Below are 72,089 nucleotides of genomic sequence, written 5' to 3'. Positions count from 1 at the left end.
ACATGCAAATAGATATTCTATATTATTATAGATTTTTTTTCAGTTACAAATTTTGATTACTTTATTACAACATATGAGATCACAGATCTAGGAATAATAAGCATTTGAGAGTGAAGAGTACAAAAATAATTAATAGTGAAACATCCTATTCATGACAGCTAATGTTCAACAAAACAAAAAAAACACAATCATGTCATGGCTTGAATGTAAATTCTGTCTAGAAACAGTGGATACAGCATCAACCCCTCAGAAAATGGCTTTTTGGCTAATCTAAACTTCAAAAGTATTACCAAAAAGATAACATAAAAACACATTAAAAAAATAAATTCATGTTCTTCAGTGCTAATGAAACCTATAGCTACTTTATCAAATGCTAAATTCTAAGTTAAATCTAACTAAATCCAGAACAGCAAACCAATTTGGTTTCACGAAAAGATGGTTTCTAAATGAGTCTAATAGTAATACATTGTGAAAAACAAACGCAACAACTTATCATTAGAATTTCAGAGATGTAATATTAAGGCCAAATCACTAGATAGAAAAAAAGAAAACAGCAAGATCCATGGAGTAGAATGAAGGAACATACCCACTTGAAGGAAAAACACATGTAGTTGTTGAAGCTGTAGATCAGAGAGAAATGAACAAAATTAGTATATAAAAAAGTGATTTTGAAGGATGGTAGAAAATAGAGGATACTTACTAGTAGGTGGAGTTGGACTGGTAACAGCAGAACCAGAAAAATCACAGCTACCTTGAGTTTGACCCTTTTTCTGGAAATAGCTATTAACAGCATAATTGCAGTGATCTTTCACAGTATTGGGTTGAAAACATGATCCAGATTGTAGAATAGGTGAACAATCAGCTCCAGCACCACAAGCATAATCTATTGCCCTTTGAAGATTTTGATCTCCAACACCATCTCTACACACACAATAAAGAGCACCACCTAATAAACAAAAAATATATTAAAAAACAGAAACAAAATTAGTGATTAAACAATATAAAAATCCTATCTTTTCTCCCAAAGAATAAAAGGGGTTAAATGAAATAGACACAAAAATTAACTAAAATCATTAGAAAAGGGGAAAAAAGGGAACTTTTTGAAGAAAAATGGATTTTGCTATATAAAGAGATGTATGACATAATCAAAAGAAAAGCAAGAAATGAAAAAAGTGATGAGATGGATTGGCATAGTTAAAAAGTTTGTTTAACTACTTGAATGAAATAAGCAGAACCAAAATTTAGTAGCTTACTTGAATATCCAGTTAGAGAAAGGAAAAGCACAAAATAAGGCAGAAGAACCATGATTAAGGAAGGTTATGATGTTGTTAGAGAAATCTATTTGATGGAGAAATTGGATCAAGTTCAGAAGGATACTCCAATATGTGGCAGAGAGAGAGAAAGAGAGAGAGAAGAATGAAATTTCTGGACAAGAGATATGTGTGTTGTACAGTTTTCTAGGACTGTTATGTTTGTAATAACGTTATTGTTTGTACTATGTATGTGTATATTTTAATTAATAAAATACATAAAGAGTAACTTGATGTGTGCATAACAGGGAAGAGTGTTATTGGGAATTGTATTAAAGTTGAAGCTTATGTAATACTATACTATATAATATTGTATACGTATGTGACTAGTTTGTCTATATTATATCAAACGGTTCTAAACTCATGTTGGTAACTCAAGTTAGTTTAAAATGGTTTTTGTGTGAAAAGGAAATGGACCACTGCCTCATGGGTCTTGTTGCATTGTATATGGTTGTTTTTGTTGATCTTTTCTTCTAGAGGAGTGAGTTGGCTTAAGAAATGTCTAATACCTAATAGTCTCACTAGTGATCCTAACCATGTATTATGTAACACACAAAACAGACATTAATAGTTCCTATAGTGATTCTACTAACCATGTATTATGTGACACACCAAATAGACATTAATATGTGTTATTTTTGGATCTTGTATACAATCACTAGAAATCATCATGTTTGTGTTTATTGAATCGAAATATAATTTTAATTTCAAAATTTATATTATACAAAAAAAAATTAATTGTTTTAAAACGTGAACCCTTTAAATCGTAGAGTTTTGAGAGGTTGACTTCATGCAATAGCAACTATGATTGATACAAATTCATTTTTGATATCTTGTTTATATGATTGATACAAATTATAATGCAAAAATATTAGTAGTTGAAGGAAACCGATTTAGTAGAATGAAGGTTATTTATCCGAATTTTGTGTTCCAAATAATCAAGTAAGTTCATTTTCTTTTGAAAATAAGAGTTTTCTTAGTACCGATTGAAAATTTTGGATGGTTTTGCGTGAGAAGGAAAATGATGTGGGTGCAAATATGTCGATATTTGATAAGAGTGTTGAATTAAATTTTAAACAAATTAAGAAGGTGTCGTAAAAGAGATTGTAATGTAATGTGTTATATTATTCATATAATAACGAATATATATATATATATATATATATATATATATATATATATATATATATATATATATATATATATATATATATATATATATATATATATATATAAGTTAAACTTATGAATAATGACAAACATAAATAAAAACAATTACAAATATAATTATGTCTAATGACAAAAATATTTTATTCTATCACACCTTAACCATCGGAGAAGGAGATTCACTAACGCTTATACTAATCCAAGAATCACCAAATAGAACTCGAGGTAGGCCTTTGGTGAAAATCATCAAATAGAATACACTATATGTAATGCATTTTATGGAACATAAAAATTTGTCTCACTAAGGAACATCTTCTTCCCGGTCAATCCAAAACCATGGACTATTGACACGGGTGACGGTATCGAATTCAATAATTTGTATATCTCGATCACTAGTTTATATAAGACTTGAATTCAGCATAAGCACGAATGGGGTTTACTCTCGAACACATGATTATTCTCATCAATTTTCATGTGACCGTATCACAATCACAATATGTTCTCATACAAGCTTATTTTATCGCAACTATGACATTGTTCTCCATCCATGCATTTGGCATTCTCGTATATGGGACGAATCATCTCACATGACTACTCGCTCACGGGTACACACCGAGGTACCTCTTACATTCGAGCATCACAACTTAAGTTAATTACCATAACATAAGTTATCTTTACTAATTCCTTTCACCTAGCTATCACTCTAGGTTTATAACTCTCATTCATTATTCATTTAACACATGCACATCATGATATAATACATGAAGCACGCATAAAAATTCATCACCAAATAGGACTTTCGAAACAAAGGTTCCTCACCAAATATCCAACTAATAATTGGAAGATAAGCATGGTTTCTCCCTACCAAAAAAGGTAGACTTCCAATATATCTAACTCACATCTACCGAAGTTACGAATCTCATTTAATGGTGGAAACAGAAAACAACATTTGCATACATGTTAGTTTATAATCACTAACCAATCAATAATCACTACAAGAAAACAACGTTTTAACGCCCTCCAAAACGTTTTAACGCCCGCCAAAAGCCATCGCTAAATGGTAAAAAAAATAGACGTCAATGGCTTAGCGTCGGCTTAGCGTCAATGTCAGGCGGACGCCTCAAGACTGGAAGCTAAGCATAATGAAGAATCGACGATAATCTTGTGTTGGCTTTTGGCAACGCTAGTTGGAAGCTAATGAGCTAGTGAATATGCTAAATAATTAATGTATTATATGTTAGCGACAGGCCTTGGTGACGCAAGTTTGTTATACATGTTTAAACAACACCGATTTTCTACGACGCTAACTTGTTTCATATGTTTATTTAGCATGGGGGTAGGCCGACTCTATGTAAAAAAATTGACCAATTCTTTTAATGTTTCAGAACCCGTTTAAAAACCGCCTTTTTAAGATCTGTTTTCACATATTTATACATAAACAAATATTGTTCTAACATACTAGTATATTTGTTTATGGTTATGTCGCATCCGCGAAAAAACAACCGGCGGGACTCAAATAAAAACACAACACAGAGCCGCCACTGCGCGTTATTTATCCCAAGATAGGGAAAGGAAACGCTCAGAGAAACCTGGAAAGGAAATGGTCTCGCGACCAAAGAGAAAGGGTAAGGGAGTCGGTTACGCAAGGGGAAGGTATTAACACCCCTCACGTCCGTCGTACTCGACGGGATCCACGTTCTAAAATAAAGAATAGGTTGCTAAGACATCACACACACACACAGGGGAACGCAGGTGGGGTTAAGAGAAGGGAGCTCGATAGGACATCGCATCCTATGCCTACATATCTCGTCTGGAACGAGAATCAGAGCCACTGTAGTTCGGCTTACGCACGCCAAACAACACAAAACAACACAAACAAACAAGGGTGGCAAACATGGAGCCCGACAACCACTTGATGGAATTACGTCAGCATCCGAACCAAAACACACTCAAAAGGGCAAACGTGGAGCCCGACAGCCAATCACTGGGCTTACGTCAGCATCCGAACCCAAACATACACAAGAAGATAACAAGCAAACACAAACAAAAAGAAAAAGGTTGCCCGGAGAGGTCTCGCACGACCCCCTGCCTACATACCTCGTCTGGAACGAGGATCAGGGCGATGTAGTTCCCCCTCAAGGGACTGAAAATCTAACCAGAAACCAGGGGAAGACGCACTACCAGGGAGCTGGACTCGAGCCTAGTGTTGTCATGCATCATTACCCTACGTTCAGGTTTCTATCCTACTTGCATAAGCAAACTACTCCTATCCAGGAAAGAAGCAAGCATACAAGCATACAAGCATACATCAAATGAGAACAGGCATCTCAAACAGATATTCACATAGCACCCACTATAACCAAACAAGGGGCTCAATCAATGGGTTTGACTGCCGAAGCGAGTCGTCTGTACAAGCTGTGTTTGCTCTTAACCTTGCCATTACGAGGCTAAGGTGAAGCAGATGAAAAGGTGAAGTGAGGATGAGACCTCACAGCTCTTATCCCTGACCAGGGAGAGCTTCAGACAATGGAGCGTGGGTCCAGAATGGAGGGACCCTTCTACGCTCAAAGACTCTGACTCGATTGTGCAACAGCACAGGATCTTGGGTTTGTGCCCCAATGCATCAACACACAGCAGTGTGAGCAAAGGGACGACACACAGAATAGTGGGGGATAGATTGCATATCCCTAGCTTCCACCAATTGCCTCTTAGAGGACTTCACCTGCTTAGGCACAATATTAAACAATCACAATCATCGCCTCTTAAGGAGGACTTCAGACATTTTGCCCGGCCAAATAACAAACCGGGTCTCCAGACTACATGAAGTCAAGAGGACCTACCTCAAATGGTCTACACAACCAAGCAGCAGCTAGCAAGCAAGTTCTTAAAAGAACTAGAAGCGACTAAATGTACCTGAAAACAATCAAGTATCATCAGTGCTCAGACAGACAACAATAAACAACAAATGTTAATCAGTCAGACTATACAGATAACACACAACAAGGCAAGCTATGAGCTCAAGCTCAAGCTTCACAACCTACAAAACAAATCCCAATTAGTTCTCAACACCAAACACATCCAATTTAATCAACTTGGCTCAATCCCTTTAGGCATTATGCATTTCATCCTGAAAAATCAAGCAAATGTGAGAAACTGGACCTCTAGGCCAAGCCTAGGGTCCAAAAGGGAGAAAAAAGTCTAAACAGCAAAGGATCTCTAACCAAACTCAAATTAATGTCAAACAAAAACAAACACAATTGATCCCATGTTTATATCATTCACCATATCCATTTTATGCACAAAACAATTCAACTTAGGTCAAATGGAACACCAAACATCCAAACAGAACTATTGCATCCAATTCCATATCAAAACAATTCCAAAAATCCTCAAATAATTTACACCTAAACAGGACCTATTCAAGGTATGGCATGTCAAATTTCAGTTCAATTGGGCAAAGAGAACTATGTCAATGAAAATCAACAAAAACAGACACAATTATATGAGCCAAATCACAACATCAACATATGCATTCACTTCAAAAATTCACAAGTCAATGAAAACAGTAAAGAAATGAGTGGGACCAAAAGCATCATGACCTAACATGTGTCTATAACCAGCATACCAAATTTCATATTCATTCAATACCATATGAGCATTTCACACAAGATCTACCAACATATGTCACATAAGCTTGCACATTTGACCAACAGAGATGAAAAATACCAATCAATTTGAAAATGCCACATAAAAATCCAGCAAAATTCACATAGCATCTTAACATGTCAATGAACATCCATGCAAAATTTCACATCATTCTAACAAGTCTAGGTCATGAAAATAAATCCAGCAAGATGACCTAACTAGGTGTGACACAAATTGTCACACCTAGATTCAAAAATTCATAATTCAATCCACAAGTATCCAAAATTCATGAAATTTACATGTAAATAACCATCAACCAGTCTACAACCACCACAAAAATTTTCAAGAATTTCTTTTTGAATATGAGGATTTCACAATGAAAATGGCAAGATGTGTCAAAATTGCATACATGACAAACAACCCTAAGTCAAACTAAAATTTCACCAAGCACAACTTTGAAAAATAAGTCAACAAAATTCTAGAGAGGAAAAGGAAGTCAACAAAAAAATCCACATATTTTTCTGATTATTAAATAATTTTTTTATGAATTTTTTAAGCTTTTTATGATTTTTTAATAATTTTTTAGAATTAAATTAATTAAATGGATTTCATTAATGGCATATCTGTAATTACATGAACAGTACCGCGGGAAACATCCTATTCAAATTTTCAAACAGAATTTCGGATCAAACATGCTATTTATCATCACTTTTGCCCAGCAATACCAAGAACACGCATGAACATGACGAACATCAAAACTTCACAAAAATCCACAATCCACACATGGTTAGAACCGTCTAAGAACAAGGAGTCCAAATATGTCAATGATTTAACCTACAAGTTCCTAAATCCTTTGAATCGATCGAGTTAGGGTTTGGATTCGAAACTTTCAATCAAGATTACATCCTCTACAGTTCATCATTTCCTAAACTAATCACATCACTACGATCTATGTCCTTCACTCTACCAAACACACATAAACATTTGAGAAATCATGACACTCGAAAAAACGATTACCTGGAATGGCAGTGCTAGAATTGATGCTCTTTGCGCGTGTTTTCCATAAACAGTTGAACTAGAAGCTCCAAGCAATTGAATGATGTGATCAGGTTCGAGCGAATCAGCTTCTAATGCCTGAAATCTTGATTCACCATGAATGATGCAAACTTGAACAGTCACGATCTATAGCTCCTTTCCATCCAATTTCCAAAAACAGTGCAAGAAGGTGATGAGAGGAGTATGCAGCAAAAAGAATTTCGAAAATTGAGCAAGAATTGAGGAAGTTTCAAGAGATTGAAGTTCTATGTGTTCTTGAGAGAATGTGATGAATCTTGAGAGTTTTGATCTGATTTTGGGAATGGTGAATTCTGTTAGAGTTAGTTGTGATTAAGAATATATATGCCAGCTTAATCCACACTTTAATTACTCTAATTAATCAAATGGAAAGTGTTTAGCATAATGGTTATTTTCAAGCTAGGGGCAAAAATGTAACTTCACACATAAGCCAATGCCAGCTCATTGACAGCTCACACACTCTCAAAATGACATGTGTGAGCTGTTGCAACTTGTTTCACCTTCATTGGATACATATTTCTCATTTTCCACATGGCATGGCTAATTGTCCAATTTTCAAGTCCATTTTAAAAGTGAGATCTCAAACCATAAGGCTTTGGCATGTTATGAGTATTCCAACCACTTTCAAATACCATTTATGAAGTGTTGCAAAAATCCCCATCCAAAAATTCCAATTATTTCACAAGTTGGACAATTTTGCCCCTGGTTCATTTAACTGTCCAGTTGAAATTTGACTTTTTGCATTGACCATTTTTGAGAAAATCCAATTATGCACCATGAAAGTACATGTCAAATGGAGTTTGTGCATATAAAGAACTTCCAATTTGGACACTCCATGTGGAAGTTATGGCCTCCTGATTATGGGTCATTTCTGAAATTCACTGAGCCATAATTTTCCAACCATACATGGGATTTTCAAGTTCTTGGACATTTTGGAAAGGTGAGAACAAGATCTACAACTTTCATGTTGAACAATTTTTCATTTGAAGCTTCCTTGGACATTTTATTTTGAGGTCAAAAACTTTCCATTTTTGGAAACTTCCATTACAAGTCACTTTCTATTTTTGGCAGTTTTTGTCCTGACTTGATTTTCTCCATTCTTAAGCTTTGAGATGTCAAATAACACTTGTTCCAACATGAATGAAGCGTATCCAACTCATCTCCACCTTCAAATCCATCATATCATGTACAGTTGACCACAGTTGACTTTTTCAACTGATAGATGAATCTGGCAATGCATAGATCAATCTGAGCTCCAATCTCCAACTGAAATGACTCAAGCATGAAACCCTAGCCTCAATTAGCTCAAAATAACCATAGAATGAACCCCATATCCATCATAAACCCCATCTCCTGATCATGCCCTGATTGGCCCAATGCAACTGATTAGGGTTGACTAATGGTCAAAACCCTAATCTCAAGGAATCTGATCCAACACTTGATGAAATCCAACCATGATGATGATGATGTATCATTGCAATCAAGATGAAGACCAACATCCATTGAGAACCATGAAACCCTAATTTGAACTGCCCCATCCTCAGATAATCAATGACCAGTCCAATAAAACCCTAGCTTGCACTTTGACTTCCTCATCTTCTGATCAAGACTTGGGAGTATGGCTTGCACAATGTAACCACATGATATGCAATATGCAACGCCTAATGACCTAAAAATGATATGCCATATGATAATACTAGTCCCAGGAGAGGAGGGCAAATTTTGAGGTGTTACAACTGCCCCTATTCAATCCACTGTGAACCTGTCGATACGAATAGCCTCGGCTTTCGGATGATCAGGATGAAGAGTGATTGAATACCAAGAACAGACGAACAATTTGCACTCTGATGGGAAAATAATTAACAACGCCTGTCAGAATCGGCGAAGAAACCAACTTGAAAAACGTCGACCTGGATACCAAAATAAATGGTAACGCAGGGATAACCATGGCCTGAACACCACACCCACTCGGGATTATTATTCTTTCTTCTTTCTTCTTTTTTTTTCTTGAACCCCGAAAATTTTCTTCTTCTTGGTCTGAAAACCACTTCGGTCTGATTACCGGAACATCGGCCTGATTGCCACTTCGGTCTGAATACCGCCTCGGTCTGAACACCGGAAAATTGGTCTGAACACCACTTCGGTCTGAATACCGCCTCGGTCTGAACACCGGAAAATTGGTCTGAACACCACTTTGGCCTGAACACCGGAAAATTGGTCTGAATACCACAAGTGCTTCGACCTGATCGTCGGAGACTTCTTCGATCTGAGAATCGGAAACTGGCCTGAATGCCATAAGTGCTTCGACCTGATCGTCGGAAACTTCTTCGATCTGAGAATCGGAAACTGGCCTGAATGCCATAAGTGCTTCGACCTGATCGTCGGAAACTTCTTCGATCTGAGAATCGGAAACTGGCCTGAATGCCACATCGGTCTGAATACCGGAAAAATTCTTTGGATTATCGCTCCCATCTTCGCTTGACAGAAACTTTGATGCAACATCACCTCTCAAACGGTAACCATAGCTTGAGACTAGCTTATGCCTGCAATATGATGCATGATTGATTTTTTCTGCGTAATGCTCCATAAACATGGAAATGCTACGCGATTATTTATTTTTCTATGCAATATGCCATGTTATTTTTTCACGATGAATGCATAAAAACACATCCCCCTCAAGGGACTCTTCTGGGGAATACGAGATTCTCTGCTGAGGAACTCGTCACCGCTCGGACTTCCACCATGCTGGGGAATCACTGTTGCTGGGGATAGGGCAACCCTTGCTGGGGAAAACCTCCTTTGCACCCAATCTTCTCGAGGAAATGCTGGGGAATAAGAACCACCAACATTCTGTGGGGATACAACAGTCTTCGACTTGCTGGGGATATACATCCACCTCTGCTTCGGGAACCCTCACAGATACCTGTTGACTTCCCTGGGGAAATGCTCACAGATACTCCGCTGGGGAAACATCAATCTATCACCTGCTGGGGATAACCATCCTGACCCTGCTAGGGAAACGCATACTACCCCGCTGAGGACAACCCATGCAATCCATAGGTAGAATCAGCTCAGCTGGGCATGCAAAAATCCGTCCGCCTGCTACGGAAACTTGTCCAATCCACAGGTAGGATGAACACTGCTGGAGATATATTCCATTGAAACCCGCTCCACTCGGGGAACAGCAACCTTCTGGCTTGGCTGCTGAGGAAACACCGTTGTAAACCGGTCGGGATAACTATCCTGACTCGGCTGGAGAAGTCCACAGACCCTGAATCTACTGGGGAGCTAATCCTACGATTCTGCTCGGGGACTTAGCTGGGAAATGAGAAAAATTGGCACAGAACACCCGTCGACTCATCGAACCACGGTATCCACCTCCAATACTCATATCAACTTCCCACTTTGAGAATTCCCAGACTTGTCTGGACCTTTTCTGCTCCATCATCTTGTATCCCAAATCGCTCCGTGCTCGACGAGAACGTACTCCTGGGATTATACAGAAATTCGATTTTCCGACTTTGAAGAGTCTTCTTGATCAACATCAAGGATCGTCGTACGTCTCAACGCCTTCGTCATTCTTTCATACATCCGTTCCTGAGCGAACTCTCTGGGGATTTGCTTTGTCAATGCTTCCACATCACAACCTGCAAGTGAGTGAAAATATCTAACAGTCCCTGCAAAACAGATCGTCAGATAAAACCGTGCCCCAGGCGTGTCAAGATTTCAACCCTTGGGTCACTCAACCTTCCAAATAAGATTTCAAGCATTCAATCTTATAAACATGCATTGGAAGGAACCTGTATGTCTTAAAATGCAAAGATTCTTTATCAAAATAATCGGATGTTTTTGCAATCAAAGCGGTAATGAAAGACAAAAACAAAATTATTTGACTGAATATGCATTTTATTGATTGGAAAAGTGTGGCTCAAATGAGCAATACAAAAGGAAGCAATTCCTGAAAAGAGGTAATTGCGCTCAAAAGGAAAAATCTATCCTAATGGCAATGTGAAACCCGTGATCTCATTGAGTTCCAACTCGGTTACACCCCATATGTCCTCAGACTCTCCATGCTTTCTGCCTTCTGAACAAGACAATTCTGACTGATCCCTACCGGGTATTATCCATGATGCTTTAACCAAAGCGCAAACGATCATGCTGGACGCAGTTGTTCGTTTCAATCCCTCTTTTGCCTGGACCGCCCTTTCGGGTTTTCAGTCCACCGGGATACCCTTTTTTGCCCAAGTCGCCTTCTCAGGTTTTCGACTTGCCGGGTGTACATTTTTTTATTTTTTATCCCTAATTTTTGCCCGAACCTTTCTTCTGTTTTTGGTTCGCCGGGATGCCCATTTTTGCCTGGACTATTTTGTTCTTTTCGCCCAGCAGGTCTCTTTATACGAAGTATTTTTTAACTGCGTCCGCATTCACAGGGGATGGGAAATCCTCGCCATCCATGGTCGTTAACAACAAGGCTCCACCAGAGAAAACCTTCTTGACCACGAATGGACCTTCATAATTCGGCGTCCATTTGCCCCTTCGATCGTTTTGAGGAGGAAGGATCCTTTTCAGCACCATGTCACCTACGTGATATACCCTAGGTCGCACCTTCTTGTCAAAAGCACGCTTCATCCTTTGCTGGTACAACTGCCCATGACAAATGGCTGCTAGCCTCTTTTCCTCAACCAGGCTCAACTCTTCATACCGGGTCCTTACCCATTCAGCCTCTTGCAACTTCACGTCCATCAGGACTCTCAACGAGGGAATCTGAACCTCAACGGGTAACACAGCCTCCATCCCATATACCAATGAGAAAGGAGTTGCCCCAGTAGACGTGCGTATCGACGTTCGATACCCATGCAATGCAAACGGCAACATCTCATGCCAATCCTTGTAGGTTACCACCATTTTCTGCACAATCTTCTTTATATTCTTGTTGGCTGCCTCAACCGCCCCATTCATCTTCGGACGATAGGGAGAAGAATTGTGATGCTCAATCTTGAATTCCCGGCACAACTCTGCCATCATCTTATTATTCAAATTAGAACCATTATCAGTAATGATCCTCTCGGGAACCCCATATCTGCAAATGATGTCTCTCTTGAGAAATCTGGCTACTACCTGCTTTGTCACGTTCGTATAAGAGGCTGCTTCAACCCACTTGGTGAAGTAATCAATAGCCACTAATATGAATCTGTGCCCATTCGAAGCCGTAGGCTCTATCTTTCCGATCATATCAATGCCCCACATAGCAAACGGCCACGGAGACGACATTAAGCTCAACGGATTTGGAGGCACGTGCACCTTATCAGCATAAATCTGGCATTTATGGCACTTCCGCACGAAATTGAAACATTGGGCCTCCATTGTCATCCAGTAATAACCTGCCCTTAGCAACTTCTTCACCATTGCATTCCCACTGGCATGGGTACCGAACGACCCCTCATGAACCTCTTTCATCAATTGGCTTGCTTCTGCATCATCAACACATCTGAGCAAGACCCAATCAAAATTTCTTTTATATAAAACCCCATCCTTATTCAGGTAGAATACCATGGCTAACCTCCGCAGAGTCTTTCGTTCTTTCTTGGATGCTCCCTCAGGATACTCTTGCGTCTCCAGATAGCGCTTGATATCATAATACCACGGCTTCTCATCATCAGGTGCTGTATCAACAGCAAACACATAAGCCGGTCTATCCAGACGTCCAACTTCCACACTGGGGAATTGATTCCACCTCTGCACCTTAATCAAGGCAGCCAGAGTAGCCAAAGCATCTGCCAAAGGATTCTCCTCTCTGGGCACATGATGCATCTTCACCTTGGTGAAAAACGTCAACAATCTCCTCGTATAATCTCGATACGGAACCAAATGAGATTGATGTGTATACCACTTCCCGTTAACCTGATTTATCACCAGAGCTGAATCTCCATATATGACAAGGTTCTTGATCCTCAAATCAATAGCCTCTTCAATCCCCAATATACAAGCTTCATATTCAGCTACGTTGTTGGTGCACTCAAATGTTAGCCGGGCAGCAAAAGGAATATGGGATCCTTTCGGCGTAACCAAAACAGCACCAACACCGCTTCCATTCACGTTAACGGCCCCATCAAACATCAGAATCCATTCGGATTCAGGGTCAGGCCCCTCCTCCAGGATTGGTTCCTCGCAATCTTTCGATTTGAGAAACATGATGTCCTCATCAGGGAATTCAAACTTCATCGGTTGATAATCATCAATAGGTTGCTGAGCGAGGTAATCAGACAATACACTCCCCTTGATCGCTTTCTGAGAGGTGTACTGTATATCATATTCAGTCAAAATCATTTGCCACCTTGCAACCCGTCCGGTCAATGCTGGCTTCTCGAAAATGTACTTGATTGGATCCATCTTGGAAATCAATAAAGTGGTATGAACCAACATGTATTGCCTTAGTCGGCGAGCAGCCCAGACCAAAGCACAACAAGTTTTCTCGAGCAGTGAATATCTTGTTTCACAGTCGGTAAACTTTTTGCTAAGGTAGTATATGGCATGCTCTTTTCGACCAGACTCGTCATGCTGCCCCAATACACACCCCATAGACCCCTCGAGGACTGTCAGGTACAGAATTAATGGTCTTCCCTCCACAGGAGGCATCAGAATCGGAGGCTCCTACAAATACTCTTTTATTTTTTCAAATGCCGCTTGGCAATCATCATTCCATCTGACCGTTTGATCTTTTCTTAACAACTTGAATATCGGTTCACACGTGGCTGTTAGATGAGATATGAACCGCGAAATATAGTTCAATCTACCTAAGAAACCACGAACCTCCTTCTCTGTTCTCGGTTCAGGCATTTCTTTTATCGCTTTTACTTTTGCAGGATCAACCTCGATTCCTTTCTCACTCACAATGAACCCCAGCAATTTACCGGACCGCACTCCGAATGTGCACTTGTTCGGATTCAACCTCAGTCTGAACTGTCTCAGCCGGTCGAACAACTTGGCCAGATCTACCAAATGCCCCTCTTCTGTTTGGGACTTTGCTATCATGTCATCAACATAGCATTCAATTTCATGATGAATCATATCATGAAACAAAGTCACCATGGCTCTCTGATAAGTAGCACCGGCGTTCTTGAGACCGAATGGCATTACCTTGTAACAGAAAGTACCCCATGGTGTGATGAACGTTGTTTTCTCCATATCATCTGGCGACATTTTGATTTGATTATAGCCAGAAAAGCCATCCATGAAGGAAAACACCGAGAACTGAGCTGTATTATCTACCAACACATCAATGTGAGGTAGTGGAAAATCATCCTTCGGACTAGCTCTATTCAGATCTCGGTAGTCCACACACATTCTCACTTTCCCATCCTTCTTCGGGACTGGCACAATGTTCGCAACCCATGGCGGATAATTAGTGACAGCAAGGAAACCAGCATCCCACTGCTTTTGCACTTCTTCCTTAATCTTCATTGCCATGTCAGGTCGAGTTCTGCGCAACTTCTGCTTCACTGGAGGACAATCTGTTCTCAACGGTAGCTTGTGCACCACAATATCGGTATCCAACCCTGGCATATCTTGATAAGACCAGGCAAAGATGTCGACATACTCTTTCAATAATGCCACCATTCTGCTCTTGACACTTCCCTCCAAAGCAGCCCCAATTTTCACCTCTTTCTTAACCTCGTCGGTACCCAGATTCACGACCTCAATCCGTTCCTCGTGCGGCTGAATCACCTTCTCCTCTCGTTTTAACAACTTGGCTAATTCCCCTGGCAGTTCACAATCTTCTTCGTCTTCTTCTTCAGCAAGATAGATCGGATTGTCGAAGTCATACAAGGGTGTAACAGGATTGTTATCAATGAGATCCGGAGAGGAATCGCATCTGCATGAATGTTGATTCATGCATTGCTTTAGAACCGGTGTGACAAATTGAAAAAGAAAAAATGAAAACATTGCCATTTTATTTGTTTTTATTTTTAAACTGCAAAAATAAATGAAAAACAGGGACACCGCTTTTAACTGAAAAACATCCTTTATTCATGATGCAAAAATCTTGCAAATTTAAACATGAGGTGGCCCTTACAATGGACCATTACGTGTCAGGCAACACGTATGGCTTTCATGCATATAAAAAGGAAAACAAGAAAAATATTACTCTTCAAGGAGAGTGACCCGGATGATTTCTTCGGCCTTCCAGTTCTGGATTTCCATCCCTGGTGTGCACGGCTTTATCCATTGGTCGATGTCGCAGTCACTATCAGCATCTTCACCCAGCATACAAATGTGATCCGGATCCAGCATTCCGGCGCTTGTGAAGGTTACCGACGTACGACGTCCCCTTCCTTGCCCTGAGCCTCGGCCCGGCTGATATCCAACCCCAAATCTATCCTTCTTCTCAGGAATCTCCATCATTCTGCCCCAACCAGGAGCCTCTCCACTCTTGACCACTTCAGCAGCCTGTTTGTAGGAAGCAATGGATGGTTTCTCTTCTTCCTTCGCGAACAGAGCATTCTCCACCTTAACGGTTTCGAAAGCCTGACTCGGCGTCTCCCAGATCTCACCATCCATCTCCACATATTTAAACGAGGACAGGTGGCTGACAAATATGTCCTCCTCTCCACAAACAGTGACGACTTGGCCCTCCCAGATATACTTCAATTTCTGGTGCAAAGTCAAAGTAACTGCTCCCGCAGCATGGATCCATGGGCGACCCAACAAGCAACTGTATGCTGGCTGAATGTCCATGACGTAGAAAGTCGACTTGAACACCTCAGGTCCAATCTTCACTGGCAGCTCCACCTCCCCGAACACGGCCCGCTTTGACCCATCAAATGCCCGCACAATCAAATCAGTCGGGGTCAAAATCAGCCCATCACAGTTAAGCTTTGCCAGGGCTTTCTTTGGCAACACATTTAAGGAGGAGCCGGTATCAACCAGCACATGCGAAAGCACGGCTCCCTTGCATTCCATCGCTATGTGTAGCGCCCGATTATGATTTCTTCCATCCACCGTTAGGTCCATATCCGTAAAGCCCAGCCCATGGCTAGCATGCACATTGGATACGACCGTCTCCAATTGGTTGATAGTGATCTCCTGCGGAACATAAGCCTTCTTCAAAATTTTCAATAAGGCCTCCCTATGCCCCTCTGAGCTCAGCAACAATGAAAGAATTGAGATCTTGGACGGAGTTTGCTGTAAATGATCAACCAGTTTATACTCCGACTTTTTGATGATTCTTAAGAACTCTTCAGCTTCATCATCAAATTTGTTGTCCGACCCCGCAGGCGCCGGTGTCACCACAGGAGTACCTCCATTCTCAACCACAGCCTTTCCCTTTGCCCTGGCTAAAGCCTCGGCCTTTTCTTTTTTATCTTTTTCTTCTTCCCCTCTCCTCAACGCATCAGGAGCAAACAGCCTCCCACTGCGAGTGAAACCGCTGGGACCAGCATTATCCACCTTTAGCACGGTGGTTTCACTTGCAGATTGTTCCTCCAACTTCTCACCGTTGCAATACACTTCCCCACCATAATGCCATGGCACGGCATCATCTTTGTCATAGGGAATCGGCCCAGGTACCGTGATGGTAACTGGAGCCTCCTCGCTAAGGTTTGACAAATCCACCGGATCATAATAAATCGTTATGGTGGAGACCTCCTCTTTTTCTTCTTTGTCAGCCCTCTCAATCATAATAACCCCTTCGTCCATCAGCCCCTGGACATGCTTCCTCAGAAGCCCACAACCATTCACAGAAGTAGTGCACTCAGCACACTCATTACTACAACCCGGGTAAACCCCATTCTTCAACAACAACCTCTTGACCTCAGCCAGAGGCGTCTCCAATCGATCAACATCAGACAGCCCAATTCTATTCTCCTCGGAGATGGCATTTACTCCCCTCTGACCATGCGCGGGCATGGGATTTGCATTGACGTTGGGAGATGGCGCGAAGTTGATTGCCTTTGAATCCACCAAGTCCTGGACTACGTGCTTAAAAGCTTTGCAGTCCTCTACATTATGTCCGGGAGCACCCGAATGGAATTCGCACTTTGCATTTTCATTATAACTGGCTGGCCTCTGATCAGGTCTCAAAGGCGCCAGCGTCCTCAATTGTACCAGCCCAAGGTCCAAAAGTTTCTTCAACAGAAAGGAGTATGTCACGGGAGGCCTATCAAATTGTCGATCATTTGCCCTGCCTCTGACTTGGTATCCAGCCCTCTGTGGCCTCTGTTGGAAAGATTGCCTCTGTTACTGCTGATGCTGTTGCGGTTGTGCTGACTGAGACTCAGCAGGAATTGTTACCGCAACATTGTGCTGGAAGTAACGGTCCCTACTGGGTCCACGTTGAGTATAAACGGCGCTGGTGTCTCCTTCCTTCTTCCTCTGCCCACCATTATTACCGAATGGCTTCTTTGAACCGGAAGAAGACGCAGAAGCAGTACCCTGAATCTTTCCCAGCTTCAACCAACTTTCAATTCTTTCCCCTGCCACCACAATGTCAGAGAAATTGGTGACAGGACAACCCACCATCCTTTCCGCAAACGGCCCCTGCAGGGTCCCCATAAACAAATCAGACATTTCACGATCAACAAGAGGAGGTTGAACTCTCGCAGCCAGTTCTCTCCACCGCTGAGCATACTCCTTGAAACCTTCATTATGCTTTTGAGACATACCCTGCAGCTGGGTACGGCTCGGAGCCATGTCAGCGTTGAACTGGTACTGCTTGAAGAAAGCATCTCCAAGATCCTGCCAACTCTTTATATCAAAAGATTTCAGCTTAGTATACCACTCCAGGGAGCCTCCAGACAGGCTGTCCTGGAAAAAGTACATCCACAACTTCTGATCTGCCGTGTACGCAGAGATCTTGCGGACGAATGCTTGAAGGTGAGTTTCCGGGCAGGAACTCCCATTATATTTGTCAAATGCCGGCGCTTTGAACTTCTGTGGGATCATAATCCCCTCTACCAGCCCCATGTTTGACATATTGACCACCCCGGGCGTGGCATAACTCTCCAACACCTTAATCTTCTCAGCCAGCAGCTGAATCTCCTTATTCTGAGGTGGAGCATTATAAGGCACAAACGGCTCGTTCTGCATCGAGAACTGGTCAGCCTCCCTGCCCTCCTCCTGATCTTCGTCGAACCCATAAAACGGAGGCACAAAATTATCCTTCACATTCTGACCCGGTTGGCCACCAGCACCACCAAGACCACCAGCATTATTCACGAGACCCACAGTCGTCCTCTTTCCACCGTCTCGAGACCCCAGCCCCTGGTTGGAGACTCCATCCAGGTTAACCCCACTGTTTGCTGCAGAAGCCCGCTCGAGCTTCTCGACTTTGTCTGCCAGAGCCTTCTGACCAACTGCAAAGCCTTGCATTATGTTGATCAGCTCGTTCATTTTATCTTTCAGCTCGAGCATATCTGCGCTGGGAAGCTCCATGAGTCTGGGAGTATTGCGCCTGGTGTAGTATCTGTGAGGGCGTGTTGAGTGCAAAGGTACCGTTCTTCGAGCACGAGCAATGATTCCTGAAACAATCAAGCACGTTAGCAACAAATACCTGCAAAATAAAACACAAGTTATTATGATTATGCATGAATGCAGTGTCTATCCATATGAAGGACACTTTGTCTCTCGATCCTGGCATCATCGAGACAAATGATAATCCGGCATCAATATTCTGATATTCAGTGTTTGATTTCATCGTGCAGATCGGAGATATGTGATTCAGCATGATACCCCCAACCATGTGTGTGCTCGTGTGAGTGCATACGGTAAAGCAAATAAAGCTTGAAGATCAATCACTGAATGAAAATATAACCATCACATAACAAAAGTGCACAAACAAGTGCCATAGTCATACGTCAAGTCAAATAAAGTCAAATACAATCCTCCAGAATAGGAAAGAAATACAAACAAGTAGATTCCGTCAACAAGCCTGACGGTAATCCACACAAATGAAAGATCTAATTGGATGAGGGTCCCACAGATGGCCCTATCTCATCTTCCATCCTTGCGAACTCTGCGGCGAACCTGAGCTCGGTGTTCTCCTGCTGTAGTCTCCCCACTTCTTTCTGATGAATCTTCATCTGTCTGAAGTAGTGGTCTCTCTCAGCCATGTAGTGATCCCTCTCAGCGATGATCTTCATACTCTCTGCTTCCTTGCTCTTCAGCTTGGTCTCCCACTCAGCAATAATCCTCAGATTCTCTGACTCCTTAACCCTCAGTTTCGCCTCCCACTCAGCAATGAGGACTCGGACTCGGTTATCCCTCTGATCTTTCACCAAGATTTGCCTTCTCTTCTCATCTTCAATGACCTTCGAAGCTCTAGCCAATCTCTCTTTGGTGATGTCATGCTCCTTTGCTGAAGATGCCAAGGCCTGACTGACCTTCCCATAATAGGCAGTATCCATCTCAAAGCGCTTTGCTTCCAGGGCATGCCGCTTGTCTTGATCTTCCATCTTCACTTTGACCTCCTGGTTAACCCTCTGAACCCGAGCAAAACTCATCTCCAATTTCGTCTTCTCTGCGAGCAACTGATCTCTTTCCCGCTTCATCTCTAAGAACTCGTCCATACTAACAGTAGAAGGAATCTCTTCAATCAACGGATACCAAGGATCAACCATAGGAAACGGTAGACAAGTAAGCTCCACTCTCTTACTGAGCCAGTCATCGAATGGAGGAAAAGATCTGTTATTAGCTCTACCCCAGGAAACCTTGCCTTTCCTTTGAATGCTACGCCATGCCTCAGCTACCTGCTTCACCCTGGCCTGATTGCCCTCAACTGGGAAGTACACAGATTCCTGAACATCACTCTTATATGGTGGAAGCTCCAAAGCAAATCCCATCTGCCTCTTAAGAAGTGTTGGGTTATAATTAATGCAACCCTGAACTCCTATAAGCGGTACATTGGGAAAACCCCTGCAACTGCAAATGAAATCTTGTCCAACCCCACTACCGTGAGTCCAATCTATGTCTTTAGCCCTCAAACCCATCAGTTTGGTCGCCCAATTAACATTCTGGCCCAAAAGAACAAAAGCACCCTTAGACGGCAAATAACCCATAAACCACTTGTATAGTAACTGTGCACAACATCGAATCAATCCCCCACGCCTCTTCTCATTCCGGTTGTGAACCGAATAATAGACATCTCCAATCAAGGTGGGAATAGGATTTCCTCGAACAAACAAGCGAATGGCATTAATATCCACAAAGTTCTTCTGGTTAGGAAATAGAATGATCCCATAAATGCCCGCAGCAATAAAAGCACAGACAGCTTTCCAGTTACCCAAATCAGCATACGCCTTAGCCTTAGCCTCCAGGAAACTGAGATGAAAACCAGGCAACTTCCCCTTCTCTTTCAGATTACCCTTTACCATCTCCGGACTCAAATAAAGAGCACGGGCAATCCCTCCAATGTCGGGTTCCTCCTTGGTAACATAGAAAGGAACCTGATCTCTGATCTGAATACCCAAAATATCGGCATAATCCTCCATCAATGGCCCGAGTAAGTAGTCTGGGAAAACAAAACACCTCAGCTCAGGATCATAAAACTGAAGAAGAGTATGAATGGCACTCCTGTCTCTGTCAGTGAGTCTGAAAACCATCTTCAGAATCCCCCCATACATCTCACGAAACAACCCCACATGGTCGGGAGCAATCAAAGCTATCATATCCTTCAGCACACTGATCTCTGGGTCGAAAAAACTGTAGGCAACATCATCCTTCAAACCGGGTCTTCTCATATCTGGGCAGAAAGTCTCTCAACCAGGATCTCGATCAAAAGGGTCCCTGCATATGGGTAAACATGTGTTAGATGCAATTAATGCAAGATGTAATGATGCTGATGAATGAATGCAATGCGTTGCCATCCTCCAAGCCATCTGATCATCTGCACTGAAACCTGGTCTCTAAACTGATCATAATCATCTGAAGGCGAAAATGTAACCACAAATCCAACTTAAGGGCTCCGAAATAAACGGAAGACCGATACATCATCATCATCATCACCATCATCTCCGAGCAGATACCCAAAACCATCTGAATCGGCCCGGGGAATCCCGAAATAAACGGATCCCCACTGATAAATAACTCGGCCCGGGGAATCCTGAAATAAACGGATCCCCACTGATAAATCCCACGGACAGCGCTCCGGCGTCTCAGAAATAAACGGCCATAAATCCGACTTATAAATATGACTCTGATCCACGGAACAAAAAGTCACCATCTGAGCAATGCATCTGAAATAATCAACCCTCCCCTCACAGGTAAATTCTAAACAGGTCATCCTAAGGCGGATAATAGTCTCGACAATCGGGCAGAGATACTCAATGGGTTTGCCTTTTCGGGTGTGCCATTGTAGCTCTCCTGAGATCGTCTAAACCAAAGATCCGGGAAATGATCGGTCACCAGAGTCAACGGCTCAAAAAAGATAACTCAACCAAAGTGGAAAACCCCACTGGAAGAGCACTTCTCAGATGAACCTCGTCCGGCTTGTGGTATGTCACATCGCAACATCATGCCCAACCGACATGTGAGCGACACGAGACCACGCTAATCCTAGGTGTATACTCGGGCCTGGGTTTTAGCCCCACTCAGAACACCCACCCCAAACAGAGGGAACCACCTGCACAGAGGACGGCAACAACATGATAGTATGATGCATGCAGACATTAATGCAAATATATACACAGTCAGAATAATAAATGCAATAAATCAAACATCACAAGCAACCTAACCCAATCCTAAAACGCTAGGAAGGACTCGCTTAGGGACGATGGACCAGCATAGGTCTACATCCATATTCCCCAGCAGAGTCGCCAGCTGTCGCATCCGCGAAAAAACAACCGGCGGGACTCAAATAAAAACACAACACAGAGCCGCCACTGCGCGTTATTTATCCCAAGATAGGGAAAGGAAACGCTCAGAGAAACCTGGAAAGGAAATGGTCTCGCGACCAAAGAGAAAGGGTAAGGGAGTCGGTTACGCAAGGGGAAGGTATTAGCACCCCTCACGTCCGTCGTACTCGACGGGATCCACGTTCTAAAATAAAGAATAGGTTGCTAAGACATCACACACACACACAGGGGAACGCAGGTGGGGTTAAGAGAAGGGAGCTCGATAGGACATCGCATCCTATGCCTACATATCTCGTCTGGAACGAGAATCAGAGCCACTGTAGTTCGGCTTACGCACGCCAAACAATACAAAACAACACAAACAAACAAGGGTGGCAAACATGGAGCCCGACAACCACTTGATGGAATTACGTCAGCATCCGAACCAAAACACACTCAAAAGGGCAAACGTGGAGCCCGACAGCCAATCACTGGGCTTACGTCAGCATCCGAACCCAAACATACACAAGAAGATAACAAGCAAACACAAACAAAAAGAAAAAGGTTGCCCGGAGAGGTCTCGCACGACCCCCTGCCTACATACCTCGTCTGGAACGAGGATCAGGGCGATGTAGTTCCCCCTCAAGGGACTGAAAATCTAACCAGAAACCAGGGGAAGACGCACTACCAGGGAGCTGGACTCGAGCCTAGTGTTGTCATGCATCATTACCCTACGTTCAGGTTTCTATCCTACTTGCATAAGCAAACTACTCCTATCCAGGAAAGAAGCAAGCATACAAGCATACAAGCATACATCAAATGAGAACAGGCATCTCAAACAGATATTCACATAGCACCCACTATAACCAAACAAGGGGCTCAATCAATGGGTTTGACTGCCGAAGCGAGTCGTCTGTACAAGTTGTGTTTGCTCTTAACCTTGCCATTACGAGGCTAAGGTGAAGCAGATGAAAAGGTGAAGTGAGGATGAGACCTCACATCTCTTATCCCTGACCAGGGAGAGCTTCAGACAATGGAGCATGGGTCCAGAATGGAGGGACCCTTCTACGCTCAAAGACTCTGACTCGATTGTGCAACAGCACAGGATCTTGGGTTTGTGCCCCAATGCATCAACACACAGCAGTGTGAGCAAAGGGACGACACACAGAATAGTGGGGGATAGATTGCATATCCCTAGCTTCCACCAATTGCCTCTTAAAGGACTTCACCTGCTTAGGCACAATATTAAACAATCACAATCATCGCCTCTTAAGGAGGACTTCAGACATTTTGCCCGGCCAAATAACAAACCGGGTCTCCAGACTACATGAAGTCAAGAGGACCTACCTCAAATGGTCTACACAACCAAGCAGCAGCTAGCAAGCAAGTTCTTAAAAGAACTAGAAGCGACTAAATGTACCTGAAAACAATCAACTATCATCAGTGCTCAGACAGACAACAATAAACAACAAACGTTAATCAGTCAGACTATACAGATAACACACAACAAGGCAAGCTATGAGCTCAAGCTCAAGCTTCACAACCTACAAAACAAATCCCAATTAGTTCTCAACACCAAACACATCCAATTTAATCAACTTGGCTCAATCCCTTTAGGCATTATGCATTTCATCCTGAAAAATCAAGCAAATGTGAGAAACTGGACCTCTAGGCCAAGCCTAGGGTCCAAAAGGGAGAAAAAAGTCTAAACAGCAAAGGATCTCTAACCAAACTCAAATTAATGTCAAACAAAAACAAACACAATTGATCCCATGTTTATATCATTCACCATATCCATTTTATGCACAAAACAATTCAACTTAGGTCAAATGGAACACCAAACATCCAAACAGAACTATTGCATCCAATTCCATATCAAAACAATTCCAAAAATCCTCAAATAATTTACACCTAAACAGGACCTATTCAAGGTATGGCATGTCAAATTTCAGTTCAATTGGGCAAAGAGAACTATGTCAATGAAAATCAACAAAAACAGACACAATTATATGAGCCAAATCACAACATCAACACATGCATTCACTTCAAAAATTCACAAGTCAATGAAAACAGTAAAGAAATGAGTGGGACCAAAAGCATCATGACCTATCATGTGTCTATAACCAGCATACCAAATTTCATATTCATTCAATACCATATGAGCATTTCACACAAGATCTACCAACATATGTCACATAAGCTTGCACATTTGACCAACAGAGATGAAAAATACCAATCAATTTGAAAATGCCACATAAAAATCCAGCAAAATTCACATAGCATCTTAACATGTCAATGAACATCCATGCAAAATTTCACATCATTCTAACAAGTCTAGGTCATGAAAATAAATCCAGCAAGATGACCTAACTAGGTGTGACACAAATTGTCACACCTAGATTCAAAAATTCATAATTCAATCCACAAGTATCCAAAATTCATGAAATTTACATGTAAATAACCATCAACCAGTCTACAACCACCATAAAAATTTTCAAGAATTTCTTTTTGAATATGAGGATTTCACAATGAAAATGGCAAGATGTGTCAAAATTGCATACATGACAAACAACCCTAAGTCAAACTAAAATTTCACCAAGCACAACTTTGAAAAATAAGTCAACAAAATTCTAGAGAGGAAAAGGAAGTCAACAAAAAAATCCACATATTTTTCTGATTATTAAATAATTTTTTTATGAATTTTTTAAGCTTTTTATGATTTTTTAATAATTTTTTAGAATTAAATTAATTAAATGGATTTCATTAATGGCATATCTGTAATTACATGAACAGTACCGCGGGAAACATCCTATTCAAATTTTCAAACAGAATTTCGGATCAAACATGCTATTTATCATCACTTTTGCCCAGCAATACCAAGAACACGCATGAACATGACGAACATCAAAACTTCACAAAAATCCACAATCCACACATGGTTAGAACCGTCTAAGAACAAGGAGTCCAAATATGTCAATGATTTAACCTACAAGTTCCTAAATCCTTTGAATCGATCGAGTTAGGGTTTGGATTCGAAACTTTCAATCAAGATTACATCCTCTACAGTTCATCATTTCCTAAACTAATCACATCACTACGATCTATGTCCTTCACTCTACCAAACACACATAAACATTTGAGAAATCATGACACTCGAAAAAACGATTACCTGGAATGGCAGTGCTAGAATTGATGCTCTTTGCGCGTGTTTTCCACAAACAGTTGAACTAGAAGCTCCAAGCAATTGAATGATGTGATCAGGTTCGAGCGAATCAGCTTCTAATGCCTGAAATCTTGATTCACCATGAATGATGCAAACTTGAACAGTCACGATCTATAGCTCCTTTCCATCCAATTTCCAAAAACAGTGCAAGAAGGTGATGAGAGGAGTATGCAGCAAAAAGAATTTCGAAAATTGAGCAAGAATTGAGGAAGTTTCAAGAGATTGAAGTTCTATGTGTTCTTGAGAGAATGTGATGAATCTTGAGAGTTTTGATCTGATTTTGGGAATGGTGAATTCTGTTAGAGTTAGTTGTGATTAAGAATATATATGCCAGCTTAATCCACACTTTAATTACTCTAATTAATCAAATGGAAAGTGTTTAGCATAATGGTTATTTTCAAGCTAGGGGCAAAAATGTAACTTCACACATAAGCCAATGCCAGCTCATTGACAGCTCACACACTCTCAAAATGACATGTGTGAGCTGTTGCAACTTGTTTCACCTTCATTGGATACATATTTCTCATTTTCCACATGGCATGGCTAATTGTCCAATTTTCAAGTCCATTTTAAAAGTGAGATCTCAAACCATAAGGCTTTGGCATGTTATGAGTATTCCAACCACTTTCAAATACCATTTATGAAGTGTTGCAAAAATCCCCATCCAAAAATTCCAATTATTTCACAAGTTGGACAATTTTGCCCCTGGTTCATTTAACTGTCCAGTTGAAATTTGACTTTTTGCATTGACCATTTTTGAGAAAATCCAATTATGCACCATGAAAGTACATGTCAAATGGAGTTTGTGCATATAAAGAACTTCCAATTTGGACACTCCATGTGGAAGTTATGGCCTCCTGATTATGGGTCATTTCTGAAATTCACTGAGCCATAATTTTCCAACCATACATGGGATTTTCAAGTTATTGGACATTTTGGAAAGGTGAGAACAAGATCTACAACTTTCATGTTGAACAATTTTTCATTTGAAGCTTCCTTGGACATTTTATTTTGAGGTCAAAAACTTTCCATTTTTGGAAACTTCCATTACAAGTCACTTTCTATTTTTGGCAGTTTTTGTCCTGACTTGATTTTCTCCATTCTTAAGCTTTGAGATGTCAAATAACACTTGTTCCAACATGAATGAAGCGTATCCAACTCATCTCCACCTTCAAATCCATCATATCATGTACAGTTGACCACAGTTGACTTTTTCAACTGATAGATGAATCTGGCAATGCATAGATCAATCTGAGCTCCAATCTCCAACTGAAATGACTCAAGCATGAAACCCTAGCCTCAATTAGCTCAAAATAACCATAGAATGAACCCCATATCCATCATAAACCCCATCTCCTGATCATGCCCTGATTGGCCCAATGCAACTGATTAGGGTTGACTAATGGTCAAAACCCTAATCTCAAGGAATCTGATCCAACACTTGATGAAATCCAACCATGATGATGATGATGTATCATTGCAATCAAGATGAAGACCAACATCCATTGAGAACCATGAAACCCTAATTTGAACTGCCCCATCCTCAGATAATCAATGACCAGTCCAATAAAACCCTAGCTTGCACTTTGACTTCCTCATCTTCTGATCAAGACTTGGGAGTATGGCTTGCACAATGTAACCACATGATATGCAATATGCAACGCCTAATGACCTAAAAATGATATGCCATATGATAATACTAGTCCCAGGAGAGGAGGGCAAATTTTGAGGTGTTACAGGTTAGAACAATATAAAATAAATTTAATAAAAAAACTTGTATATCCCCTTTGACTTAGTAGAGGTCAAAATAGATGCACGACTATGACTCCTCTCAAGTATCTTTTCTATAATAATCTTCTTATAATGAATAAAGTCTAAAACCATCATCTCTATACAATGAAACCTCTTCTTTGAATTTTCTTCTTTGTCTAGAAGGTACAACATAGAACCAGATTGAAGTACATAATATAGCAAATAATTAATCCCCAAAAACCAAAACCAGTAGACTAAAATCCAAAAATGCTATGTTTCTTTTTCTCTTATCTTCAACAATATTATTGTATTCTGTTTTAGCACTTAAATCAAAAACATGTTGTGTCACTTTTCACAAGGCCAAAATTCAATTACAGCATGATCAACACAACATAAACAATAAATATGATCCAACAACTTTATCAAAGCAGTTATACTAATATGCCTCACCCAACAACAAAAATCACTTTTTTAATGAATAATACAAATTAAGAATTAGTATTGTTAAATAGGAGCTATAACATCGTTATACCTGAAAGTGTGAAAAACACAAGAAATGAGGATTTGAATTGGGTTTTACAAGCAAAAGTTTTTTTTCAAAACAAGAACACCAGTTAACAAGTTAATAACAAAGACATAAAAATACAAGTATTTTTATCCTGGTTCGCTTGAAACTCAAAGCTACTACAATCCACCCGCCAAGGTGATTTTTTGCATTATACACAAGGACTTAATCTACTATAATAAAAATATTATAATAATCACATAGAATAACCTTCTTTGTCTTCTCAAGGATCCAACTATACCTTAGTCTCCTTAAGGACTCACAAAGAGCAACCTTCTTTGTCTTCTCAAGGATAACCTTCTTAAGGAATCAAACAAACAGTTTGAATAATATTTTGTGTGCTACAAGATGCTTATATACAATCAGATTTTACACAAATGAATAACAAAAACTTAAAGAAAAAATGTGTAGAAAAATAATAGCTTTTGAAAATAACTTTGTCAAGTTTTTGCAGCACTTCAGTATTCTTTTATTTCGTTATTTCTTCAAGTCTCAAAGTCCCACTTATATAGCATAAGAAGATGACAGTTGGAGGGAGGAATGGGGAAAACTCATAGAACGGTTGTCCACTGTTGGATGGGAGAGGAGTGATATTGCGTACTATCCTTCGCCCACAAAATCAGTGACAAGTGTGATGTATAGTATTGTCCTTGCCCATAAAATCAGATAGTAGAAATGATGTTTGATTTGTACTATGTACTATTTGATCATGTTTCTAGTTGATCTTATCTTCAAGATCATTGACTTCTGATGAAAGTTAATGAAGCATGAAATGAAGAAACATAAAGCTGGATTCAGGAACTTCATAATCTTTGGTCAGAACCTTAACAACGTCAATAGTCTGGCTTGAGATCTTTGGTATCTTCAGAATCTTCAGAGTCTTCAGAGTCTTCAGAATCTTCAGTCAGAACCTTAATAACTTCACTCGTCTGGCTTGAGATCTTCAGAATCTTCAGCTACATAACACAACTTCAGAAGCTTGCCATTCTTTAGAAGTTTGGTGATCAGAGTCACGTCCATAAGCATGAGCTGAGAGAACATTGTAGCAACAATATAATGTCTCCTTAAAAGCTTCTCAAGAGTGAATCAGCACAGAAGCAGAAAGAACATTGCAGCAGCAATATTGAACATCTTTCAGAACTTCTAATAGCTGGCGCGGAAGCGGATTTAGAACATATCATTCAGAAACTGATGATGTTGCCCATCATATGATCAGAATCAGAACTGGTTATTAAAGCTACACAATAAGAAACCATTAGGGTACCAAAATTATTCTCACACAAATATAATATTGTTATCATCAAAACTCAAGGTATAGATGTAGAACCAAATCTTATTCTAACAATCTCCCCCTTTTTGATAATGACAAAATATGTATTTTTATTAATAGCTTTGTACATGGTAATCACAAAAGAATACATCTTACAAAAACACAAAGCTCCCCCTGAGATTTATAATCTTATAAAGATAAAATCAAAATGAAAGAACACTTTCATGATTAATATTTTTTAAGTACCAGAGTAATTTTCAGTCAGAATCTAGTTTATCTTCAGAAGTTGATTGATGTTATCCATAGCACTGGTTTGATAACATCATCATTGTGATAAGCTTCACTTCATAAGCTTTGTTGAGTTATTTTGAAGAAACTTTAGAGTTAGTTATCTTCTTAAGAGAGTTGGTTATCTTCTTAAGAAAGCTTTGACTTTTCAAGTCTGATTGCTATAGAAGAAACTCTTCCTTGTAGCTGGATTCCAATTCCACGGTTTTCAGAAAGAACTTTCAGAAGAACTTTGATGCTTAGTACTTAATGTTTCAGGTTCAGAATATGAATATTAGTTCCTTGAATCTGATTCTCAATCATCAACATGAAGATTATACAGACTCAAATGAAAGACCATTTAGTCAGAAACTGGTAGCTTATATTCTGATCTTTGAAATTTCATAAGAACCTCTAATGTTTGAATAAAACAATTCTGATTTTTGAACATAAACCTGCAAGTCATTTAACAAACTATCCTTTGAAGTAGTTGTTAGCAGAAAACATTAATCAATGTTTGTATTTTGATTTAAGGAATTTAGGTATCAGAAAACACTAAATCTTCCCCTTAACTACGTTTATGTTTCTCCCCCTTTGTCATCACTAAAAAAAGACATAGAAAAAATAATAAAATGAATAAAGAGATTAAAGAGAAACAAAAGGATTTTTAATTGAAGGGCCAAAAAGGCAATGGAAGATACAAAAGATATAAAATAAACCGGAAATACAAAGAACTAAAAGGAATTACAAACGAAATGCAGTAACTAAACAAACATTAAAGGCGTACACACACACTTAGATAGAAATAAAGAGCATATACATGTGCGAAGACACTTTTGAAAAACTAAGGGTTTGGGGAAGAAGGAGGAGGCGGCGGAACAACTAGGTAGTCATCCGGGAGATTTGAGGGATCTACCAAATGATTAACAGCATCTTTGAGATATATCTCCATGTAGTACGCCAAAACTTTAGGTGGTTCGATCTTTGTGAAGATAGGATAGCTATCTGACATAATATTACTACCGATGATTTCTTCTTTGGATAGAGGAATGTTTTCACTAGAGACAGATCTAAGAGGATATTTAAGTTGAGCTAGTTTCAGTTGTTGAAACTGTTGTTGAGTCTGTTGTTGAGCAACCATTTGAAGAAGATGATGAAAATGAAGAAGAGGTGCAGAGAGATATGGTTGTTTTAAGGTTGAAAACTGAAAGTGTGGGAGTAATGTGTGCGTAGTGTGAAAATGTGAGTGAAGTGAGTTTTTATAGAAAATTTTCTAATGATGAAAAAATGGAAATACGAAGACATAGGGGGAAGCGTAAGAGTTTAACCTAATTCCAAGAATTGTGAAACCCAATGTGTCACGCTTTTAACACGCATGCTCGGAAAGTGGGACAATTGTCACCACTTAGAACCACATGAAATCAAACGACATGACAACCATTTAATGTAACAATTGTTCAGAATTAGGAAGACAAATTGATAATATTTCTTCCGATCAAAACCTTTCTAATTCATGAAAACTTCCTTACTTCAGAAAGCTCATGTTTCAGAGTCAACAAACACTCTAAGAATCTAATCTAGAGTTCTGAAGACTTTAAATATTCTGAAATACATCTTTTCATTCTAGACATAATTTCATAAATAAGTTTTTTAGAATGAACACAAATCTATCTTCACCAAGGGATTTTGTAAATAAAAAATACCATTCTGAACATAGTCACGTAAAAAATTATGTTTAATTTCAATATGCTTAGCCCTAGAATGCAAGATAGAATTCTTAGATAAACAAATAGCATAAGTATTGTCGCAGAGAATAGGAATGTTACTCGCATATATCTGATAATTTTCTAGCTGACTATTCATTCAGAGTATTTGAGTGTTGCATCCAGAAGCTGCAATATATTCAACTTCAGCTGTTGAAAGCGCAATTGTTGATTGTCTCTTGTTGGACCATGAGATCAGGTTATCTCCCAAAAATTGACAACTTCCAGAAGTACTTTTCCTTTCTATTATGTCTCCAGCATAGTCAGCATCACAATAGCCTACTAGTTTGTATTCACTTGACTTTCTATAAAAACAAACCAAGGTTAGTAGTACCTTTCAGATACCTATAGATTTTCTTAAAAACAATTAAGTAAGTTTCCCTATGATCTGATTGGAAGTAAGCACATAATCAGACACTGAATAAGATATCAATTCTAGAAGCAGTTAGATATAAAAGAGAGCTTATCATACCTCTGAAATAGCTTCTTATTTACCTTATTATTTGCCTCTTCTTTCTCTATAATACATGTAGGATGCATTGGAGTCTTTGCTTGCTTACATTCTGATAAGTTAAACTTCTTCAGAAGTTCCTTTGTATATTTGCTCTGGTGAATGTATGTTCCTTCTGAATGTTGATCAATCTGGATTTCCATAAAGAACTTGAGTTCTCCCATCATACTCATTTCAAATTCTGCATGCATTGACTTAGCAAAATCCTTAAACAACGACGTATTAGCAGCCAAAAATAATATCATCAACATAAATTTGCACAACCAAAATATCATTCTTAAAGGTTTTGCAAAAGAGAGTTGTGTCCATTTTCCTTCTGGTAAAATATTTTCCAAAAGAAAGTTACCTAGTCTATCATACCAAGCTCTAGGAGCTTGCTTCAAAACATATAACGATTTTTCCAATTTGAAAACAAACTCAGGATTTTGAGAACTTTCAAAATCAGGAGGTTGATGCACATATACTTCTTCAGAAATATATCCATTTAAGAATGCACTATTAACATCCATCTGATAAAGGATTATGTGATTTACTGCAAAAGAAATTAAAATACACGAATATACTCTAACTTGACAACTGGAGCAAAGGTTTTTGTATAGTATATACCTTCTTGCTGACTATAACCTTGTGCTACCAGTCGAGCCTTGTTTATGACAACCTCGCCTTTTTCATTCAGCTTGTTTCTGAAGACCCATCTGGTTCCAATGACATGGAAACCCTTTGGTTTATGAACAAGATCTCAAACATCATTTCTGGTGAATTGATTTAGTTCTTCTTGCATAGCCATAATCCATTTATTATCCAAAAGAGCTTCATCAATAGATGTGGGTTCTATCAGAGATACCAAACCTAGAAGAGTCTCTTCAGAAGGTTTGAATGAAGATCTTGTTCTGACTTGAGCATTTTCATCTCCCAGAATCAATTCTTCAGAATGAGAGGTTCTTGATCTAATCTTCTTTTGATGAGTTGGATCTGTAAGTTTAAGGAGTGCCTTAGAGGGGGGTGAATGAGGCACTTAGACGATTTTCCAGATTTTTTATGGTTTATTGATTTTTACTTTCTTGAGATGCTTATGTGATGAAAAGCGGTAAAGTGCGGAAAGTAAAGAACACCACGATGTATAGTGGTTCCCCTCACAAATCGAGAGTACTCCATTCCCCTTTCAACATGGAAGAGAATTCACTATAATGTTAGATTCCTAGACAAGACACCTTAAGGCCTTTCTATCTAATTCTTCCATACCAAGAACAATCCTCTTGGATTTACAATGTTTAAAGTCCTATCGAGACTCAAATTCTCACAAAAGGACCTCTTGCATCCACACACCGGATAGCAAGGATAAAACCTTATAAACTTATTCTTAACAATCCTAAAAATAAGTTGTAATCAAGAGATACAATTCTGAATTTTTGTAGAAGATGCAATAGTTGAAAATTTGAAGTATATCAATTTATCAATTGATCTTCTCCTTTGTAACACTTAATTTTCACAATAATTATATAAGTGTTCTTTGTATGGAATGAAACTATGATGCTTAAAAAGAAGGTTTATGCAAGGTTTCACTCTTAAGAAAATTTGGAAGAACACTTAAAAAATGTTTGAAAGAATATGAGTAATTGATTTGAAATTTTTGCAAGGAGGTGAATTTGAAATCTGAAAAAATGATGTATATATGTTGTCTAAACACCTCCTCGAATGGATGCAATTACCCAAAGGATGCCATGGTTCATGGTAAAGAAAATAGAAAAGTTTCCATGAAGAGATGCACTGATTTTTGCCTCTGGTTCAGTGGTAATCGATTACCTTAATATGGGTAATCGGTTACTTGCCTCCAACGTGCAAAAATATTTGAATTTTTCACAGAGTAATCGATTACCTTAAAATGGATAATCGATTACTTCATCCCAGATTTGAAAAATAGCTTAAAAATGAAGTGTTATGATTTCTTTAATGCATAAAATTACTTCCAATGATTATGGCATGAATGAGACATGTTTTGAACACTTGTATAATCATCTAGAGGTCAAATGTTATACCTATTCATTTGAAATACAAATCTTCATGAATTTCATCGAGACTTGATCATTTAGTTGGAAACTTCCTTCATGAGCTTGAATCTTTACCAATCCTTTTTGTTAATCAATCTTAGACTTGTAGAGAAGTTTGTCGTCATCAAAACATTTGAGAAGTCATGTCTTCACAATCTCCCCCTTTTTGATGATGACAACCCCACAAAAATGAAAGTTCGATCCAAGCATGTTTATCTAGCAAATGTTCCCCCTTAATTGATGCTCCCCCTTAATTTATAATTTAAGGAGTCTTTTGAAATTTGCATTTTGTTAGAGAGAAACAGAAAACAAAGAAATAACATAATAACAATCTCTTCTCCCCCTTTGTCATGAACAAAAAGGGTGAAATAAGTAACAATATGAAAACAACATACACCAAGCACCACATAACGCAAGAATGAAATAAAAGATAATACAAACATAATATAAACCAAACTTAGTACGGAATGGAAAGACGGATAAAACATAAAAAGCCAACGGACTTAGCATAGTCTTAAACGAAACTAGAAATGTACTAACTTAAAACCATAAACTAGTGAATAGCAAAAAAGAAATGGCCAACTCAATCACTTTACGACATATCGACTCCATTGGAAAGAGAGAGATATAGAGTACCAATTCTGAAGTGATTGACTTAAGCAAAAAAACAAGAAAAAACACTTAAGACCAAAAGTACTCTTTATGACAAAAACTCACGTGTGTTAAATTTTTTAAAAAATTCTGGAAGAAATAGTGGTAATCGATTACTCTAAAAAGGGTAATCGGTTACATAGATGAAAAACGTGCGAGGAAGGCAAAAACAGGCAGGGTAATCGATTATCCAATTTGGAGTAACCGATTACTCTAAGAAAAAAGTGAAAAAACAGTAGCTTTGCACAACCCAAAATATGAAGGGTTTTCAAAAAATTTAAGTTTGATAAGGTAATATACATACTAATGCAATTTTGAGTGAAAATTTTTTTATCAAAAAATTAAGTTTACCTAATATAAAATCAACAAAAGGAAAAAATTTCATATACACATTTTAAAGAGAAATTTCACAAAAAAAATTAAAAACTTGGGTACCTTGGCCTCATTATAATGTATAGTGAATAATTATGGAAGATTTATATATCACCTTCATCCAAAATGCCAAGTTCTCTTCGAATCTTATAAAATGGTTCTTTTGCGAGTGGTTTTGTGAAAATGTCCGCTAGTTGATTATGAGTAGGTAACTTAGACATCACCTTTAAGCACATGATCAAGAAGGAAATGGTGTCGAATGTCTATGTGTTTGGTCCTTGACTGCGTGACAAGATTCTTTGTAATATTAACCACACTTGTGTTGTCGCATCGGAGTGGTATGCATCCAAGATCGGTTCCATAGTCACTTAATTGTTGCTTTAGCCAAAGATTATGTGCACAACAACTACCCGCTGCTATGTATTCTGCTTCAACCGTACTAAGAGCAACACACGCTTGTTTCTTACATGACCATGAGACTAATGCATTACCAAGGATGTGATATGTTCCACTAGTACTTTTTCTATCTGTTTTACAACCTGCATAATCCGCGTCAGAATAACCAATTAACTTACAAATACTACCTTTAGGAAACCATAAGCCAACGTTGGTTGTTCCTTTGAGATACTTCATGATTCTTTTGACCGCCGTGAGATGTGACTCCTTTGGATTTGCTTGGAAGCGAGCACATAAACACACGCTAAACATTATGTCATGACGGCTTGCCGTCAAATATAATAAAGAACCAATCATACCTCGATACTTCGTAATATCAATTGACACACCCGATTCGTCTTGATCAACATAGGTTCCGGAGCCCATTGGTGTTGACATTGCTTTACAACCATCCATTTCAAATCTCTTTAACAACTATTTGCAATACTTTGATTGGTTGATAAAGATTTCGTCTTTTAGTTGCTTGATTTGCAATCCAAGGAAGTAGTTCATCTTTCCCCTCATAGACATTTCAAATTCACCTTGCATTATCAACGCAAATTCTTCACATAGTTCTTTGTTGGTTGAACCGAAGATTATGTCGTCTACGTAGACTTGAACAAGTAAGGTGTTCCCTTTTATCTTCTTGATAAATAAAGTCTTGTCTACTTTGCCTTTTTCAAAACCTTTTTCACATAGAAAATTACTTAGACGATCATACCATGCCATTGGTGCTTGTTTTAATCCATAGAGCGTTTTCTTCAATTTGTATACATGTGAAGGATGCTTGAAGTCTTTAAAGCCCGGGGTTTGTTTGACATAGACTTCTTCGTTGATGTAGTCGTTCAAGAAGGCGCTTTTGACGTCCATTTGAAATAACTGAAAATTCATTGAACATGCGTAAGCAAGTAATAAACGAATAGCTTCTAACCTTGCAACCGGAGCGAAAGTTTCTTCAAAGTCGATTCCTTCTTCTTTATTATACCCTTTAGCGACTAATCTTACTTTGTTTTGAACAATTATTCCATTCTCATCAAGTTTATTCTTAAACACCCATCTTGTTCCAATGATGTGCTTACCACTTGGTCTAGAAACAAGTTCCCAAACTTGATTTCTCTTGAATTGGTTTAATTCTTCTTGCATAACAACAATCCATTGATCATCTCCTAGAGCTTCATCAATTTTAGAGGGTTCTATTTGCGAAATGAACACCATGTTTAAGCATGCATCCTTGAGATTCAATCTTGTAGCAACACCTTGACTAATGTCACCAATTACTTTGTAAATAGGATGATATTTATGAGTCTTCCATTCCTTAGGTAGATCATTTTCATTTGACTCTTGTTGAATCGGTTCTTCTTGATTCTTGTTTGAAGTGTCTTCTTTAGGAATTTCTACAAAATCATTATTATCATCACAAACAATAATTTCCTTTTTTGAGGGGTTAGATTCGTCAAAATTAACATGCATGGATTCTTCTATATTTAAAGTCCTTTTATTATAAATTCTATATGCTTTACTTGTAAGAGAATAACCAAGAAAAATACCTTCATCCGATTTTTCGTCGAACTTACCAAGGTTGTCTTTGTCATTGTTAAGGACAAAGCACTTGCATCCAAAGATATGAAAGAAAGCAATGTTGGGTTTCCTTCCTTTGAAGAGTTCATATGGAGTCTTCTTTAGGATAGGTCTTATGTTAACTCTATTACTTACAAAACATGTCGTGCTAACCGCATCCGCCCAAAAATACTTAGGAAGATTTGAGTCGCTAAGCATTGTTCTTGCAAGTTCCACCAATGACCTATTCTTTCTTTCAACTACTCCATTTTGTTGAGGAGTCCTTGGAGCCGAGAAGTTGTGAAATATTCCTTGATCTTCACAAAAGTCTTCAAAAGAAGTATTCTGGAATTCTCCAAGTATATCTAGAATAATCATCAACAATAACTAAAGCATATAAGTACCTTCGAAGCTTCTTGTTCTTGATGGACCAAATAAGTCCATATATAACAATTGTAGTGGCCTAGAAGTGGACACCACATTCTTGGATGTGAAAGTTGATTTGGTTTGCTTCCCCTTTTGACAAGCATCACAAAGTCTATCTTTGATGAATTTTATCTTTGGCAATCCAATGACAAGGTCATGTTTTACTAACTTATTCAAGTGCTCCATGTGAATGTGAGCAAATCTCTTATGTAATGACCATGAGTCATTGTTATTTGCCACAAGACACTTAACCTTCAAAGAAACATCATCAAGGGAAATCATGAAAATATTATTAATTCACTTACCTATAAGCATTACCTCTTGTATGACTTCGTCTTCAATTAAACATCCATCTTTTGTGAACCTTATTTTGAATCATTTGTCACAAAGTTGGCTTATGCTTAAGAGGTTGTGCTTTAGTCATTCGACATATAGCACATCTTCGATGGATATGAAATTTGGTGCACCTACTTTGCCTATGCCAAGAATTCTTCCTTTGTTGCTATCTCCATAAGTAACATAATCCTTGGTCTTAAGCATTAGATCTGAAAATTTGTGCACATCACCTATCATATGCTTGGAGCACCCCTATCCAAATACCAAAGATTTGATGTGGCCTTCAAGCATACCTCTTCTTCATCATCGGAATGATGAGAAGCCATTAGCGTCAAGTTTGCACATTCCTCGCTATCTGATCCGGATGAAGAACTAATTTCATTGTCCTCCCATGCAACATATGCCTTTTTGTTCTTGAAATCTTTCTTGCTCTTGAATCCGCCTTTCTTTGAAAGTTTAGGACATTCCGGCTTTATGTGGCCTTGCTTTCCACATTCGTAGCATGATATATCTTGCGTAGATATGGTGGTCTCCTTTTTCCTGAAATGCCTATTCTTTTTAGCGTTAAAGGATTTATCATTTTTGTTAAAGAACTTACCAAGCCTTTTAACAAGGAGCATGAAATTCTCATCTTCCTCCAATGCGTCATCATCTTTATCTTCTTTTGAGTCTACCTTCAAGGCAATTCCTTTAGATTTCTTTTCTTGACTTTCATGTTTCTCAAGCCTACCAAGTTCTAACTCATGTTCTTGAAGTTTGCCAAAGAGTGATGCAGACGTCATTGTTGAAAGACTTTTCTTTTCGGAGATAGTCGTCACCTTCGATTGCCATTCTCGAGTCAATGATCTTAGTACTTTAAGATCGATATCGTCATTTGTAAATGTTTTTCCGAGAGCAATCAAGTGGTTAGTCAAGTGAACAAATCTCTTTTGTAGCGCCACGATGGATTCTCCGGACAGCATTCTAAACATCTCATATTCTTGACTTAATGTATTAAACCTTGATCTCTTTACCTCAGTGGTGCCTTCATGTGTCTCCACTAAGGTGTCCCATATTTGTTTCGCCGATTTGCATTGAGATATGCGGAAGAACTCGTTCATGCTTAAAGCACTTTGAAGAATGTTTATTGCTTTCTTTTCATTTAAGATTTTTTTCTTATCATCTTCATCATACGAACTCTTTATCTTTGGAGTACCAATGCCATTGACCACACTCATAGGATTATGCGGACCATCTTCAACGGCTTCCCATATGCCTTCTCCTTAGGCTTCTAGATGTGCCTTCATGCGAATCTTCCAAAAATCAAAATATTCTCCAGAGAAAAGTGGTGGTTTGTTACTACTTCCACCGTCTTTGAAAACCGGATTCGTGCTTGCGGAAGCCATGCGGATCTTTTAGGAACATGTTACCTATAACCTGCTCTGATGCCAATTGTAAGTTTAAGGAGTGCCTTGGAGGGGGGTGAATGAGACACTTAGACGATTTTCCAGATTTTTTACGGTTTATTGATTTTTACTTTCTTGAGATGCTTATGTGATGAAAAGCGGTAAAGTGCGGAAAGTAAAGAACACCACGATGTGTAGTGGTTCCCCTCACAGATCGAGAGTACTCCACTCCCTTTTCAACACGAAAGAGAATTCACTATAATGTTAGATTCCTAGACAAGACACCTTAAGGCCTTTCTATCTAATTCTAACACACCAAGAACAATCCTCTTGGATTTACAATGTTTAAAGTCCAATCGAGACTCAAATTCTCACAAAAGGACCTCTTGCATCCACACACCGGATAGCAAGGATAAAACCTTACAAACTTATTCTTAACAATCCTAAAAATAAGTTGTAATCAAGAGATACAATTCTGAATTTTTGTAGAAGATGAAATAGTTGAAAATTTGAAGTATATCAATTTATCAATTGATCTTCTCCTTTGTAACACTTAATTTTCACAATAATTATACAAGTGTTCTTTGTATGGAATGAAACTATGATGCTTAAAAAGAAGGTTTATGCAAGGTTTCACTCTTAAGAAAATTTGGAAGAACACTTAAAAAATGTTTGAAAGAATATGAGTAATTGATTTGAAATTTTTGCAAGGAGGTGAATTTGAAATCTGAAAAAATGATGTATATATGTTGTCTAAACACCTCCTCGAATGGATGCAATTACCCAAAGGATGCCATGGTTCATGGTAAAGAAAATAGAAAAGTTTCCATGAAGAGATGCACTGATTTTTGCCTCTGGTTCAGTGGTAATCGATTACCTTAATATGGGTAATCGGTTACTTGCCTCCAACGTGCAAAAATATTTGAATTTTTCACAGAGTAATCGATTACCTTAAAATGGATAATCGATTACTTCATCCCAGATTTGAAAAATAGCTTAAAAATGAAGTGTTATAATTTCTTTAATGCATAAAATTACTTCCAATGGTTATGGCATGAATGAGACATGTTTTTAACACTTGTATAATCATCTAGAGGTCAAGTGTTATACCTATTCATTTGAAATACAAATCTTCATGAGTTTCATCGAGACTTGATCATTTAGTTGAAAACTTCCTTCATGAGCTTGAACCTTGATCAATCCTTTTTGTTAATCAATCTTAGACTTGTAGAGAATTTTTTCGTCATCAAAACATTTGAGAAGTCATGTCTTCACAGGATCAACGATTGCTTCTGGTTGAGTCGTTTCTTCAGATTCTTTAGCTTTGCCTCCTTAGTCGTTTTCTCCAGAATTAGTATCATTGGATTCTTAAAGATTGATCTCCAGATCTATAAATTTCTCAACTAACTTTGACTTTTCAGGGTCAAGCTTATCATTGATCTAACATGAATTGATTCTTCAACAATTCGTGTTTATGTGTTAAAGATTATGTAGTCTTTAGAGCGTTTAGAATATCCTAACAACAAACACTTTTGTGCTTTAGAATCAAACTTGCAAAGATTCTCTTTAGCGTTTAACATAAAACATTTGCATCCAAAAGGATGAAAGTAAGAAATATTGGGCTTTCTATTCTTCTACAATTTATAATGAGTCTTACCCAGAATAGAAATCCTGTTTTGAATATAACAAGTTGTGTTAACTACTTCTACCCAGAAATGCTTAGCCATATCAGTTTCTTGGATCATGGTGCGAGTCATTTTTTGTAAAGTCCTATTATTCATTTCTACAACTCCATTTTGTTGTCGAGTTCTATGACATGAGAAATCATGGGAAATACCATTTGAATCAAAGAGATTTTCAAAATGTTTGTCTCCAAATTCACCACCATGACCACTTCTGACTTTGACTATTCTGTAGTTCATTTCTGTTTGCACTAGTGAGCAAAATGTAGAAAATACAGAGTGTGACTTATCCTTGTGTTTCAGGAACTTCACCCATGTCCAACGACTGTAGTCATCAACTATGACCAATCCGTACTTCTTTCCATTGGTAGAGGCAGTTTTCACTGGTCCAAACAAATCAATGTGCAGAAGTTCTAACGGTCTAGAGGTAGAAACAATATTTTTTGCTTTGAAGGATGTTTTAAAAAACTTACCTTTTTGACATGCTTCACAAAGAGCATCTGAAGCGAACTTCAGGTTGGATAAACCTCTGACTAATCCAAGCATATTTAGCTGAGAAATCCTTCTCATGCTAACATGACCCAAACGTCTATGTCATACCCATTACTCCTCATTAACAAATATTAGACATTTTACATTTTGATCTCCTCGTTATCAGGTCAATTGAAAATGAATGTTATATTTCACGCATTCTATTTAGCTATCATTATCATGGATAACTAAGTTCTTTCTTGTTTGAGTTAAGTTTGTACATTATTATGTATTTGATATGATCCCGACGTTATGTCCCGATTAATATTTAACTTCTGTTATATTTGTATTATGTTTGTGGACCTATGAGATGCTGAAAGAGTCTCATATATCTAAATCAAGGGTAACTTGTAGTAATATTTTAAAAGATATGATCATTTATAATATAATATGCGAATTTATGAAATATCGAAAAGGTTTTGTAGATCTCAGGACCGGCCCAAAACATTTCGATGCCCTGATCTAATCTTTTATATAGAGCTCTAATAAAAAAATATTGAAAAAAATTAATTATTTAAATTGTAAAAAATATTAAAAATTATAGTAAAAAATGATGGTGCTAATAGTAATATCCAGTTAGAAATCATAGAATATATCACGCGTATTAGGTCCAAACCCAAATTTGAATCTACCACTCTCACCACCTTTCCCCATAGGAACCATCCCAGAAAACCGGACCTAACTCCGAACCAAAAACAAACCCTAAATGCGTTAAACCCCAAAACACCAAGACAAAATCCACAGTCACGTTCTTCACTCTCTCGAGTTCATCAATGGCGTCACAAATGGCGATCCTATATCGAACTCGTTCTCTTCTCACGAAATCCAAATCAACCAACATCACAATCAAAACCATTTCAACATTCCCATTTCTCAATCAAGAACCCGAACTCGTAGAACCAACACCCACACCAGCGCCTTCATCTCTTCCACCAAATCCAGCTTCAGGAAGTCCACTCTACAACGAGAATTGGCGAAACCCTCTCCCAAAATCCCCATCCTCAAACGCAGTAGCCCCTTTTGGGCTCGTCACGCGCCCTTCACTCTCTGAAACCTACGATTCCCACGCGCTTCTCAACATTTTCGGTGATTGGATAGCTTCGCAACAGTGGCATGATGTGAAGGATTTGTTTGAAGCTTGGGTTAGGTCATTGGATAAAAATGGGAAACCTAATAAGCCTGATGTTAATCTGTTTAATCATTATCTTAGAGCGAATCTTATGATGGGAGCTTCTGCTGCTGATTTGCTTGATTTGTTAGCTCAGATGGAGCATTTTAATATTTCGCAGAATACAGCTTCGTTTAACTTGGTTCTTAAGGCTATGCATCAGGCGGGTGAAACCCTTGCTGCTGAAAAACTTCTCGAACGGTTAGATTATCTCGTTGTTTAAATTTGATGTTTATGTTGTGGATTGAATAAGGAATCGGTTGGTGAAATTTTTAGATGTGAGATCATTTCATTTAGGATTACAAATTGTGAAAAAAAGTTCTTGGGTTATTGATTAAGGAGTGTTTGGATTTTCTAAGTAGAGTGTATATATTGTGACACAGTTTGGAAGAGCATTTGGAAACAAATTATGATATATTCATAAGCTGAAACAGATTATAGCTTATATTAAAATAATTTAACTTTATGCTATGGCGTGTTGTCAATAGCATGCTATGGCGGAATAGCGCAGCGGTGGTAGAGTTTGGGTGCGACTCTTTTGGTCTGGAAGCTTCTGTCAGCAATAGCGGTTGTTACGGCCGCTAATTGCAGCCCCAAACCACTATCGCGTCGGCTATAAGGGTTTCTTTGATTTCCTCAATCTTTTTTTAAACCATTGGAAACCCTTTTAAGATTAATGTTCTGTTCTTCATTCTATTATGTTGTTCTTATAAACAATTCAGAAGTAGGAAGAAGAACAATAACTTATAACACATCATAAATTATGTTATTTTCTTCTTCTCTGCCTAAGTTTTATTGCTCTAAGGTTATTTAACTAATAAGTAAGGTAGCCTCTTTAACTTTGTGTATTTATTTTTTATTTTTGAGTGTTTATGTTTACTTTCTAGACTGATTAATCTTTGCGTTAGCGGCTATCAGCTACACCCCTAGAGCATTTTAGGGGGTTATGCTATCAGAGATTAACAACATAGATTTTATCCGTTGTTATACAAATAGTTTATAGATGAGCATCTATATGATAAATGTTTTAATTATTTTCTGTATCTTGCCTTTTCTAGAGGCTGGTATAGAGGAAAGCCCATTTGTAGAAGTCAGGCTGTTAAGAGTTAAAAGTGATAACTTTAAAATGGGAATTTCATGTCTAATTCCCAGCTGATATTGAACTTTGGTTTCTGTGCCAACCTCACTGGTTTTGGAAGAACAATACACACAATGATGGGTGGACAAGAGTGGTTCATTGTCATTTGTTGAGGTGAAGCCAATTCCTTAAAGCTTGGTTTTTACCAGGGATAGTCTCCACTTAATTGTAGTTTTGCTTTCTAAAGCTAGCTGAATGGGAGTATGGGAGATGCTCTTGCATTATATTCCATCCTTTATTATTATTGAACAAAAGATTAAAATCCCAAGAAGCAAAATTGCTGATTAGTGTACCTGCCAAGCCAATGTTATAATTACTCAATGTTACTTAAATAAGACACAAATTGTTTGTTTGTTTGTATAATTTGTATGTGTGTAAATTGAAAGTTTTCTTCATTATGTATTGAGCTGTGCTTTGTTATCAGGATGCTGCAGTCAGGAAATGAAGCTCTCCCTGACGCTGAATCATTTGACTTGGTCATCGGAATGCTCTTTTCAACTGATCAGATTGATGCTGCATTCAAATACATAGATTTAACTCTGAAACATGGTAATGTGTTGTCAATGAATTTATTTATGAACTGTGTGAGGAGTTGTGTCAAACAGGGAAGACTTGATACATTGGTGGCAATAATTGAAAAGTGCAGGGTGAGTAGTTAATCTTGATGCCTAATGTTTTTTCTGTAGCAAATTCACTATCAATTTCTCATTGTTTCTACATGATTTCTCATTGTTGTATGCAGACAACAGATCAAAACAAAGCCCTTTGCCCCTCCTGGAACTTGTGTATTTTTATTGCTGAAGTTGCAATTCGAGAGGATAATAGCAAGTTAGCCTATTATGGCCTGGAGTTTATGGCCCGATGGATTGTTAAGGGGGAACGTGCAAGACCTCCTGTGTTGCTTTCTGTAGACGAAGGTTTAGTCGTGTCAGCTTTGTTGACTGCAGGTAGAACCTATAATTCTGAGCTCCTAGGAGCGGCATGGGCTGTTTTGGACCGCTCATTGCGTAAAAAGAAGGTACCAAACCCAGAATCTTATCTTGGAAAGATATATGCCCTTGCATCTTTGGGGAATTTACAAAAGGCATTTGGTACTCTTCATGAATATGAGTCTTCTTATGGAGATTCCAATCAAGAAGCTGATGACTTGTTCTGTCCATTTACTTCTTTACATCCATTGGTTGTGGCATGCTCCAAGAAAGGTTTTGAGACTTTGGATACTGTATGTCCTTCTTTCTATTTAAGAAAGCTATCACTTAGGCCTAACTGTTAGGATTCATAATCATAATTAATCCAATTTGGTTATTATTCTTTATATGGCCATTTTATTATTGACTAGTTTTCTGTTGGAAATAGGTTAACATAAGTTGTTTTATAAATATATGTATTTTAGTGTGTGTTTCCTAAATAGATACTATTTTTTAACAAAATTCTGTGTTACTTTGACATAAATAGCATTTATATTTATTATAATACCAATTTGCATTTGGTGGCATGATATATTAAATTGCCACCTTGATACATACACACCTAGCCTGATCTAATCATGTTATGTTCTATTTAGGTTTATTTTCAACTGGAGAATTTAAGCCGTGCTGAGCGTCCTTACAAGTCTGTTGCTGCGCTAAACTGCATCATTTTAGGATGTGCCAACATATGGGACCTTGATCGAGCTTACCAAACTTTTGAATCAATTGGGTCTGCTTTTGGGCTGACACCTGATATTCATTCATACAATGGGCTGATGTATGCCTTTGGGAAGCTCAAGAAGGTGATGGATCTTGCTTCCTGCTCACCTTTTCTTACACAATCTTTCTGTCCATTCTCTTCACTACCATTTCCCATTTCTTTTGAAAGGATGCATTGATCTTAAAACTATTTTGTTTATGCTTTCCAATCATGAGCTGTTGATTTCCCCTCACATTCCTTGATCAGCCCCTTTATTTAATGTGTCAAACCATTCATAACTTGTTACTTAATTGTCTTTTGGCAGACACATGAAGCTTCAAAGGTGTTTGAGCACCTAGTAAGTTTAGGTGTCAAGCCTAATGCAAAGTCGTATACCCTGCTTGTTGATGCTCACCTGATTAACCGGGATGTCAAATCTGCTCTAGCTGTGATTGATGATATGGTATCTGCATGGTTCTGTTTTAAAAACTAATGTACTGAGTATATATTTCATGCAAAGGTCGTTGACATGTCAAATTTACTGGCAGACAGCTGCTGGATTTGAACCTTCAAAAGGAACACTAAAAAAGGTCAGAAGGCGATGCATACGAGAGTCTGACTATGAGAGCGACCAACGAGTAGAGTCACTTGCTCGATCTTTGAATTTCCGACTGGGTTCAGAAGTCCGCCGAAACATGCTGTTTAATCTTGATTACAGTATGGATATGGCTTGAGTGGGGTAAGTTTTGACCACTTTTCGTGTGATATAATATACCAAGTTATATTGATATACAATAGTATTTCTTTTTGGCAGGTTCACCCGTCTATGATGTCAAAACGAATTATTTTATAAGCCGATCGGTAATTCTTTTATTGCGTCCATTTCCAAGGGAATCCCTGTATGTATATTTGTGGATGATACTGAGGTTTGCCGTGGCCAAATTGAATCAAGGAATTTTCTTTTCCGTGTTAACGTGTTTATGAAGCTGGAACGGCGTTGAAGATGGAATTTGCCCAGTGAACTTCGTGGTATAAGTTTTATTTTGAAATAATTGTAGGACTGGTCCAAATTCAGTAGGATAGAAGATATTCAGATAGCCATTTTTGTTTCTTGGTTTTTAATTATTTTTGGATTTTTGGCACTTCCTACTTTGACAACCCAGCACTTCTAACGACACTAGAAGCTGCAAGGATATGGAAACCTTGTAAAGGAATTACATCCTAATTGTATGGACCTGTGGTTGTACTAATTTCTTATGCAAAATAACGGCAACATTTTAAAATGTCAAAAAATAACTAAGAACAATGTATATGCAATGTGTGTGGAAGTTGCGCGTGAGAGAACTTCCAACCTGTTTATGAAAATGTCTCCTCCCCTCTACATTCTCAATAGCTTTTCAATTTATCAATTCATAGAATCCAAAATTGGTAAATTAAATTAAAATTTTGGTATTGTGAAACAGCTAATTGTATTTATGGAAAAGAAATCATATATCTTTAAATGTATGACGCCTCTTTGATATTTTTTTGTCCTTTTTTATGAGATACATTTTTTAGATATAAAAGAACATTAATTATTTCTTTACTAACGCACTCTTATTTATGTTGCATCTTTTTCTTTATTCTGTAATAAATACTCTTATATAAAATTAATTAATTCTCTCCTTTTGTTTTTTAAAGTAAACTTGTAAAACTATACAAGTTGTCAACAAAATTAGTTACACGCAATTTTCTTAAATATTCATTTCTTGTAGGAGTAAAAAAATTCATGATTATTTTTCACTTGTTTTTTTTACTAAGATTTCCCATTTTTACCAATTAGTACAGTAATAATAGTAACTTTGAGGAATTAGCATGATTTTTAAAAATATTTTTACAGGATAAATAAATAAAATCATTTATTTTATAGAAACTTTGAGAAAATTGATTAATTATAATTTACAAAATAAAATTTTAAAAGAAGGCATGTTCGAAGCCTAGAAATTAAAAAGCATGAGAGGCTGTCACCTTACCAAATGAGTCACATCATCTTTGTCTACGGACTATTTCCTATCATTTTTTAAATTTTTTATTCAAATAATCCATTTTTTTTTAAATTCTCAATAATTCAATTTTCAGATTAATTCCCAAACTATCATATTTTGAAAAGATAGCGTCAGATAAATTGACGTCTATTCTCTATGTTAAAGAGGTGTCAATCCAATTGGAGACGCCAATTGGTCTGACATCTATGTGTGTTGTGTAATTTTAATTGAAAGTCGAAATCAGACCATTTGATATTAATATTAAGGATTTAATTGAAATACACTGACAGTGTAAAGGGATTTTACACCATCAGTTAATCATAGACGTTGAATATTGAAATAAGTTTGACATTTATTTTAAAAACCTATAAAGTAATGCAAACGGGTGAGTTCGTGACCCATGCCAGAGTAGTTGGGCTGTATTTGAGTTATTAGAGGGCGACCAGAACAATTGAAGGGAGACATTGGTGTGAATGATGCGTCGAGTAAAGGTTGAAATGATTGTTGTGGTGTTTGGTAGTCATATGGTTGTTGCATGTTTTGATTTTGTGATGTTTGAGCTTCTTGGCTATAGTAAGAGGATGAACAGTTGGTGTTAAATGATCGCTGAATGTTTTGGCTTAGGCGACTATGGTAGGGTGATGTGTTGGGTGCATATCGATGTTGGGTGTCTTGATGATGATCTTATTGTTGGTGGTGGTACGGGGTATGCTCTTGGTATTGTAGTTGGGTGTTTGACATGTTAAGGTCATATATTTGTCTGTTTGTGGACCGAAAATTTTGATGGGTAAGGGGTTGTGAGTAACCGATCTGACAATGTTGTCAGGGGTTAGATCTCAGAACACATGTCACTCCACAAACCAATCTCTGTTTGATTTCAGATAGACATGTTGCTATTGAGAGTGCTTACAATAACCATGTTAACAGATGACATAATCCTCCTTCTACCCATGTCTATTGCCTTAGACATATCGCACAAAACTTCCTGCGTGCAATCAAAGACAAGAACCTTCGCAAAAAAGTGGTGAATGCAGTGTATGCTCTAATTCAGCCGTCATTTCAACATTACCATGACGAAATTAGACTGTCAAATGCAGATGCAAGAAAGTGGGTGGGTAACATACCATTAGAGCAGAGGACAAGGACATTTGACAGAGGATGTCAATGAGGTCACATGATAACAAACCTTGTGAAATGCATAAACGGCGTATTCAAAGGCATTAGAAATCTACCAATAACCGCATTGGTCAGAACAACCTATTTTAGGTTGGCATCGACCTTCACAACCAGAGGCGGAAGATGAAGTGCAGTGTTAATGCCAGGTCAATTATTCGGTGAATGTTGTATGAAAGTGATGAAAGAGGAAACTATCAAAGTTATCGCACACGCGATTAGAATCTTTCACTGTCATAGACAAAAGTTCAGTGTACAGGAAACAATGGACCATAATGAGGGGATGTCAAATTCATCCTATGCTGCCAGACTAAACATAAGTTGGTGCGACTATGGAAATTTTCAGGCCTTCCGTATTCCTTGCTCTCATGTCATTGCGACATGCGCACGTACTCGCCAGGACGTTTATAACCATCTATCTGATGTTTACAAGACCATTACAGTCATAAATGTCTATAACAAAAGCCTCTCAGTGCTAGCAATGGAGGAATATTGACCTCCATATTAAGGGAACATAGTTTGACACAACGATGAGATACGAAAAAAGAAAAAAAAGGATGACCAACCAGCACGCGTATCAGAACAGAAAAATGTCTCAATCTCGAAACAACCTCTGCATCATAATTTAATACCTCCTTTCAATTTTTGTAACCTTTGATTTTGATATATTAATAACTTTTTGTTACAACAAGGTTAACAACAAACATCACTCCAACTTAAACACACTTAAAACCGAACAAGTCTGAATAAACAACACAAACAATAAATATCAAACAGATAAAAATACTTAACCACAACATTTAAAAACAACATTTCTAACTGATTACAACAATAAAAACTGATATCGTTTGGTCCAAACACCACTTCCCTAACATCCTTATCATTTTTTACTCACATCCATCCACGTAAGGCATCGAGTCTCTCAATATTTCTAATTTTTTCGCCTTCAGATATGTTTCCGTCTAACCAACAAACAAACTCCCTCTGTAGTTGCTCGAAACGACAAATGTTCCAGAAGAGCATCTCCATCGGAGGCTTGTCTCTCGAATTGACGCTTCCTCTCATTTTTTACACATGAGTGTTAATTAGATTGGTATCACCATGTGCTGTAGCCATTTCAATTGACGTCTAAAGTTTGCTTAAATGGAACCACACATTTAAAATGATATTACCAACTAATTAAAATGGAAAGAAAACAAACACTAAAAACTAAAAAAATTGTGAAATATGAATATTAAAACATTGAATTTTTAAACGAAGAACTAAACTTAATTTAAAAAAAAAAGGACCAAGAGTGATTTAAGTCATACATTTATATTATAGTCAATTTTGATAAATAGGGCATGCAATGAAAAAATAAAAATAGAAACTAAGAATAAGAAAATGAAGCAAAATAAGCCTCATCTTTCAGATTACATCTTGCAGTTCTTCTAAAGTTTTCACTTTGAAAGGTACAAACAATGAAAAATGTTTCTAAATATTAGATTCTCAGAATTCTTCTCATACCACTTTATGCCAATGTAGCTTGATCCAATATTGCTGATGAAAGAAAGAGCTTCCATTAAGATGCAGGGGCTGTAGCAGCTTTCTGAATGGAATTAAGACATTGATTTATAATAGAAGTTTAGCATTGCATCAAGATGTAAAGAGATATGGTACAAACAAAAAAAAGAGTAGAATTTTTTTATCAAAGTTTACCCGTTTTTGTTCTTCTATATTTGCTTTTATCACAGAATAGATGGCAACACCTGCAATTGCAATCGCAGTTCCAATGCCAGTTTGTGTAGATATCTTGTTGCCTACAGATGTTAGCATAATGTCAGAATATTTTTGTATAAACTATAAACTGTTTTCATAAGTCATCCTAAAGAGTTTATGAAAACAAGCCCAAAATAAGTTGTTTCTATAAGTTCTTCTAAACAGTTTCACGAGTAAATAAACTCAAATAAGTCAATCAAATTAATTACCGAACACTACTATTGAAAATCCAATAACAAAAACTCTCTTCAACACATTTCCAACTGCATGTGTAAGTGGCGCAACACGTTCCAAAGTATTAGTAGCAAGCTGCAATTAGACCATCAAAAAAAAATTGTGAAAATTTCGTTACATGCACATCAAATTCAAGTCTGCAAAGAAGAAAAGTACTAAACATAGAAATAAACTGTTAACTAAAACACAAACATATACCTGATTATAAAGATGGTAAAACATTCCAATCCAGAAAAGATCAGACAAAAACTTGATCAATCCTACTTTGGCTATAGCATTTCTAAATCCAAATTCCATGAGTTGAGGTCCCTCAATCTGGAAGCACCCGTAATAAAATCAATCACAAGCTACCAAAAAATCAATAGTCGTTGCAGCAAAATGAACTTACAAGTATTGCTGGAGGGATACAAAAGGCGAGCGCAATTACTGAAATGTACGCATATACATTCGTACTGTCCATTCCTGTCTGTTAAAATTTAAAAGTATTTGGATTGTGTAAAGATTGTAAAACATTTGAAACTTGTGAGCAAAAGTAATGTGGCAAAAGATCTTACCATAGCTTTCTTAGAATATAGACTTCTGTATGTAAATGCAATATTTGAAATCATTGCACTAATGAAACCAGTCCAATTGAAAGACAGTTCAGTTAGTGATGCCATTGATACACCAAAAACAACAGGGGCCAAAGATAGCCACAGAGACAAGGGAATATGTTGGCCTAAAACAAACTGGGAAGCTGAAGCATTGAAAAACGGCTCCAGAGCTGCAAAGGGAAAAGAAAATTCAACAGAGACATATAGTGTATATATAAAACAGTGTAACAAGTGTTTAAATTTTAATACCTTTTATGGTATGTGTAAAAGACACGGCAACAGCAGCAAATGATACATTGGACATAACATGGCCAAGGGCATGACAAAATGCAACTGGAGTTAATAGTAACAAGAGCTCCTTATTCATTGGCTGACAAGAGAGGGAAAAAAACATGTTATTGAAATTTATACTGTGACTTCAAAGTTGAGAACTTATAGCAGTGTTTACAAAACCCAACTTGACCACCAACTAGGAGCTGACCAGTCTGCTGACTGGTTCAACTGTGGTTGGTTCTTAGTCTCTTAGAACCGGATTGAACTACGGTTCGGCCGGTTTATTATTCTCAAAACTCTTCGGTTTAATCTTTGGTCTAGTTTTAAAAACATTGATTAAAAGATAATAACACTGAGGAAGTATAACTCACTGCGCGTCTTGGTAGAGCTAAACCCCAAGATACAAGGCAATATACCACCCCAACAAGGAGATGCACAACAGAAACAAAACTGAAAAGAATTTGAAAAGATTAGCATATCTTAAGGGACGGAATCAACAAAAAGCTACAAAATTATCAAGTGTTAAACTAGAAACAACAGTTATCTTGGCCTAATTATAGTAATTAATATAAAGTTAATCATTGAGGAAAACATACTATGGATATGGAAAATAATTGTAGACTTTCTTGTTGAGTATGTTGAAAATCACATTTAAGAAGTACCTGCATAGAAGAAAGACAATTTCATCAAACATATTGCTAGCCTGCAACCTATGAAGGACGAACACAGACACGGACACAAGATACAACACCGACACTGATACGTAGACACCAATAATAATTTTAATAAATTGAATATAATCACAAATATCGGTGTCGTGTCCGATACTAACACATGTTTTTTAAGAGGTGTCGTGCTAGAGAACTTGCTTGAACATACATTTTGTGTTTATATAAGTATTAATCCTTATCTCATACATTTTCTCATGTTCACCTGAAAAATTAAATTTGAACAAAAAAAAGGAAACATTCTTACCACATAAAGAAAAAGAAACCAGTAACCAATGCAGGAAATTTCTCACCAAAACTCTTTGAGGATAGAACTGACCTGTAATTTGACATCAATAATTAAAAAAAAAATTAAACATCAGAAAAAGTTAATCACTAATCATCATAAAATCAAACATGAAGTGTGCAAGTCTAACCCATTTGAAATTTCAATTTCACTGTCATCAGCATCTGCTGCTAATGCTGCAACAACAACTGGAAATCTTCTGTGTCTTACTCCAAAGGCCTTCACCAATGGAGAGAACACCAAGCTTGAATTGTTAGCTTCAAGTTGAAGTGTTCTAGACTTCAACAAGGCGTAACTGGTTGAAACTCTTCTGGGTGACAAAAAACCAGAAGAAATTTGAGGTTTTTGAAATGATACGAGAACTGGGTTTGTTACAGAAGACATTTTCAAAAACTACAATACTGAAATTCCAATGAAAAAGAGAATGAAGTTTTGAGTGTTCATTTTGGAAACATAATTGAACGTTGAAAACAATGTTGGAAAATGAAGAGTATAATAATGCGTTTCGATGTGGTTGTCAACTTTCCCTCTAAAAAATATAAATGTTTGAGAAAAACTAAAAGTTTATAGAAAATAGCTTTTCGTTACATGATTATCACCATTCTTAAATATTTTTTTATGAGAATAAGAAAATAGACAAGAGACGCATGATGAATGACGTTAAGTTTCCAATCAGCACAAATGTTGTTAAATTAAAATAAACTTCAAATGTTTTTTAATGTTGCCGTGTTTGCCGGCATATGCCCCATTATATGTCTATAATATATTTTTTGGTACAGATTTTATATCTCGTTATTATTTATTTTAGATAAAAACATGACCTCATAAAAAATCAAGGCAAATCGCTTGCTCGTCTTTTTTTTTTTCCATAGCATTCTATTATATATGAACTTTAATTTTTGAATTTAATATAAATAGCAAAAATGAAAAATAAAACTTGAGTTAATGATATTTGCTTTGTGCTGCTCGCAAGTCCCACAAATAAATGTTCAAAAAGTAAGTGTCATGTAGAAAGGCGTGCGGAATAGGTGAGATCTCACTCAGGTTGAGGCATAGGATTCCAACCTCCAACACACCTTCCACAGTTGGATATGATCGAACAACCACCCACGTAAATTGTTAGATCTCATAGAAACAGTTTTAACTGTTTGTCTCATATAAAACACAATGCACGTTATTTTAGGGGTTCTCTCATTCACACAATCAAACTACTTTCTTTCTCATTACTGACTTGGGCGTTGAAAGTAGTTCGACTCTGTGAATGAGAGAACCAAATTTGACTATGTGAGAAAGAAAGTAGTTCGACTGTGTGAACCAAATTTGACTGTGTGAGAAAAAAGTACAATGTTTCTGTTACAAAAATTTGCAAAATTTGGTTCTATATTCTGTAATATGATTCTGTAATAAGAAAGAAAGTAGAACCATATTACAGAATATAGAACCAAATTTTGCAAATTTTTGAAACAGAAACATTGTACTTTTTTTTTATCAAATTCTTAATTTGAAACATTGTACCACAAATATTCATTGTTAACACCAAATGCAAACCCAAAATGACACACACTTTATAATTTTTCAACAAAACTAAAAAAATGATTAACCAACAAAAATAATAACCAAAATGAAATTTTTTGTAGGTTGTCCAATAGGATTTTTCACTGATCGTTAAGCACCTATAATTTGAACAATATTTGAAATCAATTAGGATAATCAACAACGACTTTAAATCTATAGTACAAGGAATAAAAAAAAGAGTAAGTTGAATAATTATAAATTACTAAGCGATATAAATATTTACTTACTAGTTTTTCCATATCCCCTCTTCATGATCACGACGAATAACATGCACATCATCTAAATCAATTTTTTTAGATGATTGACATACACGTGTTGCTAAACAAGGAGTCTCATAGTTAAAATCTTGATTTTCATCAGTATTATTAGTAAGATATTTTTCTTGAAGAACAATTGACCATATAGTGTTAGCAGGATCAATGACATAAAAAACTTGTTTTGCTTGGATTGTCATGATGAATGGTTCGTTCCTATAAGTTGTCTTTCAAATATCAACTTGTGTGAATCCTAATTCATCGATTTCTACACCAGTGTTATTGTCAATCCACTTGCACTTAAATAAAGACACTTTAAAAACAACATAGTCAATCTCCAAAATCTCCTCAATGACCACAAAATACGCTCTAGATGCTAGTATAAGATTGTTATCTTTGGAACTATAAAAGTACATGGATTTAGCCTCAACCATAATCGCACTATTTTGCATGGTGCTACGATCATCCTTTGATTTTATACAGAATGAATATTTAATAATGTCGTATGCACTCCATGTAATTACATTAAACTTATGCATACTTGACAACAATTTAATTGTATCTGATGGGCCACTCTCTTTAGAAACACTTTCATTAAACCAATTTATGAAAGTTTTGTTATGCTCTGTCAACAACCATCTTTCATTCATCCGGGGGAATTTTTCCTTTATAAGAATTTTGTGAGCGGTCAAGCAAGGTTGAACTTCATTAAGGTTATTCAATAGATACAAATGTGCTTGAAGAACTACTTCTCGGTCAAATATCTTAACATTTAAATCTTGAATACATCTACCATCATAGCATCCATCATGACAAGACTCGGAAATTCCTATTGAGTTCGCTTCTGAAAATTAGTTTGTACAAAACTCAATAGCTTCTCCTGTGATGTATCTTTCTACGATCAAAACTTCCAGACGATGATGATTCTTTGTATACCCTTTAAAAATCTTCATGTAACACTATACCAGATACATTCACCGTAAATAAACCAGACCATAAATTCTAATCTCCCTTACTAGATGAACAACTAAGTGAACCATAATGTCAAAGAAAGATGGAGGGAAAACCATCTCTAATTGGAACAAGATAATTGCAACTTCATGCTCCAAGTTGTCTAAATTTTCAGGATCAATAACTTTACTATATATAGCATTGAAGAATAAGCATGATCTAGTTGTAATTACCCTTACGTTTCTTGGTAAAATGCCATGAATAGCCACTGGTAGAAGTTGTAGCATCAAGACATGACAATCATGAGATTTTAAGCCAACTAACTTGAGATCATTCAATGACACAAGTTTCTTCACATTTGATTAGTACCATTGGGGAACTTTGACACCTTAAAAACATTCGCAAAACCTTTTTTCTTTCTTTTTTGGACAGAATGTGACATGCTAGGGGAAAATGGGTTATGTTTCATATGTCTTTTGGGGATAACTCTTGCTGTATACCCATTACAACCATATCTTCGCAAAAATTTCTTAGTATATTTTGTCTTGTCTTTAATGTTGAAAAATGTTCCAATCAAACTATCACATACATTTTTCTCAACATGCATCACATCAAGATAATGTTTTTGTTGTTTCGTCAATAATCCCTAGCCTTCATATAAGAGGGTTACTTGCAGGACCGGCTACAAAGTCCTGGACTTAGTGTTTGAGTGTATGGTGTTTTGGTAAACAATGTCTTTGAAAGCTTTAAAAAGCGTAAGGTAACTCTTGATTAGTTAGGAGTGTGGTAAAAGGAAGACGAAAAAGGGAACATATAAATGGTAAAGCAAGAAAACAAAAGTAACTTTGGTAATATTAAATGACTTATGAATGTAAAATAAAGGCAAATTACATTTTTGTGAGGAGATTGACTCTTTTCTCGTAAACGCTTTGGTACTTCAAGTTTTACACCTACTGCAAACGTTCAAAAATGCCACCTCTAGAATCTCCCCTAACAATGGCTTAAATACTAATTGAAAGTAACCGTCTGAGGGTTAAAAAACCATCTCGTGATGCCACGTGTTGGTCCACTTCCCCCATGTTGGTAAATAACTATCCACGTTCTTTAATTGCCCACGACTGCCTTCACCCTTCAAGCACTTCGACTTCAAAGCTTGCAAATGTCGACCTACGGACACGTCCACCATCCTGTCGAGGATGCTCCGACAGGTACCTTAGTCGAAACTAGCTTTCTTCTCTGGCCAAAATCGGTCAACTAACAAATTTCCCCCTGAAAAGGCTGGTTTCGATATGAGCACGTCGATCGAGGAACTGGCCTTTTGATGTCCCAAATTTCGGCTAGCCGTCTTATCATCACTCATGACCTAGTACGTGATGATGACTTTTTTTCTTCGACTCCTCGATTCCCAAGACACTCCACCATCATTAGCAGTTATCCCTAGGTCGTGGGATCCCAACCGAACCCATTAACGCTTCTTACTAGTTCCTAGCCAGCCACTTGTCCATCACTTAGTGCTCGACTATTCATCTTGCTAGCCTATAAATAGCTACATCTTCTTCCTCAAACGCTCTTCTGCTTCCATACTCACATATTTTTCTTGCTCATACCTTCAAACAACTTCTGCGTTGTAACTTATCACCCAGAATCTCAAAGCTCCAACCATTTGTTTCATCTCACAATGGCTTCCTCTTCTCATGTCAAAGAAATCACTACCTATGCTACTGAAAACAATCCCATTGCCTTCAAAAAGAGGGTATGAATCGCATTCCTCAACCCACATCCTCTGATGAAGCCATTGTGAAGAACTGGAAATGCCAAATGTTGATTCCTTTCGTGGTTGATAAGAAATTGCTAGCGTTCCACAGACCTCTTGCTGACCAGAAATCTTCCCTAAAGGCCATTGCAGCCTTTTTTCCTGGGTACAAACCCGCTGCTCCTCCTGCTTTCGACAAATCTGTCATACTCAACGTCATATTCATGGAGGCGAAAGCCAGGGTTTTTAGGTCCATGCCTACTCCTGGAAACAAGGAATACCTGGCGTGGCTTAACAAAGTCCAACGAAAGCGCCAAGACCAATTGAGAAGTGCAGGGATCTACAAAATTATTCAAATATCAAGGTACGCCTACCGTGTTAATCTGCATGTTGCTGGCGTCCCTATATTTCTGGGAAGGCTCGACCAACACGTTCCAGTTGCCTTGTGGGATGTTGACACCCACCCTTTTCGACGTGGCGGAGATCACCGGCCTATCGCCCCTTGGGGAAGCCTTCGATCCCACCCTTTCAATTGAGAACACCTTCTCGTTTGGTCGGGCCAACCTTATGAACTACATCGAAGACCACCACAACAAGGATTCTGTCGAAGTGTCCGACGAGGAGCATATAGCCTTCGTAATTTTGTGGCTCTCATACTATGTGTTCTATCCTGGTTCCTTGCAGATAGCGAAGAGCTATATTACCCTGGTAATCCAGATTCATGAGGGTCGACAGGTGTCTTTAGGCAAATTTCTACTAGCCTCCTTGTATCAGGCTCTGGGGTTGGCAACCCTGAAACTGAAGTTTCTTTCCAACAATTCTAAAGCCTTGAACCTATCGGGTCTTTTGTGGCTCTTGAAAAATTGGTTAAATGCTACTTTTGAATATCAGCTAGGATACCCCGTGTCGGAGCGTATTATGCGACTGAATGAAGATCGACCGATCGAAGGAGCCAGATTGGCTTTGACGACCTGTCAAGAGAATCCCAACACACATCTCTTCATGAAATACTTAAATATGTTCATGGAAGCAGACAAATTTGCTCCTGGTATGACGCCATTTGCTGACCGAACCTTAGGCCCTAAATGGTTCAAAGATCCCTTTCCAGGTGGCTCTCCACAAACTGCATCCCAATCGAACGCGATATGGAGAGCTTTCCTGACTCCTACCTTGCTGTCCTACAGGATTGAGCTAGGGTCGAAAGGGTTCGGTTTCATGAGCTATCAACCGAATCTGGTGGCTCGTCAATTTGGCCTAAGCCCGATGGTTCCGAAACCTCTGGTATCTCATGACACCGATATTGTATGGTCTGATCGATCGTTAACAATTGATGATCACAAATTTGCCTCCACTTTTGTAAATCTACTAACCGTTACGAACTCCCAGTCTTCAGGTTTCAACAATCTTTCCTAACAACAATTGATTTTGACGAATGGTGGAATTCCTACCAAAGTTATTCTTTCTCAAGTGACCAGTTCCTTCAAAACATAGTCGACGCACTTTCCACTCTCGCCAACAATATACCACCTCTGCCTCCGTCTGTTAACGCTCCCGACCCAAAAATCCAAAATCCTCAAGTCGACGAAGCCCCCAAAAAGGTACATGTTACTAATTTAGTTTCCTCTTTTCTTGGGGTTGTACAACACTAACGGCTTTTGCTATGAGGGTCAAAAAAGGGTCGTCCCCTCTACTGAGCCGACTCTGGCGAAGGCCTCGAAGAAACAACGAGCGCCTTCGATCCCCCTCACAGGTATTACCTATTCACTTCATGAACAAGTTTTCACCTTAGGACTTTTTATCACCTCTTCACACATTTTAATATTCAGGTACCCGAAGAAGTACTTGTGGTGGGCGATGAGGATTCTGACGGGAGTGTGTACTCGCACATTTTTCCTACATCAAAAGCACCGCCCAAAACTCCTCCTACCCCCATGCGGAGGAAAAAGGCTCAAGCCAAGAAGACTCCAACGAAGTTGGCTCCAAGGGTTTCCTCGATAGTCCAGGACGATATCGAGGAAGTTCTCACTCCTCGTGATTCAGAGAGGACTCCCACTGCTTCTCCACCTCCTGTGGATCTCCAGGTATTTTTCCATACTCATCCCCATTATTTATGGGTTTCTCTTCGTCATGTGATCTAATACTTCTATTTTTCAAGGACCGGTGGGCTCTCTGATTGAGGTCGAAACCGTGGTCAGAGATACGACCGACCATCCTTCAGCTGACGTTGTCTTAAGCCCTCAGCGGCAAGCTGAGTTTCAAAGAGGCTCCCTAACGGTTCCTCAAAGTCCCGCATCTCCACCAACTCTCAATCCGCCGAACGTGGTCGACGAAAGTGCGTCGAACAAAACTTTAACTTCGAGCAAACTTAGGATTATCAAGCAAAGGAACCCCGTTGAGGCCCTAAGAAAGTTACAACAATTCCTCCATTTGTCGACTGACGCGCCGCTCCCATCCTCGACCGTCGTTGCTCCCTCAGAGCTTCATGCCGAGGTTGTTTTCATTCTTTAGCAACTGAAGGTGTCACTCTTCAATGACGAATTTCTATGCGCTCTTGAAAGAGAATGGGAGCTTGCTCGTGATATTTTTAAATTTCTTGACTCCCTTGCCCTCCATGATCTTCCTGCCTCAATGGTCAAGTACTACGTCGAGTTTGAGGCCTTCTTTACTCAATTCGTCAAGGACCTCAACCTTCAACAAAATGTTGACCTTTAGATTAAAACGAAACTTAATAAGGCAAAGATCGAGTGGGACTCTAGTGAGGCATGTGAACGGAAACTCGAAGAATTTGAACACAGGAAAGAGGAGCGTCTTCGTCAGCGGGAAGCCTTCGATCAACAGATCTCCGACTACCAAGCCTAGATCGCTGAACTTAATAAAAATATTATTGAGGTAGAAGCGCAAAAAGCTTCTTTGGAGACGGTTGAGGGAATTTCTGCGCAAGATGCAGTCGACAATGAGGTCCTGAAGGGGATATCCCATGGGGAAAGAGCCCTCAAGATCGGGGCTGACATAAAATACTTGCGCGAAAAGAAGGTCACTATAGACAATAGGATCAGTCACGAGATAACCTCGTTTGAGGATGTTAAGTCTAGATTCCCCATTTGATTTTTCCTTTGTTTTTTGTTTCTCTTGTAAGGTCTGCCGACCATGTTTTGTAATGCCCTTTTGGACCACTTTAAAGAATCCATGAATCTTGTTATGTTCGGATCCGGATCTCTTGTAACATAGGTTTATATTTATTTAAATATTTCCCATTTACTCTCAAGATCCTTTGATCCCAACCAAGTTCTTTGATCTCATATGCATTGTTAACGAATGTTCGGGTTACTTGAAATGGTCCTTCTCACTTCGGAGACCATTTACCTAGAGTTCGATCTCGACGATCCATAAGCAAGATTACTTTCCAAACATAATCATTATCAGTAAAGGTTTTTTCCCTTACCTTTTTATTGTATACCTTGGCTACACGTTCCTTCTATCGTATCAGCATTTCTGCCGCGGCCAATCTTTCTTCGTCCAAATCAACCAATTCGTCAAACATAATGTCCCAATACTGTTCCGACTGGAGGTCGTTCTGGCGTTGCACTCTAATGGACTGCAAGTAGATCTCTACTGGCAATATGGCATCGTGACCAAAAGTTAGTCGAAAAGGCGTCGAATTTGTTGTCTCTTTTGAGGACGTTCGACAGGCCCATAGGAGTTGGTCCAAAGTCTTGTGCCAATTATTTGATTTTTTGGAAACATGTTTCCTAATCAAACTTATTATCACTTTGTTGTCCGCTTCTACTTGGCTATTTGCTTGTGCATAGTAAGATGTAGAGGTAACCAACCTGAAGCCTGTCTCGCCAGCGAACTCTTGCATCTTTTGTCCCACAAACACTGACCCTTGATCTGTGGTAATGGTCTCTAGGATGCCAAATCTATATACAATATGTTTTTGGATGTATTCAATCACCACCTATTGATCCACCTTCACCAGAGGGACGACTTTGATCCACTTGGTGAAGTAGTATATCCCTACTAGGATGAACTTCTGTTGCTTCGACGAGGCTGGTTGAATTTATCCAATGACGTCTAATTTCCACCGCCTAAAGAGCCATAGCTTGATGATCGCATGCAACTCACTTGCCGACATATGTTGAATACCTGCGTGTCTTTGGCATTCTTGGCATCCCTTGGCGAACTCGACGCAACACATATTAGGCCAATAAACCCCTTGCCGAAACAACAACCACTTCATCTTATGGCCTTCCTGGTGGGTGCCACAGGCTCCACTGTGCACCTCATATATGGCCAAATACGCTTCAATATCTCCCAGACATTTAAGTATTACCCCTTCGGGTGTCTTCTTTAGCAATTCGTTTCCTGACAACACATAGCTCAAAGCTCTATATTTGGTTTTCCTGTCAGTACCTCAGACTGGATTCTATAAATATTCTACAATCGGTTTCCTCTAGTCTTTCGGTGATGAACTGTTGACAGTGAAAACTCCATGTCCCTAGGACTTATCGATTCCACAGGCTTCCTGACATTCTTCGTTGAACCCTTCATTATGACTGTCATTCCTGTCGAGGATATCTTCTGTTGGTGGTGTGTTCGACACCATCTTCTCTCGAACTTCAATCATATCTTGGAATTTCGACTTAGACATCTTATATCCTGAAGCGATTTGGGCCAACTCGTTGGCTTCTTGGTTTTCGTTTCTCGGTATATGTCTTATGTCCGTAACTTCAAAGTGTTCTAGTAGCTGCGTCCTAGTCACAAAATACTTTAGCAAACTTCCCTTGATGCACTTGTATTCGTGTGTAACTTGCTTGACTACCAATTTTGAGTCTCCCTTTACTTCAATTTGACTGGCCCCCATTCCTTTCAAGAGTCGAAGACCAATTATTAAAGCCTCGTACTTGGCTTCATTGTTGGAACACTTTTCACTGATCTTGTACTTAATCTTCGTCAGACCATCATGTGGGGATAATATCAATACTCTGACTCACGTTCCGTCTTTGTGACTCGACCCATCTAAATACAAACGCCATGGTTTGGTGTAGACTGTAACACCCCGATAAAATATGATAATTATTTAAATTAAGTTAATAGTATATTTATTAATTTAATTAAATAATTGGATTATTATTGGAATATTATTTGGAATTAATATAAATTGGAATAATAAAGTTGGAATATATATAAAGAGTTCCATTTGGTAAAAAGGGTTTTTCACGTGAAAACCAGAGAAGCGACAGAAAGTGAGAAAAGGGCAAAGAGGAAGAGCAGGAGAAGGAGGTTGAAGAAGGAAGAGCTTGAAGCTAAAGGATTTCCGGATTAACTCAGGTAAGGGGGGTTTATCGTCGTTTAATGGGTATTATGGGTTAACATGTAATGGGTAGTAATAAGCCGTTGAATGGACCCTAATTGGGATGATGAGTGTTGAAAAATTGTGATGAATAAGTTATGTTAAAGCTGTAATTGAATCTATATTTGGGTGAGTTGTGATTTTCCGAACGTGTAGCTTTTTACGGAATTGGAATCGGAGGTCCGGAAGTCCTCCAACGGCGGAAAATGCGGAGAATTCTGCATTCTGCTTCGTGTTAGCGCAGGAACAGCTTTCTGTCTTGCGTTAACCGGTTAACCCAGGGTGTTAACCGGTTAACACTGTTATGAATTGTGAAATATTGCTGTCTGTCTTGCGTTAACCGGTTAACCCAGGGCGTTAACCGGTTAACACTGTTAAAATGTGCCAGGAAGCGTGTTCTGTGTTGCGTTAACCGGTTAACCCAGGGCGTTAATCGGTTAACACTGTTTGGAAAGTGGAAAATTGATATTTAAATATTATGGACATATTTGATGATTGGCCTATGTTGGTGTAGGGTATAGTAGGGATCATTTCCCGTTGTTTTGAGCAGTGTAGGTATTAGTAGAGTGTGCTAATACTGTGATTGATTATGTGGCATGACATAATATGATTCTGTGATAATTGTATTGATGATGTATGATGGTGTGCATAATGTTGTGAATATATCTATTATGTATGCTATTGTGAATGGACTGTTTATGGCTTAGAGTGTGAGCATATGTCCATTGTGGATTGTTGATGTTGCATGCTAGGTGATTTAGCGTGCATAGTATGGCCTTTATGGTGGTAGCTAATTCCCATGGTGAGGAATTAGTGATGAGTTATTGTGGATTGTTGTTGATGTTTGCATGCTAGGTGATTTAGCGTGCATAGCATAACCCTTGGGGTGGTAGCTAATTCCCATGGTGAGGAATTAGTGATGTGAGTCACTAGGTCTCAAATGAGTGGGACTAGTGAGTTTGGTAGCCGTATCTGGATTTGATCGGTGAGGTTGAACTATGTGTTCACGAATAGTCGGTACCGCATGCATGGAGTCTCATTGCATAATGTATGTATGGCGTATAATATGAATGGATGTATTCCAATATTATACGTGTGTTTTGTGTTTGTGTTGAATATGATTGTGATTATGAGTTGGTGTTGCCGTTACTGAATGTGTGATCTGATTAGGGTGATGAAATGTGTTAATTTACTTAGCATTACATGATATTTTATAATGCTTATTATATCGATTGAGGAACTCACCCTTACAACTATGTTTTCAGGTAACGAGCAGTGATTGAGTAGAAGCTAGTGATTGGAGTCTAGCGTAGTCATTAGTGAGTCATGCTCTGGTAGATGTAACATCGGGACGGGATGTTTTACTTATTTTCATTTGGTTGTTGAACAACTTTACATGTAATGTGTTACATGGCTTGCATGATTGATTTGATCTCTATCCGCTGCGAATTGTGCAATGTTTTATTTTGATTATTAAATGAGCATGACAAACTATTATGGTGAATGGTGTGAAGTGTCAAGTGTGACACCCTTAAATTGCATATCTACTCTGATTTATATTTGTTGAATTAATTAATTATTGGGGTATTTTAGAAGGGTGTTACATTAGTGGTATCAGAGCCTGGTTGGTCGAGTCGTAATTATTCTGTTTCCCCTGTACGGGATAGGTGTTGTGTAACCCTATCAGTACTTATTGTTTTAGCTTGATTGGGTTTTCAGAATAGAGATGGCTGGAAGAGGTAGAGATGATGCTGCGATTGCTGAGGCTCTGGGTATGCTAGTTGGAGTACTTGGAGGAAATCCGAATGTTGTGGGACTGGGAGCTGCTCGTCAACTGAGTGAGTTCCAGAAGAACAATCCTCCAATGTTCAAGGGAGCATACGATCCGGATGGTGCTCAGAAGTGGTTGAAGGAGATCGAGAGGATCTTCCGAGTGACTGAGTATGCCGATAACCAGAAGGTCAGGTTCGGTACGCATATGCTGTCAGAGGAAGCAGATGATTGGTGGGTTGCTGCCCGCACTGAGTTGGAAGCTGCTGGGAATGCTGAGATCACTTGGGCGGTGTTCAGAGAGAGATTCCTGAGGAAGTACTTTCCAGAGGATGTCAGAGGAAAGAAAGAGATAGAGTTCTTAGAATTGAAGCAGGGCAACCGGTCTGTTACTGAGTATGCTGCTAAGTTCACAGAGCTGTCGAAGTATTACACTCCCTATGATGAGGCTACTGGGGAATTTTCAAAATGTGTGAAGTTTGAGAACGGGTTACGTCCCGATATCAAGCAGGCTATTGGGTATCAGCGGATTAGAGTGTTCTCTGACTTGGTTGTCTGCTGCAGGATTTTTGAACAAGATACCAAGGCCAGAGCGGAGAGCTATCAGCAGAGGGTTGATAGGAAAGGCAAGAATCAGAATGATCGTGGGAAACCGTATGCAGCTGGCAAAGGTTTCCAGAGACAGAGTGGGATGAAGAGACCTAGTGGGGGAGACTCCAGTGCACCTGCTAAGTGTTACAGATGTGGTCAGGCTGGACATCGTATCCATGAGTGTACCAGTACTGAGAAGAAGTGTTTCAAGTGTGGCAAAGGTGGTCACTTGGCTGCAGAGTGCCGGTTGAAGACTATGACTTGTTTCAACTGTGGAGAGGTGGGTCATATTAGCCCACAGTGTCCTAAGCCGAAGAAAGAGAACCAGTCGGGAGGCAAGGTCTTTGCTTTATCGGGTTCTGAGACTTCTGCAGATGATCGTTTGATCCGAGGTACGTGTTATATTAATGGCTTTCCTCTTGTAGCTATTATTGACACAGGTGCGACTCATTCCTTTATATCTTTGGATTGTGCTGTGAAACTTAAATTAGAGATATCTGAGATGCATGGGAGTATGGTGATTGATACTCCTGCGAAGGGTTCAGTGACTACTACTTCAGTTTGTTTAAATTGCCCTTTGAGTATTTTTGGTAGAGACTTTGGGATGGACCTCGTGTGTCTTCCACTAGTGCAGATTGATGTTATCTTGGGTATGAACTGGTTGGTGTTTAACCGAGTTTATATCAACTGTTTTGATAAGACTGTGATCTTTCCTGAGATTGAAGAAGGAAAGAGTTTGTTTCTATCAGCAAGGCAGGTGAATGAGGCAGTAGTAGATGGGGCAGAGTTGTTTATGCTGTTAGCGACTTTGGAGGCTAAAGATAAACTGGTGATTTGCGATCTAGCTGTGGTGTGTGATTTTCCTGATGTGTTTCCTGAAGAAGTGAATGAATTACCGCCAGAGCATGGAGTTGAGTTCTCGATTGATTTGGTACCTGGTACTAGGCCGATATCGATGGCTCCGTACCGTATGTCTGCTGTTGAGTTAACTAAATTGAAGAGTCAGTTGGAAGATCTGTTGGATAAGAAATTTATTCGTTCGAGTGTGTCACCGTGGGGCGCACCAGTGTTATTGGTTAAGAAGAAAGAAGGTACTATGAGGTTGTGTGTGGACTACAGGCAACTGAATAAAGTGACGATCAAGAATCGGTATCCTTTGCCGAGGATTGATGATTTGATGGATCAGTTGGTTGGTGCGAGTGTGTTCAGCAAAATAGATTTGAGATCGGGATATCATCAGATACGTGTGAAAATTGAGGATATTCAGAAGACTGCTTTCAGAACAAGGTATGGACATTATGAGTATTCTGTAATGCCTTTTGGTGTGACTAATGCGCCTGGGGTATTTATGGAGTATATGAATAGGATTTTCCATCCGTACCTAGACAAGTTTGTTGTGGTGTTTATTGACGATATTTTGGTGTATTCGAAATCTGAAGAAGAACATGCTGAACATTTGAGAGTGGTTTTAGGAGTTCTACGAGAAAAGAAGTTATTTGCTAAACTGTCCAAGTGTGAATTTTGGTTAGAAGAGGTTAGTTTTCTTGGTCATGTGATTTCAAGAGGTGGTGTTGCTGTTGATCCTTCTAAGATAGAAGCGGTATCTAAGTGGGAAGCTCCGAAGTCAGTTTCTGAGATAAGGAGTTTTCTTGGACTTGCAGGTTACTATAGGAAATTCATTGAGGGATTTTCTAAGTTGGCATTACCGTTGACGATGTTGACTAGAAAAGGGCAAGCGTTTGTTTGGGACTCAAAATGTGAAGAAGGTTTCCAAGAGTTAAAGAGAAGGTTAACTACTGCTCATATTCTGATATTACCGAGTTCGTCGGAACCATTTGAGGTTTACTGTGATGCTTCATTGTTGGGTTTGGGTGGTGTTTGATGCAGAATAAGCAGGTTGTAGCTTATGCTTCGAGACAACTGAAGGTTCATGAGAGGAACTATCCGACACACGATTTAGAGTTGGCAGCTGTGGTATTTGTTCTGAAGTTATGGAGGCATTACTTGTACGGGTCAAGATTTGAGGTTTTCAGTGACCATAAAAGTTTAAAGTATTTGTTTGATCAGAAAGAGCTGAATATGAGACAGAGAAGATGGTTAGAATTTCTGAAGGATTATGACTTTGGTTTGAATTACCATCCGGGTAAAGCAAACGTAGTGGCTGATGCATTGAGTCGGAAATCATTGCATATGTCTATGTTAATGGTTAAGGAACTGGATTTAATTGAGCAGTTTAGAGACTTGAGTTTGGTGTGTGAGAGTACTCACAATAGTGTTAAATTGGGAATGTTGAAGTTAACGAGTGGTATTCTGGATGAGATTAGAGAGGGTCAGAAATCCGATGTGCTTTTGGTTGATAAGTTGACTCTAGTGAATCAAGGTCAAGGTGGTGAATTCAGAGTTGATGAGAATGGTGTTTTGAAATTTGGTAATCGGGTGTGTATTCCGGATGTTACCGAACTTAAGAAGAGTATTCTTGAGGAAGGACATCGTAGTGGCCTGAGTATTCATCCTGGGGCTACGAAGATGTATTATGATTTGAGAAAGTTATTTTGGTGGCCGGGAATGAAAAGAGAAATTGCGAGTTTTGTTTATTCTTGTTTGACTTGTCAGAAGTCAAAGATTGAGCATCAGAAGCCGTCTGGGCTAATGCAACCGTTGGCTATTCCAGAGTGGAAGTGGGATAGTATCAGTATGGATTTTGTTTCTGGTTTACCGAGGACAATTAAGAATTTTGAAGCTATTTGGGTGATTGTTGACAGATTGACAAAATCGGCTCATTTCATTCCGATCAGAAGGGATTCTCCGTTAGAGAGATTAGCTGAGTTGTATATTGAGAAAATTGTAAGTTTGCATGGTATTCCGTCGAGTATTGTTTCGGACAGAGATCCTAGATTCACATCGAAATTCTGGGAAGGTTTGCAGAGGGCTTTGGGAACTAAGCTGAGATTGAGTTCTGCATATCATCCGCAGACTGATGGTCAGACTGAGAGGACGATTCAGTCACTGGAGGATCTTTTGAGGGCTTGTGTTTTGGAAAAGGGAGGTGCTTGGGATTGTTATTTACCTTTGATTGAGTTTACCTACAACAATAGTTTTCATTCGAGCATTGGTATGGCACCGTTTGAAGCTTTGTATGGTAGGAGATGTCGGACACCTTTATGTTGGTATGAGTCCGGTGAGAGTGCTGTGGTTGGACCGGAGATTGTTCAACAAACTACGGAAAAGATTAAGATGATTCAGGAGAAAATGAGGATTGCTCAGAGTCGTCAGAAGAGTTATCACGACAAGAGGAGGAAGTCACTTGAGTTTCAAGAGGGAGATCATGTGTTTCTTCGTGTTACTCCGATAACTGGGATTGGTCGAGCTTTGAAGTCGAAGAAGTTGACACCTCGATTTATTGGTCCTTATCAGATTTTGGAGAGGATAGGGGAGATAGCCTATCGTATCGCTTTACCGCCGTCACTTGCGAATTTGCATGAGGTTTTTCATGTGTCTCAGTTGAGGAGGTACATTCCTGATCCGTCGCATGTGGTCCAAGTAGATGATGTACAGGTGAGAGATAACCTGACTGTTGAAACATCACCTATGAGGATCGAGGATCGAGAGTTGAAGCAGTTGCGGGGTAAAGAGATTGCTTTGGTAAAGGTAGCTTGGGGAGGACCAGCAGGTGGCAATGTGACTTGGGAACTTGAGAGTCAGATGAAGGAGTCTTATCCAGAGTTATTCGCTTGAGGTATGTTTTCGAGGACGAAAACTCTTTTAGTGGGGGAGAGTTGTAACACCCCGATAAAATATGATAATTATTTAAATTAAGTTAATAGTATATTTATTAATTTAATTAAATAATTGGATTATTATTGGAATATTATTTGGAATTAATATAAATTGGAATAATAAAGTTGGAATATATATAAAGAGTTCCATTTGGTAAAAAGGGTTTTTCACGTGAAAACCAGAGAAGCGACAAAAAGTGAGAAAAGGACAAAGAGGAAGAGCAGGAGAAGAAGGTTGAAGAAGGAAGAGCTTGAAGCTAAAGGATTGCCGGATTAACTCAGGTAAGGGGGGTTTATCATCGTTTAATGGGTATTATGGGTTAACATGTAATGGGTAGTAATAAGCCGTTGAATGGACCCTAATTGGGATGATGAGTGTTGAAAAATTGTGATGAATAAGTTATGATAAAGCTGTAATTGAATCTATATTTGGGTGAGTTGTGATTTTCCGAACGTGTAGCTTTTTACGGAATTGGAATCGGAGGTCCGGAAGTCCTCCAACGGCGGAAAATGCGGAGAATTCTGCATTCTGCTTCGTGTTAGCGCAGGAACAGCTTTCTGTCTTGCGTTAACCGGTTAACCCAGGGTGTTAACCGGTTAACACTGTTATGAATTGTGAAATATTGCTGTCTGTCTTGCGTTAATCGGTTAACCCAGGGCGTTAACCGGTTAACACTGTTAAAATGTGCCAGGAAGCGTGTTCTGTGTTGCGTTAACCGGTTAACCCAGGGCGTTAATCGGTTAACACTGTTTGGAAAGTGGAAAATTGATATTTAAATATTGTGGACATATTTGATGATTGGCCTATGTTGGTGTAGGGTATAGTAGGGATCATTTCCCGTTGTTTTGAGCAGTGTAGGTATTAGTAGAGTGTGCTAATACTGTGATTGATTATGTGGTATGACATAATATGATTCTGTGATAATTGTATTGATGATGTATGATGGTGTGCATAATGTTGTGAATATATCTATTATGTATGCTATTGTGAATGGACTGTTTATGGCTTAGAGTGTGAGCATATGTCCATTGTGGATTGTTGATGTTGCATGCTAGGTGATTTAGCGTGCATAGTATGGCCTTTATGGTGGTAGCTAATTCCCATGGTGAGGAATTAGTGATGAGTTATTGTGGATTGTTGTTGATGTTTGCATGCTAGGTGATTTAGCGTGCATAGCATAGCCCTTGGGGTGGTAGCTAATTCCCATGGTGAGGAATTAGTGATGTGAGTCACTAGGTCTCAAATGAGTGGGACTAGTGAGCTTGGTAGCCGTATCTGGATTTGATCGGTGAGGTTGAACTATGTGTTCACGAATAGTCGGTACCGCATGCATGGAGTCTCATTGCATAATGTATGTATGGCGTATAATATGAATGGATGTATTCCAATATTATACGTGTGTTTTGTGTTTGTGTTGAATATGATTGTGATTATGAGTTGGTGTTGCCGTTACTGAATGTGTGATCTGATTAGGGTGATGAAATGTGTTAATTTACTTAGCATTACATGATATTTTATAATGCTTATTATATCGATTGAGGAACTCACCCTTACAACTATGTTTTCAGGTAACGAGCAGTGATTGAGTAGAAGCTAGTGATTGGAGTCTAGCGTAGTCATTAGTGAGTCATGCTCTGGTAGATGTAACATCGGGACGGGATGTTTTACTTGTTTTCATTTGGTTGTTGAACAACTTTACATGTAATGTGTTACATGGCTTGCATGATTGATTTGATCTCTATCCGCTGCGAATTGTGCAATGTTTTATTTTGATTATTAAATGAGCATGACAAACTATTATGGTGAATGGTGTGAAGTGTCAAGTGTGACACCCTTAAATTGCATATCTACTCTGATTTATATTTGTTGAATTAATTAATTATTGGGGTATTTTAGAAGGGTGTTACATAGACCATGTTTAGAGATGATTCGACCATGGCATGATCCACTATAAAATCTGCCACGATCTGGCCTTTCATGGCTTTTAAAGGCTTAAATGTTAGAGAGAACTTCGTTAACGCCAGTGCCCATTTTCCAATTCTACTATGTAGAATAGGTTTAGACAACATATGTTTAATAATATCGTAATGAGACGAAACATAAACATCAACTGGTTTTATATATTGGTTTAATTTCATACAGGTAAAGTACAAGCATATGCATAGTTTTTCTATGAGATTGTACCTAGTTTCAGCATCTACCAACACTCTACTGAGGTAATATATATGTCTTTCGACACCATTACTATCCTCTTGGGCCAACATACTCCATATAGTCGTATCCGATGCAGTAATATATAAACTCATATTTTTCTTCCTATTAGGAGGTAGCAAAATATGAGGCTTGGTAAGGTACCCATTGATTGCGACGAAAGCCTCTTGTTGCTTGGGCCCCTAGTAAAAATCACTTTCCTTCTTAATTTTGAGCAGTGGTGAAAATACTTTCATTTTACCACTTAGATTCGATATGAATATTCTTAAGAAGTTTATCTTGCCCTACAAAGATTGGAGCTGCTTCTTTGTCGATGGGCTTTGAAGGTCTAAGATTGCCTTTGTCTTGTTCTGATTGATCTTGATACCTTGTTTGTGTACCACAAAAATCCCAAGAAGTCGCATGCATGCACACCGAAAGCACACTTCAATGAATTCATTTTTAATCCATATTTCCTCATTCTATCAAACGAGCATCGAAGGTGATCCAGGTGCCCTCCCTGAGATAACGGTTTTATCACAATGTCGTCAATATACACCTGCATGAACTTCTCAATGAAGTCATGAAATATGGCATTCATAGCCCTTTGGTAGGTGGCTCCTGCATTTTTTAAACCAAACGGCATGATGACCCACTCGTACGTCCCCAAAGCACCAGGGCATTAAAATGTTGTCTTGGGGACATCTTCTTCGGCAATAAGAATTTGATTGTAGCCAGAGTATCCATCAAGCAAGCTCATGTATTCAAAGTCTGCGGCCGAATCGACCAGCATTTCCGCCATGGGCATCGAGTACTCATCCTTTGGCGTGGCGTTATTTAGATCTCTGAAATCTATACAAATCCTAAGAGTTCCGTTTTTCTTGATGACTGGCACTATGCTGGCTAACCATTCGACATACCTTGTCGTTCTTATGAAACGAATTTTAAGGAGTCTTTCGATCTCTTGCTTGATCTTTAAGGTGACGTCTGGAGCAAATCGTTGAGGGTGTTGCTTCACTGATTTTTTCCCCCAGATTGGATAGGTAGTCGATGCTCCACCATGCTTCGATTTAAACCCGACATTTCGTCATAATCACAGGTAAAACAGTCCCTATATTCGGTCAATACCTCAACTAGTTTCGCCCTCATTTCTGACCCCACCTTAGTACTTATGTAGGTTGGTATTTTTGTGATTCCATCTCCTAGATCGATCTCTTCAAGGGAATCTTGTGCTTGCATCCTCTGAGACTCATTTAATGGGTTCTTTTCGAACCCCAAAGGCTCGTTGTCATAAATACAATCAAGCCTCCGGCTTTCTGAAGCTGTTGTCTGGTTTTGTCGACCATTTTCTAAACCTTCGGCTAGTCATGGAAACGGGGCGGATCGGTGACGGTTTTTACGTCCCCCAAACCCAAACCCGAATCCCTAAATAATCATCGTTCCCCGCCCCAAACCCAAATGGGGATGGGGAATCAAAACCCAAACCCGTCCCAAACGGGTTTGAGTTGGGTTCGGGTATCCCCGCCCAGTCACCATTCATTTAGTGAAATTAATTTTTTAATATAAATATTTATTTTTTCCAAAATAAAATTATATTACAAATAATAAAATAAAACAGTCTAAAAAAATTTCATACATACATTTCAAATATTTTAGATAATAAAATTAAAATTAAAATATCAAAATATTGGCCACATATTTAATATTCTAAATTATCAAAACTAAATAATAAAATAAACGGGGCGGGTTCGGGATGGTTACTAGTGTCCCCATTACCCGACCCGTCCCTATATTTTATAATCAGGGAAACCCAAACCCAAACCCAGTCAAAGTGGGTTTCCCCGTCAAGTTCGGGGCGGGTTCGGGTGGGTACCCGCGGGTACGAGTTATGTTTCCATGCCTACCTTCGGCCTCACATGCCAAATCCCGAAGTCTCTCCTTTTCCATAATTGACTCCTTCTTGTTTTCAGCCAGATAGGCTGAAATTCGAGCTAGGCTTTCTGACTCAACAGTCATCCTCATCGACTGCAGACCACC

The 72,089-nt window shown here is 38.6% G+C and overlaps 3 protein-coding genes across 3 annotated transcripts in view; 1 reads left to right on the top strand and 2 right to left on the bottom strand.

Annotated features, from left to right (window-relative positions):
- The window catches only part of LOC127119652 (PLASMODESMATA CALLOSE-BINDING PROTEIN 3), a 2,769-nt gene extending 1,148 nt beyond the window's left edge, over positions 1-1,621 (bottom strand). The window contains exons 1-3 of the mRNA XM_051049925.1: positions 1,254-1,621; positions 701-946; positions 587-620 (exon numbers count right to left, since the gene is read on the bottom strand). Of these exons, the coding sequence (XP_050905882.1) occupies positions 587-620; positions 701-946; positions 1,254-1,305 (332 nt within the window). The 5' untranslated portion in view covers positions 1,306-1,621. The remainder of the gene's footprint in view (positions 1-586; positions 621-700; positions 947-1,253) is intronic.
- Positions 1,622-41,426: 39,805 nt separating this feature from the next.
- Positions 41,427-46,019, top strand: LOC127119650 (pentatricopeptide repeat-containing protein At1g26460, mitochondrial). Its single transcript, XM_051049922.1, has 7 exons — positions 41,427-42,164; positions 43,526-43,748; positions 43,844-44,323; positions 44,666-44,872; positions 45,095-45,232; positions 45,318-45,508; positions 45,584-46,019. The coding sequence occupies exons 1-6, from the start codon at positions 41,569-41,571 to the stop codon at positions 45,501-45,503; spliced, it is 1,830 nt and encodes a 609-aa protein (XP_050905879.1). The 5' UTR covers positions 41,427-41,568; the 3' UTR covers positions 45,504-45,508; positions 45,584-46,019.
- A 3,234-nt stretch (positions 46,020-49,253) lies between these two features.
- On the bottom strand, positions 49,254-52,515 carry LOC127119651 (triose phosphate/phosphate translocator, chloroplastic). The gene is made up of 11 exons (XM_051049924.1): positions 51,969-52,515; positions 51,800-51,871; positions 51,421-51,486; positions 51,196-51,274; positions 50,801-50,921; positions 50,513-50,721; positions 50,347-50,424; positions 50,157-50,273; positions 49,934-50,033; positions 49,665-49,765; positions 49,254-49,554 (listed from the first exon to the last, which is right to left on the bottom strand). Exons 1-11 carry the CDS (start codon positions 52,220-52,222, stop codon positions 49,528-49,530), a joined length of 1,224 nt encoding a protein of 407 aa, XP_050905881.1. The 5' UTR covers positions 52,223-52,515; the 3' UTR covers positions 49,254-49,527.
- Positions 52,516-72,089: the final 19,574 nt, after the last annotated feature.

The sequence above is a fragment of the Lathyrus oleraceus genome, chromosome 2 (assembly GCF_024323335.1).
Source record: "Lathyrus oleraceus cultivar Zhongwan6 chromosome 2, CAAS_Psat_ZW6_1.0, whole genome shotgun sequence".
NCBI classification, from domain to species: Eukaryota; Viridiplantae; Streptophyta; class Magnoliopsida; order Fabales; family Fabaceae; genus Lathyrus; species Lathyrus oleraceus.
Note: the sequence above shows the minus strand (reverse complement) of the source record. Positions and strands in the feature narration are given on the sequence as shown.

Bases quoted from the DNA above. Each gene is read 5' to 3' on its own strand.
- LOC127119650 (XM_051049922.1), top strand. From the start codon at position 41,569: ATGGCGTCACAAATGGCGATCCTATATCGAACTCGTTCTCTTCTCACG. The intron at 42,165-43,525 runs GTTAGATTATCT...CTTTGTTATCAG, and splicing joins GCTGAAAAACTTCTCGAACG to GATGCTGCAGTCAGGAAATG. The intron at 44,873-45,094 runs GTGATGGATCTT...GTCTTTTGGCAG, and splicing joins CCTTTGGGAAGCTCAAGAAG to ACACATGAAGCTTCAAAGGT.
- LOC127119651 (XM_051049924.1), bottom strand. From the start codon at position 52,222: ATGTCTTCTGTAACAAACCCAGTTCTCGTATCATTTCAAAAACCTCAA. The intron at 51,872-51,968 runs GTTAGACTTGCA...GTCAAATTACAG, and splicing joins GAAATTGAAATTTCAAATGG to GTCAGTTCTATCCTCAAAGA. The intron at 50,274-50,346 runs GTAAGTTCATTT...GGGTGCTTCCAG, and splicing joins GTATCCCTCCAGCAATACTT to ATTGAGGGACCTCAACTCAT.